Here is a 54,666-nt window from a genome sequence, read left to right on the forward strand (position 1 = left end):
CTAACAGACAAAATATCATAAATTATACATGGGCGATGCTACTGCCACACAGTTGGGAGCTCCTATTAGGTTTCAGCTAGTGTTTTAAATTTTTTTTTCTATTTTTTTACCTATAATTTTTTAACACATTTAAATATATATTTTTTAAAAAATTATAATATTATTAAAAAATATTTATTTAATTATTAAATAATAACAATAATAAAATTTTAAAAAATACAACAGTAGAAACCAACGATAAAAAGTAACGATAAGAGCAGCATTTTCCATTATATATACAAATCCCAGACAGACAATGAGTCATGAGTCATGACCAGGGCTGCACTGCAAACAAGACGTGGGTGAAAATATCGAAGGGCACTTGCAGTTGAAGGGACATGGACGCAGCTAAAGGCAGGCAGCCTGGGTTCATTTATTTTGTTTGTTTTTAAATGGTTGAGTGGGGGATAGGTGATCGGGGTGAGGGGCAGCAGCACGTCCACCGGCTCATCATGGAAAGATAAAATGTCAAATCAATGAACAGTACTACTTCTCGTTTGTGCGGGCCTCGGGTCCATTCATCCCCGATTCCAATGGAGCGTGACATGATTTCTCGAACCAACTATATTTGCTGGATGGGGACACCTTTTTCCTGTTTCAACCCATTATTATCTCAACTTTTCCTATGTTCTTCCTCAGGACGACATGATTTACATCTGCTTCTGTACATCATGGACCAATCTTAAGAGATCACGACAGACATTTACATTATATATATATATTTTTAATGATAATGATAAATTTACTGTCTCTTATTATTATTTTTTATTATCTTTATTTGTTAATTTTTTTATTATTTATTTAATGGTTAATAAAGTAATTATTACTAAAATAATATATTTTTTCTTTTTTTAATAATTAAAGATATTAAAAATTTTTCAAAATAATAATAAAATAAATAAATATTTTAAATATACTATAAATTAATAAATTAATAATAAAAAATAATAAGCCTCTCATCATTTTCTAGGACGGAAACTGATGATGCAAGTAGTTTGGATTATGACTGCTTTTGATCGTAGTTTCAGTCAAATTTAAGGGAATAACTAATAAGGACAGGTGGTGCTTTCGTACTGTTTTTTTTTTTTCTTTTTTTATGCTTTCACATCACCTTGGAACACGTGGTGGGACTCGTTTGTGATAACCCACCACGTCTCTCGCGTGATAAGTGCCCAAACTAATTTCTAATTGCCGGATATGTTTTAAAATAGAGAAATGATATATACAAATATTAAATATATAAATTTATGTAAATGTTTTTATAAAATAATTAAAAAAAGGAAAATGTGATTTTTTTATTTAATTTATACTTTTATAAAAAATTTATATAAAACTTTTACAATTAGAATTTATACGTAACATTATTCTTTAAAATAAATATTAAATTTCAACTTCTGTCCATAATTACTGTAAATGTTGAAAAATGAGGTAGTACCAAATATATTATAATTAAGAATTAAAATTTTATTATTTTATTTTGTTTTGATTTACTGTATTCTCAGTAATTTTTAATTAATGTGAAAAAATAAAAATTATGGCAATGGGTTTGCAATAATGCGGAAGTACCACGTTATCCATGGCCAAGTACCTAACGATTTTTTTTTATCTGTTACACTAAATGAAACTTTATATTCCTGTTTAAATAGAGATGAAATGGGATTTTTTGATTATTTATATTATATTAATAAATAAAATTATTAAAATGTTTCGTATATTGTTATTGAGACTAAGTCCACTTCATACAAAACATCTTCAAATTCAAAACAGGATCAGCACTACACAAGCTCCTCCGAAACAAACTCCAACAGTTGGTCTTCCACAAAACTAGGTGCTGATAATTCAAGTCAAACTGATTCATCTCCATCTTCAAATGTAACAACTAAAGATAAGATATGATAAAGATAAATGTAAAATAGAGATAGTTTACATTTTTGAATTCATCCTCTTACTGTACACCATAAAACAAAATTTATCTATAAGATCTTTCTAAAACTCCCAGAATAATTATGGGAAGCAAAGTTCAAAATCACTTTCTCTTTATGGTATCAGATCCACCTGATCCATACTGTGTGCATCATGTCCATCTCCACCACCTCCTCATCCAATCGCACCTCTAATCCTGCACCTACTCATCTCACCCATCATATTATCCTCAAATTAACTTATGACAATTATTTGTCATGGAAGGCTAAACTTTTACCCAATTTCTATGGCCAAAAATTTGTTGGGTTTATTGATAGAAGTAAGCCTACACCTCCCTAAACATTACCCACAACCTATATTGATATTTCTAGTCCAAACCTTGCCTACGATTTTTGGTATGAGCAAGACTAACTCATTTTGAGTACCCTAATCTCTTCTCTCTCTGAATCTATCCTCACCCATGTTGTTGGCATGGAGACTTCTAGAGATGCTTGGTTCACCTTGGAGAAAATGTTCTCCACAACCTCACGGGCTCGCCAAATGAACACTCTCTACCAACTCAATACACTCAAAAATGGGGTCTTTCAATCCAAGATTATTTTCAAAAAGCCAAAGGCTTTGCTGATATTCTTTCAGCCATTGGTCAGCCTTTGGGAGATTCAGAGCTTATCTCATATATTTTGGCGGGCTTACCAATTAAGTACGATCCCCTTATTACATCAATTAACACCCACCTAGAACCAATGCAGCTTGATGAATTATTTGGCCATCTTCTCACACATGAACTACGTGTGGAACAGGTTACAACATCCACAGATATCTTTACAAATCTGGCCTCCAATTCTCCCAACAACAATGTTCGTGGAAAATTTTCCTCTGGTATTCACTCTCGTGGTCACCATAATAGAGGGCATGGGTGTGGTCGTGTCGTCCTAATCCCTCATCTACTCCAGCTTATAAATCGGGCCCCTCTCACTCCTTTTGTCAAATTTGTCTTATAGTTGACCACGCATCTCCAAAATGCTGGTATTGGTTTGATTAGGAATTCCAAACTCCCTTAGCACACCAGTCCTATATCACAACTACTTCCCCATATTCTAATCAGGCTTGGTACCCTGACACAAGTGCTACTCATCATATTACATCTGACTTGGGCAACCTGAATTTATAAACTGAGGACTACACTAGACATGATCAAGTTATGGTTGGTATTGGTCAAGGTCTGAATATTCATCATGTTAGTTCTTCTTGTTTATATTCCTCTTCAATATCTTTCTTTTTGAATAATATCCTTCATGTTCCCCACATTAAAAAAATAAAAAATCTTCTTTCATTTTATCAATTCACCAAAGATAATAATGTATATTTCAAATTTCACCTGTCTTTTATCTGTGTCAAGGATCGATCCTCGGGATGCATCTTGCTCCAAGGCAAGAGTAACGATGGCCTTTACCCTTTATAGCATACTCAAAGCTTCCTCATGCTCCTCCTGCTTTTCTCCATGTTCGAGCTTCTATTGATCAATGGCACAATCGTCTTAGTCATCCTTCTCCCCGTCTTGTTTTGCACATTTTATCAAAACACCATTTACCTGTTTCTAGTTTTAAGTCAAATAATATTTGTCGTTCGTGTCAACTTGGCAAGAATCACAAACTCCTTTTTCATTTGTTAGACTCCATTTCAAATGGTCCATTGGATTTACTATTTATTAATGTATGGGGGCCATCTCCTCAACTCTCTAGTAATGGCAATCTTTACTACATTTGTTTTGTAGATGACTATTCTAAATACATTTGGTTGTTTCTCGTTTCTTCCAAATCTATGGTTTCCTCTGTCTTTATTAATTTCAAAAATCATGTTGAACGTTATTTTGGCAGACCTAGCAAAGCACTTCAATCCGATTGGGGGGGTGAATATTGAAAATTACATACTCTCTTGAATTCTTTTGGTATTTCTTACCGCATTTCATGTCCTCATGTTCATGGACAAAATGGCTCAATGGAACGTAAGCATCATCACTTAGTGGAAACTGGGCTCACTTTGCTTGCTCCTGCTCATGTTCCTAAAAAATATTGGGATGATGCCTTTACTATAGCTGCCTTTCATATAAATCGGTTGCCTCCTCCTTTAATAAACCATCAAACTCATCTTGAGTGATTATACCATCAGGTTCCTGATTACAAATTTTTAAAAACATTCGGTTGTGCATGTTGGCCACATCTTTGGGCCTACAATCAACATAAAATGGATTTTCGTTTCTCTCGTTGTGTCTTTCTTAGATATAGCCAACATCACAAGGACTACAAATGTTTAGATAAATCTTAAGGGCGCATCTTTATTCCTAGAAATGTTATATTTGATAAGTCCCTCTTTCCATTTTCTCAAACACAAGAATCGGGTTCTTCCACTAACATTACTGCAAGTGCTATCCTTCCTCCTACCATCCATGTATCACAACCACCAGATTTCTCACAAAACTCTCACGACCAACTTGCTTCCGCAGACTCTACACCAACACATTCCACAACTAGTGCTCCTCGTCCAGTGCAGTCTTCACAAGTGATTCAACATCCCATGTAGACTCGGGCCCGCAATCAAATTTTTCAGCCCAAGCCTTTCCCAGATGGCACCTTAGCCCGCCAACCTCAAGCATTAAACACTATAGCCCCTCCTTTGGACCTTGATGCATCAGAACCAACCTTCTTTTGCCCTAACCGTTAGACACCCAGCATGGCATCAAGCTATGAATGAGGAATTCATAGCCCTCATGCAAAATGGTACATGAACACTTTTTTCCCTGAAACCCAAAATGAACTTAGTGGGCTACAAATGAGTTTTCAAGATAAAACGATGGGCGTATGGCTCTATTGAAAGATACAAGGCTTGTCTTGTGGCCAAAGGTTATCACCAACAAGCAGGCCTCGAGTATGGTGAAACTTATAGTCCGATGGTCAAGCCCATCACCATTTAGCTCATTTTATCACTTGTTATTTCCTCCAATTGGATCATTCGCCAATTGGACAAGAAGAATACATTTTTACATGGGGATATTGAAGAAGATATATTCATGACTCAACCACTTAGTTTTAAGCATCCAGCTTTCCCGAACCATGTTTGTCACTTGAAGAAATATCTTTATGGCTTGAAACAAGTTCAACGGGCTTGGTACTCAAAACTTAGTTCCTAGCTTACTGATTTAGGCTTTGTGGGCTCCAAGTCTATCCCCTCATTATTCATCTATAGGCGTGGACCAAATCCTGTGTACATCCTTATTTAAGTAGATGACATCGTGATCACAGGGCCCAACTCAATACAGATTGCACAACTCATTCCCATGCTCCAATCCAAGTTTTCTCTTAAAGCCCTTGGACCCCTCCACTTCTTTCTTGGAGTTGAAGCCCATTTCACAAAAGCTGGTCTACTACTATCACAACAGCGCTATATCAATGATCTTCTTCAACGTACAAATATGATAGCAGCAAAACCAATTTCTTCTCCCATGGTCTCTACTGCAACACTTTCTCAACACCATGGAGATCCCTTTTCGGACCCCACACTCTACAGTAGCACTGTTGGGAGCTTACAATATTTAAGTTTCATCCATCCAGAGATTGCCTTCGCTGTCAATAGGGTATGCCAGTATATGCATCGACCGACAACAAACCATTGGCGCGCTGTTAAAAGGATATTGTGCTATCTCAGACTCACACCACATTATGGTCTCCTTCTACAACGGTCAAGCTCACTTTCTCTTCAGACCTTCTCTGACTCGTACTGGGCAGGCTACTCTAATGATCAACAGTCCACTATAGGTTACTGCATTTTTCTTAGTCCAAACTTAATTTCTTGGAGTTCATGAAAGCACGGAAGTAAAAGACAATCTCACATTCTAGCACCAAAGCTGAATATAGCGCTATTGCCAATACCTCTACTGAATTAATTTGGGTCCAGTCTCTTCTCAGCAAGTTTCAAATTAAGTTGCCACAACCACTCATACTGTGGTGCGATAATATTGGTGCAACATACATGACTGTTAATCCTCTCTTCCATTCCAAAATAAAACATGTTTTTATAGACTACCATTTTGTTCATGATCAGGTTGCCTCCAAATCTCTCAATGTACATTTTCTTTCGTCAAATGATCAACTTGTAGATGCTTTAACAAAGCCATTACCACCATCTCATTTTGCCTCTATTCGACACAACCTCAACGTTCGAGAGATCCTGTTGAACTTGCAGGGGCATATTGAGACTAAGCCCACTTCATTCAGAACATCTTCAAATTCAAAACAGGATCAGCATAACACAAGCTCCTTTGAAATGAATTGCAATAGCTGGTCTTCCACAAAACTCAATGCCAATAGTTCAAGTCAAACTGATTCATCTCCATCTTCAAATGTAACGACTAAAGATAAGATAGGATAAAGATAAATGTAAAATAGAGATAGTTTACATTTTTGAATTCATCCTCTTGCTATACATTGTAAAACAAAATTTATCTATAAAATCCTCTAAAGCTCCTAAAATAATTATGGGAAGCAAAGCTCAAAATCACTTTCTCTTTAATTATACTAATTAGATAATACAGCAATAATAGTCTTTACATTTTGCGTGTTGTCTCATTGTGTTATATATTTGATCACAGACTAAACATCTTTATAAAAATAGCACACTATTCTGAATAATTGTCAAAAACGCATATGGATCAATTAACTTGGGGAAATAAATCAAGATTGTCATCATCATTATAAAAAAATTGTTTATTGATTCAAGTTTACCTTGAGTGCATTTAGAAGGTCTAGACCTTCGAAGTTCGAGAATTATTTGCCTATTTGTAGTCGGTTACGCAACAAGTAATATCAGAGCCAGGTTCTTGCGACATGGGTAAAGGGACTCGCAACAAACAACTCTCAGAAATTGTGGCTAACCTTAAAGAGGAGACTAACTGTGACGCCCCTAAATTCCACTTGGGATCGGACAAACTCTAAACCGTTGGGACATATAATATAAGGTTACATGCCTCCATTCATGACAATTAAGGATGCAATGTACCTAGTGATTAAGTTTAATTATTGCACATTTTATATCTAAAACTATTATATTTTTGATATTCCATTTTTCTCTTTAGACTATTTTTGATTTTCTATTTGTTTCATGTTATTTGTTTTTCCTATTTTTCTTACTGTTTTTTTTTTGCTCAAATGACCATTTTTTGTCAAAATGAATTTCAATAATTATTTTCATCACAAATAAATCGTAATAAATATTCATTTTTTTTAGTGCATAGAACCTCTTGTTAAAAGGATCTTAAAGAAAAGATAAATGATATTTACAATCATAGAATGTATAAATACCGTGTAATCCCTTTAAAAAAAATGAGTAAATACGATATCTACAATAAAAAAAAATTAATTTTTTAATAATTAATACCACTATTTTTTAAAATGATTGCGCGACACTTGTATACTTCACTACACATAACATTACTTGAAAGAAAATTTCCTTACTATTATCTACCTCTCAAATTGTTAGTCTAATTTATTTATTTTTTGAATCAATTTGTTAGTCTAATTCAATGCATAGAAGTGGAGCTTAGCTTTCATACCTTATAATCTAAATTTGAGCAAAAATTTTATATGCAGTCACTTTTATGTACTCTTTTGTATACTTTATTGATATGATTGGTTATGTATTAAAAAAAATTAATACTATCAATCATATCAGTAGAATGCGTAAAAAATACATAAAAGTGACTATATATAATATTACTCAAATTTGACATAGCTTCCCGGCCCTTGCTCGCTTCTTTTTCTCATACCAGTATTCTATGACAATATATGAAATATTTGTTATAATCGAGAAATGCACGTATACTAGTCCACTCTTATAATAAATTATCGTTTTCATAGTAAATGCTTGGTATTTTCTCAAGCTATCAAAGAATATAATGTATACTATTTATAAAAAAAAAAAGTAATATTATATATAATTTTAGAATGTGTAAAATTTATATGTTTTATTAAAAAAATAATTTTTTATAAGTTTCAAATTTATCAAATTTTCAAAGATAGTGGACGAGACTTACTCAAATAAAAAATTTATTCATAATCTATTTTTTCATCAACCTTTTATCATATTATGATATGGTATTAGATGATAGATTTATAAGTGAAATATAATAAATAATTTTAAATTATTTAATATCACATCATAAAATAATAAAAGAATAAAGAGAGTTAAAAGATAATTAATAACGTTACTATCACCTTCCCGCTTCCACATTTTCTTACTTTATTTATGGCTTTATAGAATGACGTATAAGATAAAAATAGAAAGTTGGAAACTTGCTCCGATTTTGTTGTTTTGTAAACAATTTTGTCAATAGCTGAAAATATCTTGAAGAAGTACATACAATTGATTTCTCAAAAATAAAAATAAAACCTAATTTAGAAATATATTGTTCAAACCCATCTGATTTCTTAGGGACTTTCCTGTTGGGTATCCTAGATAAAGTAGTCGATGGGACCGGCTGCTTCCCATTTCATCCGAAATAGGAAAAGTTGGCACATATTTCTTATTTCTTAAGTATACAATGATCGGTGTCGAGTTTTTTAATTCCCAAAACATCCTCCGTGTTTATATCATTTTGCATGTCGAGACACGAAGGCAACCGAGTGTTCTTTTTTTTTTTTTTTAATTATTAAATTAATTTAACTAAATTTCATTTTTATAAATGATAAAAATAAGTGATATATGAGATTTTACATTATTTTAAAATAAAAATTTATTACTCTTTATAATATTTAAGAGAGTTTTTTTATTATATAATTGATTAATCATTTTGAATTATACGTCATATTCTCTATATTTCTTGAGAATGTAAAAGTTCTTGATTTTAGAATATTAATTATAATATAAAAAATTTTATATGTAATTATTTTTATATATTCTACTGATACTCCGACCAGCATCTCAATTTCTTGCGTACGGACGTTTTGATCCCCATAACTGGAAGCTCAATTAGTAGTACAAGTTGGTTGGTTGGTAAATAAGAAGAAGCAGATTGACAAGGTTGTACGTGCCCTGTATTTCAATGAGGGTCCTAAGTAGAACTGTAGATGGGACTTTTTGTTTTGATTAGGCGGTTGGAGTCTCTTCATATTCTACCAAAAGTAGTCCATAAATTAAAATAAAAAATAAAAAATAAAAACTCTGAGATTTCAAGATTTTATTCCACAAAAAAAAAAAAGTAAAATAAAATAAAATTCTTAGGTCTTAATAATTAAGAAAATATTATAAATATAAGTCCATGCACTACATATCAAATTTTGGTATATAAATAATGAATAAAATAATTTAATTAATTTTAAAAAAAATATATTAAAAAAATTTAAAAAAAATAAAAAAATATATAATATATTATGTGTGAATTTATACGTAGCAAATCTCATAATTAAGAGGTGCGATTAGTTTAGCTGGGCTAGCTATTCAGGCTGTACTCTCTCTCTCTCTCGTTCCCTATTTATTTAGCATTAAAAAAATACTCCCTATTTATGTAGGGTTGCTACCATCCTACATAATTTGCCCGTTAAATTTGCCTACATAAGTTTGTCTCGAAGATGACCCATAGCGGGCCATGAGCATATTCAACGATGACCAATAAGTATATTTAGAGATGACTAATAAGTATATTCCACGTCATTAATTTCGATTAATCTTTTGGAGATGTATAATAATAAGTAAAATGTTTTATTATAAATTTTTTTTTATAAAAAATAAATTTATAAATTGACATGATTTAATATAATATATTAAATTATAAAATTATTTTTATTATAAAATAAATATAAATAATATTATAAATTAAAATTGACAAGATGACTTGTATGACTTATATTCAAGACTGACTTTCGACTTGACTTTTCCGTAATTATGTTAAGCTGAATAAACTAACTAGTACCTAATCGTCACTTGCCTTCATTTTTCATTACAATAGGTAGTCTAGTGCAAGTAATGAGTCATGACGTAAAGGTAACATTGGAACCCAACTTTTATTAGCATCATTTACTTTTGGTGTAAATATTGGTGGACACTTTGACCACGATGCACTATCCAAAAATACCCACATTTGCAAGGCACAAAGCTAGAAAGTAGGGGTTTATTAGACTTTTCACCTGAAATATTATTGAAGTGCCCGCCTACATCAAGCTTATGGCCTGTAGGCTCCCATATCACAGCCATTCTGCAGATAAAAGAGGAGAGAGAAGGGAGGAGAACAGAGACACGGGAAAAGTTATCTAAAAACGACACAGCATGAGTTATCGTTACAGGATAAAAGGCTAAAAGCAGCATCGTAAAAGCTTCTCAAACCCAAAGTACATCTACTCTCTCTCTCTCTCTGTCTCTCGTACATTCAGCTTCAGCTGGCATGGCCCGGCTTCAGGTCCCTACTCTGCTTTTCTAGGCTCTCCTCCACCATTACTATCATCTTCACTCGCTCATTTCTTCTCCGAACAATATCTCTCATCCCCTCTCGCTCTGAATACTCGACTGCAGCAACAAGCCTATTAAGTTAGAAACAGCGCGTGCGTTGTGGGCCTCAAAAGTTGCAATGGATGGGCTCTAGAGGGTACGCATGGAAATGGGTTCGGGCTCTCTCGCCGAGTCGGGAGGTTCTTCTTCTGCTTCTCCACCTATCTCATCCTCCGAGTCACTCAACGGCTTGAAATTCGGGCAGAAAATCTACTTTGAGGATGCGGGTACCGGGGCTCCGACCAAACAGGGTGGTGGGACGGGGTCCTCGTCGTCCGGGTCCACCCCGCCAAAGAAGGTGAGGGGTGGTGGTGGTGTGCTGCAGGGGGGTCAGACGCCTCGGTGCCAGGTTGAAGGGTGTAAGGTAGATCTGAGTGATGCTAAGGCTTACTATTCCAGGCACAAAGTCTGTAGCATGCATTCGAAGTCACCTAAGGTCATTGTTGCTGGCATCGAGCAGAGGTTTTGCCAGCAGTGCAGCAGGTCTGGTTACTTTTTTTGTTTTTTTCATTTGCAAATTTTTTTTCTTTGATTCCAAGTTTTTATTTTTTTCCTTAAAATCTTTGGGGGGTTTTGCTTCCTGTTGCCTGTGGTTCTGGAGTTTGGTTTGATCGTATATTGTTTGGTCCGGTGTTATGTTTCTTGCATATATGGACTGTTATTCGTAAATAAGATGTGTTTTAATTTTAAAGAATATTGTCGGTCAGTTTTTTTTTTTTTTTGGTTGCTTCAACTATTGTCGATAAGTTTCGTGTCGTGTTCTTTTGTGCCCGGAGACTCTCGTTTGTTCTGTTTTGCAGTTTCTCAGTTGGATGGAGTCTTTGGATTTCTGGGCTTAATTGTTTATCCAGATTAAGTGTCTTCTTATTAACCTGGTGGTTGATGTGGGTGGTTATTATTGCGTTTGGTTAATTGTTGTTTTGTGATTGGATATATACGGTGTGGTTGCTTCGTGGTTTGTTTGTGTGGTGGTGGGGTGCCAGTGGATTGGTTCTAGACATTTAAATCATGTTTTGGTGCTAGGTGTGCTTGTGACATAATGCTTGGTATTTATTGCTTGTCCTTTATTCAGGAGTTGTTCTTGTCTCTGAATGTTATTGATGCTGCGGGATATTGGGCTTTGTTTAGGTCTTTTGTTTTCTCTTGTTTCAAGCTTTGGGCTTGGCTTTGGGTATTTGCGTCGATAGAAGTCTATCTTTATCCTGTTATTTTGGATGTTCTGCGTTTGAGGTTATTTTTATTGCTATGATGAAAATTTTGTTGTAAATGTGTTTTGGAGCATGAGTTCTTATGGTATTGCTGCCAATTTTGGGCACCTTTTCTCCATATCTTTTACAAGTAGGCTATGGCTTACCTTGTCCATAAATTATTGTAATAACTTCCTGTTTTCTTCACACAGAGACACGCTAAGATAGCCCCACCTTAGGAATTCAACTATACTTTGAAGCGTGTAAAAGCTCATTACAAGCTTAATTCATGCTGGCACCATTCTAGATATTCTCTTGTATACTTCCTTAGTGCGTGGGCTATGCCCATTTTTGTATCAATAAATTTTTTGTACTTTCAAAAAAAAAAAAAAAAAAAGTGCTGGCACCATATCATGTGCCATTAACATTCTTTACCCTATCAAAATGTCTAGCTTGCAGAAGCAAAATTTATGCGCGGGTTTAACATCCAAGAGCCAATAGCTAGGGATTTTATAGTGTTTAGCAGGTAACCAAGTAGTGGATGGGTTCCAGTCAGGGATTGTCCATGTTAAAAATTCCTTGTGGTTGGATGAATATAGACCATATGATTTGGATATAATATCTCGAACAATCCTCCTGAAGTGTATTTCATTCAAATAAACAAAGGTAAAAACCTAAGTGTCCAAACTATTTTGCAAGTCTCTTAACAGTCTAACTCTGACTTGCGAGGGCACTGGTATGCACTAAATGTAAACTTTATCCGTTATTTGCGACCCTCATGTTCTTGAAGTAAGGATGGATATCTTTCTTCTATGTGCTATGGGTTGGCTTCATGATACTTGGAACATCTGGCTTGCAAGTAGAAGATTGAATACTAACATTTGATGTGTTCCCCTTAAGCGAGGATGAGGCTTACTGGAGGGTTCGTGAAATCATTTAGACCTCACTTTCCAATGGTGTGATAGACTGTGTTAAGTCTGTAAATGAAAATTGTTATATATATTTTGTGTTCGACTGTGCTAAGTCTGTAAATGAAATTATTTTTTTATAGGTAGTCTGCAAATGCAAATTGAGATATCTAAGCTAACTTTCTGAACATAGAACTTTGGAATGTAGAACCATGAACTATCACAATTCATGGTTCTGCATGTGAGCATGATTATTTGAATTGTGGGGCCTGGCAATGTAAAGTACCAATGGTAATGTTCTCCAGTTTCTTTTTTCCTTTTCTTTTGGTTTGCTATAGTGAAGAAGTGTATATCTGAGTTGACTTAAAATGGAATGGAAATTGACCTGTGAGTCATCTGAGAAAGTTGGACATTCACAAAAATTGGCTCTATCTTTGAAATCATGTGCTTTGGGATGTATTCCAACTTTTGCCTCTTGATGTATTGAATGGAATCATAATTCAGACAGATGCATGTATTTGATTGACTTTGTGCTGACCCATTGTAGCTGGTAGCATTGGGGGGGTGCACATTGGGAGAGTAATGAATCACAGACCTGTTTACCTCCCCAACTTTAGGACTCCTTGAAACTTGTATGATGAATATGTGTTTCCGATAGGATGCCCTGATTACTCAAAGGATGAATTCTAGACATGCCTGATTAATTTTTTCATGATATGATAGATGGCCTCTCTTCATGTTAGGTTTTAAGGTTTTTATTTTCTTTTTGGGGTGCCTCCTGAACTTCTGACCACTTCACCTGATTATATCTGGGATTTCTGCCAAAACTGAGTTGGAGCTCCTTGCTCAATTAGTCACTTAAGGTTTGAGACCTTGTCTCTGTTGTGGAAAATGATGACAGAAAAAGTAAAACAAAATAAGAAATCAATCACACGACACAACGATTTACGTGGTTTGGCAACATGCCTACGTCCACGAAGCTGCAAAGGATTTTATTATCTTTAGGAATGGCAAAATACACTTTAGAGCGAAATGCAATGCTCAAAACCTTGCCACACTGCTCATAATAAACATGTATAGGGTTTTAAGGTTGAAATCCTAATTTCACAATTAATGAGTTATTCCCTCAAGTGAAGTCTTTGTTTGATGTTCACTCGAGCAACATGTCGAGCAAACTTTATGCTTGAGCTTTGCTCGAGTGAACTTTTTTTCTGGCTTGTGCTTGTTCGGCGTTCGTTTCGGCTTGAGTCTCCACCAAAAAAAAAAAAAAAAAAAAGGTACCAAATCCTTGTCGAGTTGGGTCATTGAATTGAGCTGCCACAAGAATGAAACCGACTCCACAAAACCAATAGTCCCTGCACAACATTGAACTGATGCCAAGTGTGGATACTCGAAACTTTTTTAGTTCCTCTTCCCAGGTCAATAAAGAGTATGCTGCTCCATGCTGGCAAGCAACCTGCCAATATTCCTCATTAATTTATTAATGTTATTGTTGTTGTTTTCTATGTTTCTATGCCTCAAATTCTCTCTGTATCAAATTTATGCTGGAGGGAAACCATTCTACTGAGTAATAGACAGTTGTGCTTTATTTATCCAAACTCATAGCCACTGTATTAGTCTGTGCCAGATTTCATCTACTTCCTGAATTTGACCAAGGAAAACGAAGTTGTCGTAGGCGTCTTGCCGGTCATAATGAACGGAGGAGGAAGCCACCACCTGGATCATTATTGTCCTCACGCTATGGGCGACTCTCTTCATCTTTCTTTGGTTAGACATCATCAGTTTTTCACAAATATGCATGTTATACTTGCCCCGCTTAAAAGTTTGAGTTCAATTGTTTGATTCGTGAAATGACAGGCAACAGCAGCAGAGGAGGTTTTATGATGGACTTTTCTGCATATCCAAGATTTACCGGGCGGGATGCATGGCCGACCACACGATCATCCGAGCAGGTATCTGGAAATCAAACTACCACTTCAACGGGAAAGTTTCTTCCACATCCATGGCAAAGCAACTCTGAAAACCCTACATCTGACCTTTACCTGCAAGGTTCAGTAACTGGGATCGGTTATCCCGGTTCTGGAATTCCTCCAGGAGAATGCTTCACAGGAGTCACTGACTCAAGCTGTGCTCTCTCTCTTCTGTCAAATCAAACATGGGGCTCCAGAAGCCAAGAATCAGGTCCTATAATGAAGGATTTGATGAACGCTGAAAGGGCACCTGTGGCTCAGCCAACAGCTCCTCATGGTGCAGTTGTCAATCAGTTTCCAAGCTGCTCATGGGGCATGAAGGGCAATGAGGTTGGTAGCAGTTCAGACGAGATGCCCCCTGATCTGGGTTTAAGTCAGATGTCTCAACCTTTCAACAGTCAGTTTTCTGGCGAGCTTGAGCCCTCTCAGCAGAGTAGGAGGCAATACGTGGTGGAACTTGGGCACTCCGGAGCTTATGGCTCCTCCCCTCAGCAATTGCACTGGTCACTTTGACTGCCCTGCTTCTCATGAACACCTTATCGACTGAATAATTTGAATGTTTGGCAGGTGGTCACTTGCTCTTTTGTTGGGATGAACCCTAAGTTACTCTTGGTCTGTGTTTAAAATTGTTAAAACTGATTGCTAAGCGTTCACCTTTCGCTACTTAATTCGTATTTTGTTAATATTTGTTTGGAAGCATCTGTTGATGTTGATGTTTGGTGTTGAGTGAATGGTTTGATGGTGGAACTAGTATCAAGCTCATTGCATTGGATGGGGATCTGATGCCCTTCTAACTCGTGAAAACCCACCTAGTTGGGGGAATCGGGATTGAGGTGAAAATTGGACCGATGGCAACTTTGCCACCTCACAGCCTCAGTAATGCCTGCTGATGCTAATATGTTTATTGTTTCGATAAGAGTGATATTAGTCTTCAACTTCTATGTTAACCTGACCTCAGGGCGGCCTAATAACCGACAATAGAACGAGCCGTCCCCCGACGATCTAGATCGTAGGATGAGTCGTATAAACTGACAATCTTGATCGTCGGACGACCTGTAAAAGTCGAACTATTGAGTTTTAATTTCAACTTTGGCGGGGAGTTACATATCAAAAGACATTACCATTGAAGAAATAGAAGTAAAGAATTCACTGCAAACGGCAAGAAAGTACAGTGTGATCATCATATTGGGTAGGCAATATTGGGCTTCATATTCTGTGAGCTATGGCGGCCCAATAACCTGGGGCCCAGGTTACATTTAAAAGAGGCAAAGAAAAACCTATGGTCGTCAAACACGTAATGACGTTACATCATCTACGAAATGGGCTCAGAAGCATGGGATTACCGCCGTACAAATAACGACTAACTGAACTTTCCGACGTGGACGCCAACTCAATTAAATAAATAGCACCGCCATCGTTCCAGTAGTATTACTCTTTCTTTCTCCTGTGTAAAAGGTGCAGAAACCTCCATTATCAAACATTCCAAGCCCCTCTCTTCGGTACACACACTCTCCCTCTTTCTCTGAAACTCAGAGAATAGCTTCCTCAGAAGTACATCCGAGCCCTAACTTTTTTCTTGTGAACACTTTCCGTAGCTTAATTTCTTATCAGTTTTCTTTCCAAATACATCGAAGTCGACGCTATTAGTATCCTACCAGATTTTCTTGGTGACTTTCTACTTTCCCTTCGTTTCTAAAGATCGATGATAACCTCGCGTCTTGAATCTTTCTATGACGTTTTATCTTTAAATCTTGGCTTGAAAACGCGTTCTTGATTGTGTTTAATCAGTGTGTACTGACTGGTTCTCGAGCAGCACTCTGCTCCTTTTCGGACTCTCAGAAAACAGAGCAGAGTAAGAGATATTCTGGTTTGTATCTTTCACATATGATTGTATCTCCTTTTTCTTTTGATTGACCTTCAAGAAAAAGAAAAAACTTAAGCCGACTATACGAGTTTCTTCAACAGAAAATTCAAAATTTTGTCTCCTTCTCATTCTTCCCATTTTATCGGGTTCCAAAACAGTGGAATTTTGTTTCGCACTTTTCTTCTGCGACATGAGTATTTATCCGCTGAATGTACTTTTCTCTGATAGCGGTCTATATCTTTCCAGGAAATCACAAAGATTGCCCGACTGATTTTCTGATTATCGCGAAAAATGGCCAAGCGATGTGTTTGTTTGTATCTCGTCCTCAAAGTGTTCTTTGCAATGCTGGCTTCACAGGCTTGGGCATTTACCAATCCAGTCGACGGTAACTCTACTATATCCTACTCTTTCTCTTTCTTCTTTATTTTATTGCGTACTATGGAGTCCTTTTATATGATAATGTTCTGAAACCTTAATTTGATTGGTGAGAAAATACAGGATAATTAAACAAACAAGATTATTACGTTTTATATAATTTTCACTGATCGGAACCATGGAATAAATATAAAGGAAATCCCAGAGTTACAGTTTTTCGCATTCTTTACCAGCAACCGATGGAAAAGAAAACGCTATAAAAGGTTCCTTTTCGGTGCTTATAATTTTTGGTTGGATAACCTGGCCTAAGATTTGGCGGGTTAGTTACTTTCTACATATTGGGCCGCCGGAAGTTACTTCCAGGCATTAATCCGGCTCTATTAAGCTCGGAGATCAATCATCTAGGGATGTGCCTTTAAGTTCCACAGTGGGGCCCAAACGATATGTGATGGGCGCCAGTCATGACTCACGAGGATGTAATTGCCTCTTTTTCTTGGGATCAGTATTTCTGCAAGCCTAAATTTGTGTATCAACTTCTGAGTTCAAAGTAGAACTGACTTAATAGGAACGAATAAACAGAGTTCATGATAACCATTTGTGTGCTTGGTCATCTCAGTAACTTTGTTTCTTTATTAACCTGTGCAGTCACTGCTCTTCAAGATCTGTACAGGTCCCTGAACCAACCACCCGAGCTGACGGGATGGAAACTGGATGGTGGGGATCCTTGCGTGGAATTATGGACAGGAGTGTCATGTTTTGAGTCATCTATTATATACCTGTAATGCACATAGCTCTGTTTACCATCTAACCTATAGTTGTAAATAATAGACTTTGCTTAAAACCTGACTTGTATCTTACCCCCTGCAGTAAAATTCAAGGACTAAACCTCACTGGGCATATTGGTGGCCAGCTCCACAATCTATATAACTTGAAGCACCTGTAAATGATTGTGCTTTGTTACTTTTAGCTCGAAAAACAGTTCTCCAAGTTGTACCGTTTAGTTAATCCTTTATCCTGGCTTGTTCTTTAGGGATGTTAGCTCCAATAAAATTGAGGGTGAAATTCCATACGAGTTACCCCCCGATGCCACTCATATGTAAGATGCCTCTTTTGTACATTCCAATTATCGTATGCTTATATTCTATTTTATAATTATGCTATTCATTTATGTTTTTGGTTTTCTTTTACCTTTTCATGAATGCAGAAATATGGCGGACAACTATTTGGGCCAAAATATTCCCCACTCTTTACCAACCTTGAAAAATCTCCGGTATCTGTAAGTTGCTTATCCCCTGAGCCTAATTACTGCCTTATTTGAGTTATCTATGTTTTATGATTATCCAGTCACAACCCTTTAATTTCTTACCTCATAGAAATCTAAGCCGCAATTCGTTATCTGGACCAATTGGAAATGTGTTTAATGGCTTACAGAATCTCAGAGTGTTGTATGTATTCTTCAACCCTTTTTTCTTGGCATTTAAAGTTAGAGAAAGTAAGGTGCTTTTTATGCGCTTGAAAATGATGCTTACTCTTTTTAATAGGGACCTATCACACAATAATTTCACTGGGGATCTACCGAGTTCATTTGGATCTTTGACAAATCTTACTAGACTGTGAGTTTGTACTTTTTACATCCCCACTTGGTTACTTGGTTAGGGTTCTACCATATGGTCGGCACATTGCCTGCAATTATTTTGTCACATTGGTTTCATTCTTTCATATGTCGTCTGTCTTCAGGTTCTTGCAGGACAACAAGTTCACTGGATCAGTGACCTACCTGGCTGAGCTTCCACTAACTGATCTGTAGGTTTCTCAATATCTGATTTTTGCTGCATTTTGTAACTGATACTGTTTGATCTCTTTATTTGCCGGCTCACTCATCTCTGTTTCAGGAACATCCAAGACAACTCTTTTAGTGGCATTATCCCAAAGCATTTTCGCTTGATACCAAATTTATGGTAGATGATCAAAAGTTCAATTGTCGTCACCCTTCCATTTGCCTGCATTAAGTAGGACAAATTTATTCATACGTTAAATCTCTTCTCTTAAATCTTGTTAGGATTTGGGGCAACAGGTTCCATGTAGAGGATAACACTCTGCCGTGGGATTTCCCTTTGGAAACTGTGCCCATAATGCAAAACATTAGTGCCCCTCCCAAAACTCACTCAAGTGCCATTGAGAACCATCGCTCTCCCAAAGAAAGTGAACGCAAAAAGAAACCGATAAGCCGTGGAGGAATTGCTTTTATGCTTGGTGGAGGAACTCTGATGGCAACGTGCGTGGCACTTGTCATTGTGATCCGCAACCGATCCTGTGCACAGAAGCTTAAGAGGTTGGGAAGCGGAAATAGCTCATTGCAATCTATTCCAGTGACTACAGCTCGAGGTAAGCTAAGCATCTTATTATTTACAATAATTTATACAGATAAAAGTTGTGAAGACTTGTGTATTAATAAATATTAATAAACAGATCATTGTTTTATGAATTGATGTGTACATGATCCTTTTCTTAGTATTGAGTTTTAATTTTAATATAGAAGTATGTTCTTACTTCTTCCCCCTACTGGAAAATGAGAAAATTCTATTTTTTTTTTTAATTTGGTATCATTTTATTATATCTTGATGTAATATTAAACGATTGAGAGATAAGTAAAAGATATACAATAGTTTATGTTAAGAAATGATGAAAGGTTGACAGTTAAAAAAAAATGATAAATGGAGTTTCTCAGTTTCTTTTATCGGAGCGTTCTTGGGATTACTTGGTGATTTTTTTTTTAACAGTTTCTACTGCACGAGGAGAGAGTCCACAAATCTTGGATTTGAGCTCTCCACCTGTTCATGGTCAGAGGCAGATACCTCCCGTTTATCATACCAGAACTGAGAAAAAATCGAGAAGAAGAAGTTTCTCTATGCAAGGCAGACTCCCGGCAAGAACAAAACTTTACACTTTAGCAGAGCTTCAATCAGCTACAAACAGCTTCAGTGAAGAGAATCTTCTTGGAGAAGGATCTCTTGGTTCAGTTTTCAGAGCCGAGTTTCCTGATGGTCAAGTACAGCCTGCATATACCATCAATATGTTTTTGCCTCTTACAATAACGTTCGAACTGAATGCAAGTCACGATATATTTTGACCTTCCCCCCCCCCCCCCCAAAATTCTTTCTCCAGATTTTGGCTGTGAAGAACATCAACATGGTGTCGCTTTCTTTCAAAGAAGAAGAACAGTTCATGGATGTTATTTGGACTGCTTCCCGCTTGAGGCATCCAAACATTGTTACACTTCTAGGCTATAGTACAGAACATGGACAGCATCTTCTTGTGTACGAGTACGTCAGAAACTTGTCTCTTGATGATGCTCTGCACAGTGACGCGTACAAGCCTCTGTCATGGGGCCTCCGTCTCCGGATTGCCCTTGGTGTTGCTCGGGCTTTGGAGTAAGTTTCCTTTCTTGTTCTCCCGACGCACGTAGTTTCTAGTTCCGGTCGCAGAATGGATCTTTGCATCATTGCATGCCAAACACCTGTTAGGGTAATTGATAAAGCATATTGTTTTTTCAGTTTTTGTACCGTCGCCTTTTGCAGGATCTCAAAAATCTTAAGTAAGAATATATTTCCCAGGTTGTTGATTGTTTTTATTTTACTTCCAAATGTTGTTTCCAGCTATTTGCACACCACATTATCGCCTCCCGTTGCTCATAGCAATTTGAAGGCTGCCAACATCTTACTTGATGAAGAACTGATGCCTCGTGTCTGTGACTGTGGGCTAGCCATTTTGAGGCCACTCACAAGCAATAGAGTTAAAATTAAGGTAAGCACTTTTGAGAATCATTTCATTTTGAAAATTTGCTAATATTCTTGACATTTTCCTAAACAGGATATGCGTTCTTACAAGCTAGAATACTTAAGCCGCTGATGCTACAGAATTCGTAGGTCACCTCATTATCGCGTAGCAGAAAGTTGGTAGAAATACAAACAGCTCCTCAATATTTTAGGTGGCCGTAAGTCCCAGAAGTAAATTGGGAACATATTCTAGGATGACAAATATAAGAACATTTTCTTGTCCTGTGAGAGTAATCTGCTTATACTTCATTGCAATCACAAGCTAGAATACTTAAGCCGCTGATGCTACAGAATTCGTAGGTCACCTCATTATCGCGTAGCAGAAAGTTGGTAGAAATACAAACAGCTCCTCAATATTTTAGGTGGCCGTAAGTCCCAGAAGTAAATTGGGAACATATTCTAGGATGACAAATATAAGAACATTTTCTTGTCCTGTGAGAGTAATCTGCTTATACTTCATTGCAATCACAGCCTAAAACCTATAAACGTGTCATTAAAGGAACTCTGTTAAATATATGGTGACTCATCCATTACTGTCGTTTATTGATGCAAACAGGCTTCTGAAATTGCTCTTTTCGACACTGGCTACCTAGCACACGAACATGGAGAATCAGGAATTGATAATACTAAGACAGACATCTATGCCTTTGGAGTGTTGCTTTTGGAGTTACTAACGGGAAGGAAACCATTTGAGAAGTATGGTTCAGGATTAGTTTCTTTGTTTCCCAACATTCTGGTTGTGTTTATTAATTCTAACATGCTCTGTTATTTTTTATTGTTTTAACATAGTTCAAGACCAAGGGAAGAACAATCTCTAGTGAAATGGGCTTCATCACGGCTTCATGACAACGAGAGTTTAGAAGAGATGGTTGATCCGGCCATCAAACGATCCGCATCATCCAAGACTCTCTCCCGTCTTGCCGATATAATCTCCCTCTGCATACAGGTACTGTCTCCTATGTTTTGCATTAGGTGTTCAAGCCTTTTAAGGTGCACTCGGAAGCAAACTGAATTGAACGGTCTTAGTCGACATCTTTCTAGAATGAACTTGAAAGTATATTTTGTTTATTTTCTTCCTTGTTTTTCTAGATTTCAAACTAGGTCTCTTTGAGTTGAACAGTGCGCTTTGAAACTCTCAGATCAGGAATCATCACTAAAAGTTTGAGTTAATTTTGTATTTATGTTAAAACTGGATTTTAAAACTTCATAAAAATCATATTAATTGATGCTACCTGTAAGCTGACATTAAAATCAATGTCTCCCTACGTATACTTGTGTCGATTGGCATTGCTGTGAATGTGATATCATTTTTGTATCTGTTTGTGCGTGTGAATGGGACTCCAACAGCCGGTAAAGCAGTTCAGACCACCGATGTCTGAGATCGTGGAATCACTAACATCTCTGTTAGAGAAGTTCAGCATGGCAAAGGGTGGCGCAGCAGATGGTAATGAAGAGGAGGAAAAGTCCTTCCGCTCAACCAACACTCGCTTTTTAGGCTCGCCTGAGCTGAGCCATTCATCCCCTTGACCACTAATTACCAGTTCAGAGTATGAATTTTTTACTGTATTGGATGCTCAATGTCATTACCATAAATGCCCCACAATCAACTTGGTTGTTCGACAGGTTTTTGTAGTTTTTGATGATTCCTGCTAAAAAAGATTCCCATAGTTAACCTCTGTGATCTAAATTTCACATGTACGGCCCTCGTCTAATGTACCAAGTTTTCAGCATAAGGATTCCATAAATTCCTTCTTAGGTTATCCTGCAAAGCTGAGTCTGCCAATAAAATGTGTTCAAGTAGGCCTTATTATTTTTCTCTCTATTCCAAACCTGCTTTTAGTTTCTTCAACAAACATATAATTTTTTGGTAGCTACACCTATTAATATTAGAATATAAAGGTTAAAAAATCAAATTGATCATTCCTTTTTATAATTGACAGGGGGTAATTGCGAGTTTTATAACACGAGGAATATGGCTTGTAACAAGTTTTCTTTCTTTGAAGTGGTTTTTATACAGAGAGAGAGAGAGGATTAAGATATTTTTGAAAAAATATTGGAGCAGCAAAACTTAAGATAAGAACAATCCTAACTTTTCTTGTAAGCCAATTTATGCACAAGTACAACAGTAGCGTGCCCCAATAGGCAATAGGAATAGCTATAGATTTGCATGCAAGCTAGTGTGAAGAGCACACTATCTAAGACCCTTTATGTAAGATTTAAAGATTTAAAATTTTCTTTTTTATTATAAGTGCATTCATTATCGATACCATATCAATGGTGTGGAAGGTGTGTCCACGCCGACTTGCAAATGGAATTTTTCATAACTATATCAGCAGTCCACACCAAGCATAGGGGAACTCTTTTTGATAAGTAACTCAAGCAACACAAGGCATATCCAACTTAGCTTTGTAAATACAAAAGTAAATAGATCACTAACCCAAACAATCAGTCTGACTTAGCATAAGTATTTGAGACATCATTGACACAAGTGATACTACAGTAAATGTTCTGTGAGTGGAGAAAAGAAAAGAACCAGAAAGGAGTATGAGAATCAAGAAAGGACAGGTGAGGGAAACACAATCATTATGTATAAAAGGTAAAGAACCCTTGGGAAATTGAAGAGAACTCATGATACACAGTTGGCATCGGGGACATCATCAAGAATGAAAGGACCGAGTTTACCTGCCCTAAATAAAGTAAGAAACTTTTTTGATATCATCAGACGAGCTTCTGAGGCCTTATGAGGTATCTTAAATGCCTTCTGTAGTGCTTCGAACTGCTGCTCTATAAGACCCCCCAAGTCCCCCTCATCTTCCACATTACCAGTGAATTGTGATAGAGTTAAATACAAGGCACATTGGACTTCTGTTACAATATCCTGAAGGGGAACAAAAATATAGCTAGGAAGTTGAGAAATGACAAAAAAAAGATCCTGAAAGGTACCAATAAAAAGAAGAGATCCCACAAAAATAAATACACAAACTATTAAACTAACGTGTCTTGATGTGGTATGTTGAGAAATAATATTTACAATCGTAAGATGCGCAAGTGCCGTGCAATCCATTTGAAAAAAATAAGTAAATACGGGATTCAAATAAAAAAAAAATTAATTTTTTAATAGTTAACCTCGCTTTTTCTCAAAACAATTGTGCGGCACTTACGCACTCTACGAATGTATTTAGCATTACTCTGGTATGTTAGATTGTAAAACTACTTTTATTGTAATGTAGATCTAACATACCATGTCACTTGTCAGTTTGTGAATTTATTTTTGTCGGATCTTTTTGTGGATGTAGCACTTCTCTAAAAAGACAAAATCCAAAGAGGATCCCCCATATTACCTCAATATAAGCATTTTCATTTAGGAGAATGGTCACATGTTGACCATAATATACTCAAGACCACTCGACTATCATATATAAAATATGACTATACGAGGATCCCATATTACCTCAATATAAAGCACATCAGAGTTATTTGGTGGCTTCCTCCTTTTGGGCCGAAGATCTTTAAGGCTATACTCACGTTTCCCCTCAGAATCAAATTTAATCCCTTCCAGTCTTCTGTTGTTCAGATGGGTCCAATGAAGAGGAGTTCCTCTGGTATTTAGAACTGCCAACAAGTATTGAGCAATACGCTCCTCACCAACGACTGAGTCTTTCACAGACCCTTTATACACATAAAGAACTCTGTAAGTTTAATCAGAAAGGATAAGAACAGAACAGTGTCGCGATAGTTATTTCATGTGACTTAGACCACCTCCAACCACAACCCCCCCCCCCCCCCCCAAAAAAAAAAATCCTGAAAAGAGCCCAATGAATCACAAAGATGAAACTTTTACTAGGAATGCAACAGCCCAGCTCAATGCATGATTGTTTTAGCCCTTGCCCAAAGTGACTGACTGTGGCCACGTGTCACTAGTTTTGGTCTGTTTACAATAGTGAACTTTTTTTTTTTTTTTCTCATTTTGACAAGAATAACGGTCAATTCTCAATCAAGATTGATCATACCTTAAAACTAAAAATAGCACGCAGGTATCGTCGGGTGTATGGGTGCATGGATTTGAGTAATGATTTGATTATAATTTTTCCACTAACTTATTTTTGTTTAGTTGCTTAAATCCCGACACTTATTTAGCAAAAATATAGAACAAGATCATCTTTAACTCAAATGAACATTGTGTGTGACAATTAAGTACAAAAAGGTCTGTGTTTTTAAGATTCATAGATAAATATCACAACATAGCTAAATGAATGCAGGATGGTACCTGCTAGAGCTAGCTTTAGTCCTGTCTCTATGTCAGGTATATTTGGAACCAATACACCTGGACTGTCTAGGACATATATGCTTGGCTGATGTGCAATCTGCAGATGCTGAAGCAAAAGTACTTAGAAGTAGATTGACAAGAGTAGAGAGGAAAACATGGAGAAGGTAAAAAATTCATTTTTTTTTTTAAGCCAAATTCTTAATAACTTGACTTTCAATTCCAAAATGCATCTTCAAATAAAGGCTTTATGGAACTTATTTAGCTATTGTTAACTTTTGACAATTATGCTAGAGACCTGATCCTGAAATTTTTCCTCTATTCATATAAAGCTACAAACAATATCCAACTCCGGAATAAAATATGGAAGTAAAAAATAGACAAATAAATTGATAACAAAGTCACAAAAATAAATTCTTTGCAGTCGGTCTGCTCAAGAAAGAAAGATGAGTCACTAAATGTCAAATGATAATTGCCATTGAAATAATACACCCTTGAACCAACAATATCTTCCGAGCAACAAAGTCAATTGAATGGGATCCAGTCCTAATCATTAAGTTTAATTAGTCCAACAGCTTCATGCTTATGGCAGTTCATTAAGTATGGAACACAAAATATTATAAAAGATAGGTGAAGACAGAATCTCAGCCTCGCTTTATGCATAGAAATTCCCATGACACAAAGTATATATAGAAAGAACATAGTCCAAGCGTATTATGTTAAAATCTCTGGACCTTGTATCCAGCAATATCCTGAGTAACACCAGGCAATGGGCCGACCGTAGCTCGCTTCATCTTACCCTGCACTATTAAAGGAAAATTGAAGTCGTTATTTTTCAATTTACAGGGCTTTAAGACCACAAAAAATAATAATTTAATAGACTTCCAAATTTACACCTATGACGAGACAATGACATGTCACGATATGAAGCCAAACATAGTGGTGTCTTACTAGGAAAGAGAGATGATGCAATCTGATGGATTGAATTAATTAAAGCAGACTTCCCAACATTAGGAACGCCAACCACCATAACAAGGAGAGTAGGCTCCCTCGAAATAACTTCCCTCAGTTTGAGCTCCACAAGATCAAGAAGCTTTGGTTCATGTATCATAAAAATACATCATGAGCGTGAACAGAAGTAGTATAAGCATACAAGATGAACCATATAATTATATGCTGTATGTGGTTTTTTCCTTTCTTCTTAGATGCTGTATTTAGGTATTTTCTCTTGTATACTTCTTGTGTACTTGGGCTATACCTATTTATGGTAATAAAACTTTTATTAACTATTAAAAAAAAAGCATACAAGATGAACTATTACATTTGAATAGGTATAATTCAAAGCCAATAGGGTATAGAGGAGCAACGTGATGAAATCACAAAATATAATTATATATAATACCGCATATGGTACAAGGATATCAAAATTTGCCAGAACATCAATTTTGGCGTCCTAGAAATACAATGCAAATGTCATAGAGATTTGGAAAAGCTAGTAATTTAAGTTAAAACCAGGGCATAAATCACTGAAAAAAATTCTTTTCCCAAGTTCTCTTAGCAACGAAACAGGGTATCAGTCACCCCATATTTCGCATAGAAAAAAATTGCAGAAAGTACAGACAGCGGGCGATTATGCAGATTGCAGCGTACGAGCTAACCTTCTTAACAGAACTCTTGCTATGCGCATTTATGGCAATGCAGTCTTGCTTGCACGAATCGAAGTAATGAATCCATTTCTAAAAAAACTTAAAACAATCAGCCATTGTATTTGCAAATAAGATTGTAATAGCAAAAAATTCAAGAGAATACGCATAAGGAAATGTAAAAGTAGATAGATACATGCATGATATTGGGGTTGGCCAAGTCTCTCTTGTTGAGGGCAAGGATGCGGCGTTTGGAGGAGAGATGGGGCTGGAGGTCCTGGTTGGCGGAGGACAAGGGAATACGAGCGTCGCGGACCTCGAGGACCAGGTCAGCCAGCTTGAGCCGCTCCCTGATGGCGCGCGTGGCTGCCGCCATGTGGCCTGGGAACCAGTTTATGGCTCCGCCTCCGGCGTTGAACCCCATTTCCCCCAACCCCTTTTTTATCACCCTCTTTACCTTTCCCATCTTCGGAATCTCTCTCTTGCAATATCAGATACAGACAGAGTCTCACTTTCGAGAATTGCAATACACTTCAGGTTGATTAAACCCTAAACCTCCCCGAACACTCTTTTTCCGTATTCCGAAACTAGGTAATAACTATTCGGATATTTTAATACAATTTCAAAGATTTATTAAAAAAGCAAAAAAGGAGAAATTATAAAATTTGATATTAATTGCTCACTATATTGCACAAATTTTAGTAGAAAAAAAAAATGAAAAATGGCATTTCCTTCTTTTCGTGAAAAAGGAAAGGAAAAAACCAAAATCGCTTTTCTTTTTGTGAGGGTAATATGGACAATTCATGAGGTATCGGTGATGCGCTGCGAGCCTGCAGCTCAGCACTTGGAGGAGCATTTTATGAGAAGCGAGTCCGCCCGACTGACAATATCTTTCTCTCGCCCATTGTGCGTTGCGTCCGACACTCAGAAAGGTAAGCCTTCTATTTCCTTTACACTTTTTGGATCGTATCCAGGCTAACAATCCAGAGGTTCTTCGCTTCAAATCCATTGTAATTTCATGCGTATGTATCTAGGGTTTGAATTAAACAATCCTAAATTTGAATAATGATAACCGATCCTCGTTTTTGTGTTTCAAGTGAGCGGAGATTGGTTCTAAATTCGTATTTCTTCTTATTTGTTCCAAATAACGCGATCGAATGCTTTGTTTTGTTGCAGTTACGTCGTCTGCGTTACTGAAGTTTGTTTGGGTCCTCAATTTACTTTTTTGTTCGCTGCTTTTCGCATAAGAAAAATGTATCCGTTTTCGTTTTTGGTTTTTTTTTTTGGTCCCATCTTCTTCTCGATTTGTAAGAGTTGAATATTGGGAAAGTAGATAACTTCTCTCCACGTTTCATTTCTGTTCCAGTTGTTTTAGTGAGAGTTGCCGGGAAATTGATTTTTCCTAACATCGTGTTTTTATTTTCCGCATAAAAGTTGTGTTGACACAGAAAAAAGTGAAATTCAAATGCCTTGAGTTACTTATACGTGAAGCCATTAACGAAGTGTATGATCAAATGCACTCAAGGAAAATGGGGACTAGAACAAAATTATTTTTTTATGCGAAATTATTTTTCTGTTGAAACAAGTGGAGCTAGAGGAACTTCTTGTTTCTTTTTCTTTTTTTATATAAATGGAGCCAGGGTAGCTTTTGATTAAATGGAGGGAAACGTGTGGGTGGTCTAGGGTCTACAGTGCAACTGTTGTCTTTCAGGTGATAAATGTTGTATGAGTACTGATTGTTGCATTTGTTTGAAACTTTGGCTTCTACCCAGTTAGAAGAAAGCCGTGGATATGGACCCTGCAGAACGTAGGTATTTGGAGGAAGAGGATAGTCCACTGATGAAGACAATTAAAGGTGCAACAACAGGTTTTGCTGCCGGGTCTATTTTTGGGACCATTGCTGCCACATGGTATGATGTGCCTCGTGTTGAGAGAAGCGTTGCTCTTCCAGGGCTAATAAGAACCCTGAAGATGATGGGTAACTATGGGGTGACATTTGCTGCAATTGGGGGTGTTTACATTGGTGTTGACCAGCTTGTGCAGCATTATAGGATGAAGAGAGACTTTGTCAATGGAGCTGTTGGCGGTTTTGTGGCTGGTGCAACTGTTCTAGGTTTCAAAGGTGAGTATTTGTATTGATTTGTATTTTTTCCTGCATTGAGTTTCATTATTAGCTGGAGAGTTTTAATATGTGATAATTGGTATGGTTTGGTGACAGCTGGAATTAGGACATGTGACCACATTTGATTTGATCTAAATTTTTCAGTTACTGTATTAGATGATGATAATGTGACTTGCATTTATTTTTCTTTATTTTTCCTTGGGTTCTCTTTTTCATTTCCAATTCAAAATTTAAGATATGAGGTTATTTCTTGAGTCATTTAAGTGGTATGTCTTGTTTTGCAAAGATTGTGACTTTCAAACTAGTTGCAAGTTGCAAACATCAATACAAATTTGTTTCATGGTATGATGATGATGTAAAAATTTTGTATAAGCAATACTAGTCTTCATCGTGGATTTTTTAATCACACATGATGTGGTTCATTTTAAGTGGTTTCGCATGACAACCACTTGTGAAAAGTCACTTATAATGCATTATATGATTCACATCAGCTAGTGTAATTGCAAATGATAAATTTCATGATGAAAAATAACATTTCAAATAATGTTATCTTGGCTTGTCTAATGTGCCTGGCATAGAAATTTTCTCTTCCTTTCGGCCTCCAGTGCAAAGTTATGCTGCTCATAGAGGGTGCAGATTTGAGTTTACAAGCCCTATACAGGGATCAGATTCAGACTTGACTCACATTAGCTCAAACATGCTTATTCCCTTCATTAAGCATCTATGTCAATCATATATCAATTATGGGTTTTGCCACACATCCTCCTACAACACACACCACACATTTTTTATTTTTTATTTATTTTTAAAATTTTATTCCTACTAAATTAATTGAGTTCTTCTATTCATCATTCCTACACCACGTATTTGCTAAGGAGAAAAAAATAAAAATAATAAAAAATTAAAGCAGATGGGTGGTGTAAGGATTATGAGAAAAAATTTTCATCAATTAAGTTGGTTGACGGGCTATTCATTCTACTTGTAGGGTGTGGAGGTGACCTCCCCTTTATGGGGAGATTGCATCAGGATATTGATTTTTAATTTAGTGTTTTATTTTATCTTGTTATCTTTAACAGGCATTATTGTCAAGAATAATGGTTAACGTACTGTCATTTTACAGGAAGGAGCATTAAAACAGCAATTTCTGCTGGATCAGCATTGGCAGTCACTTCTGCTCTAATTGATGCTGGCGGTCAGACTACAAGAATTGACAATGGCAAGGAATACTACCCTTACACCACCAAGAAAAGAACCACCGTCGATTGATAAATTTTCATTGCTGCCGTTGTCAAAGAAGAAATTGGCATCTTACTGGTGAAAATCATCACTGTTTACTGAACTGGTTGTATGTCTGTTTTCAGAGATGTTGATCATACTCTCCTCGGATATCTTTCCCCTTTTTTTTTTCAAGGTTTTATTTTGAACCAATAATGTAATAAATAGGCTTTGTGATGTTGTCAAAGTCTAAGTTAGATGTTAATTCTGATTTGAGAGCAGTTCTATTAGAAAAACAATCCTCAACGGGCGGGCTGGAGGAGAGGAGGGTTGTCCTCTCCACCCTCTGGATGGTGGTGGATGGCGAATCTCCCTCTCCCCACCCACAAACCACCACAGAGGCAGCTTCCCTTTTGATGGGATGAGCATCTCATGGTGGGTTGATATGGGCCACTGCCACCCAAGCCAGCAAGAGGTGGATCGCAAGGGAAGCCACCTTCGGCTCTAGGGTGGGGGAGGGCCACCCACCACCCCTCGGAAGAGATTTTGCCTGTTTACATTTTAGATTATTATTATTATTTTTGGTTTTGACGAGTGAAGATATTACGTGACGCAAATATTACATGGCAAACCTATAAATGTATATCCAAATGTAATGCGTCTCAAAAAGAATAACAAATGAAAAAAAAAATACTAGGTATAATTATTCTTGCATATTTATTATAAATTCTTTTGACGTGATTAGTCAAAATAATTATTTTATATTAGAGTTATAAAAGATTTTATGATTTATTCTAATAAGTATATTATATGGAGATTGTAGATGTCATAAACTCATATGATAAATTAAAAAAAAAAAATGCAAATCTCAGAAACTGCCAAAAACGGACATTCACTTCCGTTTTGGTCGCCACAATACCGTTTTTTCCACTGTTTCCATTGGCGTCCAAGGTTGATGCAACATATCCAGTCCAGTTCTTCTGCCACGTGGCATGAGCCCATTGTCCCTCCTAAATTTCTTGGGTCACCCGTTATCTATACTTTGTAGTCCGTTAAGTTAGAGAGAGAGAGAGAGAGAGAGGGAGGGAGAGAGAGCTCTTAGAATGGCAGGCATCGGGTTTTCTTCGGCCGTGTCTTCCACAAGGTAAAATCTGGTCACTGTCTTAGCTACTTGACTCAAATGTACGACTACCCAAGGTTCTGGCTTTTCTTAGCTAGTTTATTATCCATTATTTGATTTCAGTTTCTATTTCCAGAAGATAGCACTAAGATGTTAGATTTCAAGTTAATTAACGTGAGTTTCTCCCTTCCTTTACGAAATAGAACAGAGGTTGAATGTTTATTGGCTTAGCTAACTTAACGTGAATTCTTCGTTCTTATGAACTTCTCGACAACGCGGAGATTGAGAATCCAAAAATTCTCTGAAGCCAACCGAGAGCTACAGAGAAATTTGTGGTTTTTTAGATACAGATATGTCAACCCTATGTTCAAAGTCACGTTAGATATGATTATATTGATCGTGGCATGAGAATAGAGCTTAGCAAGAATGGAAATTCTAGGTTTCAATCACTTACACACGTGTTCCATCAAGGTAAATGTGCTCTTCCAGGATGTTAAGTTACTACTTGTCTTGAAATCTGAAATTGGTAAGAAAGATTGAACTTCGATGAATTACACATTATCCAACCAATTCAGCACTCGGTTGTTAGATTCAACGGCAGAAAAGAAAAGAAGAGAAAATGAAAGTTTTGCCTTTTAATCTTGGTTATTTTGCTTTCAAGGAATAACAATTTGGATCATTGAGTACGGTAATAAGGGATCAAAGTTGTGCTTTTCAGAAGCTTTCAGACTTCTTGCTTGGTATCCGAAACTCATATTGGAAGGACCATGCCGGGGAAACTACTTCGTCGGAAAAATTTGAACATTAAAGCAGAAGTGAGTTATGTGAATGCTGAAGAAGCAAAGAAACTAATAGCAGTTGAGGAGTATACAATTCTGGATGTGCGGGACAAATCTCAATATGACCGAGCTCATATAAAATCATGTTATCATGTGCCTCTTTTTATTGAAAACCAAGATAATGATTTTGGTAAGCTTTCTTCCTATACGTGTGTTTGTGTGACTGTTCTTGTCAATTCAGTGTTTACTGTTTATTCTTTCTCTATGCCACTGTAGATTGGCAGTCTTTTGGGTTCCATAATTTTCGTTGGCTGGTAATTTTGGTGCAGGTACAATCATAAAAAGGACGGTACACAACAATTTTTCGGGGTTGTTCTTTGGGCTGCTATTCACTAAACTCAACCCTGATTTTGTGCAATCTGTTAAGAGCCAATTTTCGCCCGGAAGTAAACTCTTACTAGTCTGTCAAGAGGGATTAAGGTTAGTTTCCATACATTAGATACAATCTAAAGTGGGACTTTGAGAGTACGTCCATTTTATTTCTTTTTACTTTACATCGAGTTATGTTCTGCCTAATCTAGAAACCTTTTGACAGGGTTCTGTTTCCTTTTCAATGTCAAGGTCTGCTGCTGCTGCAAAAGAGCTAGAGCAAGCTGGTTTTCAAAACATAGCATGCATAACATCAGGCCTTCAAGCTGTGAAACCAGGTTAAAATTTCATTCTAACACTTCTACTGAATCTGGCTAATCCTGTAAGGGGTAGATAAAGAAAGGAAAGGATTTGTGTTTGCAGGAACATTTGATTCTGTCGGAACCACTGAATTACAGGATGCGGGCAAAGGCGGATTGATTACAGTTCAGGGAAAAATCTCAGCTGTACTAGGAACAGTACTTGTCTGTAAGTTCTTCAAAAGCCCCATGAGGCTACCATGATGATATGCTTCATCTCTTAAAAAAATTCATATTAAAAATAAAATAAAAAAAATTGTGCAGGTGCATATCTATTCATTACCTTCTTCCCGGAGCAAGCAGAGAAGCTGTTCCAAATTGTACCAGCGAGCTAGGCTTCATAAAAGCTAAAACTTTGAAGTACCTCTCAAATAGTTTTAAAATGAAGGGGATTGTTCACGTGAGAGGGTCTGTAACGTCTGTTAAGACGTGTAAGAGCATTCACATTGGTTTAGCCAAATGAGATGTTTGGTCAAATTTTACATAATTTGACTCAAAAATCTTTCACATTGAATTGGACAAATCTAAAATAATTTAGACTTTTGCTACAGTGGTTGGCTAAAGATGGAAGACCACTACTCATTCATCAAATATTAAGATATTAATTTATTATTCCAAATAAATAAATTAAATTAATTAGATCAATATAATTAACATTTAACATTTAAAATATAATTATTATTAACATTTAACAATACTTTTTTTAATATTAATTTAATTAGAATATAATTACTATTAGCATTTAATAATACTTTTTTGTAATACTAATATAATATAATATAATTATTATTATTATTAACATTTAATAGTACTTTTCTTAATATTAATTTAATTAGACTATAATTATTATTAACATTTAATAATAATTTTTTAAATATTAATTTAATTAGAATATAATTACTATTAACATTTAATAATACTTTTTTAATATTAATTTAATTAGAATATAATTACTATTAACATTTAACAATACTTTTTTAATATTAATTTAATTATAATATAATAATATTAATGTAATATAATATAATAATTATTATTAATATTTAATAATACTTTTTTTAATATTAATCTAATTAGAATATAATTATTATTAACATTTAATTGGTAGAATTACAAAATGTGAGAAAATAAATTAAATAAAAAATTTATTAATTTAATAATATTTTTTTATTATATAGAAAATAAATGGCTAATCTAATGTGGGGATTGAATTTTGATGGAGTAGGTAAATATAAAAAAGTGTTGATATTGGCTAAATTTAAAGATGAATTTGACCAAACCAATGCTCTAATACTCGCCTAAATTAAAATAGTAGAAAGCCATTTTTAATGCGTGGTTAGCATGCTTTCGATGTAAAAAGTGCAAGCCCTTCTCATTATATGCTGCTACTAACCATGTTTGTTAAAATGGGGTAATGAAATCGCGTGAATCTATGCATATATACATGTAGCCACGATTCACAGACTCGTAAATCCGTAGCATAATGATCCTGCTGGTCCCTTCATGTTCATTAAGGTTCTTGGCCACGACATTCCCTTTTAGCAGAGCCCATCTCTAGTTTCTATTACAATGCAGAAATTGTAATATTTTAAATTTATATATAACCATTTGAAGTTTAGCTTATTTTTATCAGCCTACCGTCAAATTTAAAATTTAGATTGATACTATTTTCATTAAAATCTGACTTTCTACCCAATCACGTTACATAAAAATACATATTGATGCGCATAATTGCTTACAATCCGATTTTTCCTCTTTTTTTCTTATATGAAACCTAGCAAAAACAGGATCATATCACCTTTATTACAACTATTTTATAATTTTATTTTGAAGTAAGAATTTAATATGAAAGTATAATCATTTGTAATTTATTTATTTTTTTATGACAGGTTGGCGCAACAAGAATGTTGATACATACATTCAGTGCAACAGAACCCTTCTCCGGTTTCTATTTCAAGGCAGAAAAATAAAATATTTTACAAGTATAATCCTTTGAAGTTTACCTTATTTTAGGATTTTGTCGAAGGAGATCGTGTATTTAAAATTTACAACGGATCCTGAATTACTTAAAATTGTTGATATGCCAACTCTCATCACACCCCACCCCTTTCCATCCTATTCTCGGACGAATTACAGCAAGTTTGATATCCAGCTGCAAATTCCAACTGAAATTCATGGCAAATTTGGTCGGGCGCAAAACTAGAAAGTTAAAGAAATTCAGTATGCTAGACCAAGAGAAAATTCACAAAACCGTGAACCTAGTTAACAGAATATTACAGCCAGATTTTCCTTTTTCAAAAATTAAATATTACAATGAGATTAGAAAATGTATCTTCAATTCCACTTTGTGCACCAGTTTCAGTGCAATATATAATAGCTATTACCATTCTGAAGAACAAGAAAGTTGATTCTCAGCGGCCTGCAGTACCACCAGGAGTGGGAACAGGAACTTGGTGAGGGTTGAGAATTAAAACTAGAGAGCTCACTTCAGTAACATCCTTAATTGTGACATGGCATCATAACAATATATCAGTCACCTTGTAGGCAGTAAAGTTGACGGATGTTTCCTGAAGCTGTGGGTAAAAAAGCAACATAGTTAAACCTCATTAAATAGTATGTGGTTATAATATTGTTGTTTTATTATTATTTGCAAAGAGACCGATCCCAACCCTCACCATCTGAAACATATAACATATGGAAAGAAACACTGCAAAAATAAAAGGTTCTCATCCAGCACCACTTTTTGTGTTGGCTTTCAGACAATGACAACAACTCTAGAATGTGTGGTCCGTGTGGAGTCTGTGGAACCAGAAAATTTATCCCCATCAAAAGATTAGGCCACCACCAAACCAACAAGCAAGCCTGGTGCAACTGACCCACCTCAGCTGCGTCTGTTTCCAAGCAATAGCAAAGCCGAAAGATGACTAGCACGTAACATCTCTTGGCAAACCGTCAAGTTGCACATTTTATATCTCCAGAACATGAAGATTCTAGTATGCAAGCTATCTTCTTATTTGCATTGATTAAACCTAGACCCACCCAGCAGGAAAGTAAAAGGAACGGAGAGTCGGATTTCTTTTATAGAAACACCATAAAACAGGAATTCAAAAGTTTAAGTATGATAGATTTCATCAGACCAAGATTTCCCACAATGTTGCAAGTAAAAAGCATTCTGCTTTTTCTTTTTCTTTTTCTTTTTTAAATCCCAATGATCCCCTGAAGCAAAGAGAAGTTGGGAATTTTATTCATGACAACCACTTTTCTTTTTTTTTATTAAACTTTGGTTTGTGAATGAGAGTCTTATAGTCAATTAGCAAGGACTGGAATACTATTTCCAATTATGACTCCTTGCCTAACGGTAGAAGATGGGGTGTCTTGGAACTCCAGAGACATCGACCGAATTCTTTCAAGGATAAACAACATAACATCACAGTTGATAAAATTCAGACAATAGCCAACTAGTCCTAATGAATATTGTGGACAATAAGAAGAAAGAAAACCTCAAGAATATTTTAGCAACATCTTATTAAAAAAATCCTTTCAGAACTAAAGGCACATCAGACAACCAGCACTAGTGTGTGAAAGCTACCTCACCAAAAATTTAAGAGGGTTACATTACCAATGAAATAAAAGATGACTAATAGAATTCATTTCTGTACTGGGATGGATCTCTTGCAAGCACCTTTTCTCTTAGCTAGTTTGGTGGATCTCTTGAATACTTTGTGTACTCGGCTTTCATTTTATCCAGTTATTAATAATTTTTTTCCATGGGCTAAATGCTTCTTTCTCACCAATAAAATTTATGTTTGCCAATAAAAAAAATCTTAATAAAATCTTATCTTATATAAAAATGAGTTATTTATATGAATATGGGTTTATGGGCTGGTCCAGACTCCAAATGCATATAATTTTCAACTAAATGGGGACAATGTCCATGATTTCTTATCTTTAATTCCTCGCTCATAGAATGTATTTGGGTACCTTATGTATACTTCCTGTGTACACGGGCCATGCCTATTATATTCTGATCAATAATATTTATCTTTTACTTATAAAATAAAAAATAAAAAAATTCAAGCAGCTTTTAGACCATGTATCAATAAAACAGACAGCTGAAAGAGAGTCATTACCATATAACCAGTCTTTGAAATATACATGAAGTGCAGATGATAACTCTCGTTTCCGGTTTTCTTCAAGGGGTGCTTCCCTCAATAATTGTTTGATCTCCCCCAAGTTTTTTTGCTGGAAAAACATCAATTAGAATTACAAAACTCTTCAATACATAACAAACCCCGGTAATATAATAAAAATGTCACATCTCAATTAAGGTTCAGTGTACATACATTTCTCTGCTGAGCCATCAAATAAACACCTGGTAGTGGGAATGGGTTGTCTTTCGTGGACCCAGAGGATTCACATCCAAACCAGTCTGGAATCTAGTGTGTCAATGAATAAAAGAGGCATATACACCATAAATAAGTTCAAGAAGAGGAAAAAGACTCTGAAAAAACCCCAGCCCCCAAGGAAAAAAAAAAAAAAAAAAAAAAAGAAGCCCAAGTCAATATGAGCTCATATGCACACACCCCACAAGAAAGGAATATAAAAATAAACTAAAACAGAGATACCGTCCAGAAATCTATGTACTGGGTTTCATAGACTATTTAATTGCTCACAACACACCAACAAATGAAGCACTGAAGAACTTCCCACACAAGTTAGCACAAGCAAAGTATAAAACATACCAAAAAGTTCGTGAACTGGTCAGGGTCCAGGCGTGTAGCTGATTCAGCCTGCACATCAGAGACACCTGCGGGATGAGATAATGAATCATGTGGATCAACCATTCCTAGTGCCAGGGGCTCGTCCCATCTATTAATTGTAGCCTCGACGCCAACCTCATTCATGTGCTCTTCCAAGTGAGAGTAAAATGTATTGTATGGTGCCACCTAAAACATTAGGGTAATGAAAATTATATATACGATATTGTTAAATATTAATATAACTTATATACAAAAACACATTATAATACTGCTTAACAAAAGGCTTCATAGAATGAAGGAAATGTTTTCTTTTTTAATTGGTACCGAGTGTCCAGGAACAAAGTCCTGACTAATCCCAAGGTGCACGGGACATCAGCAAGGAGTTTCTTGCAAGTATACCTTAGGTAATTCAAAAGGAAAATCCCCTAGTCCAATGGCCCCTAGAGATTGTTTGCACTCAAGGGGATTTGAGCCTTAGACCTTAGGGGAGCATACCAAAAGCCGGCCTTTATCACTTGAGTCACCCCTAGGGGTTGAGAATGAAGGAAACTTTTTTGATAGGTATAGAATGAAGGAAACTTGTGCCAAGCCTTGTTCATTTTTTGAACAGTCACTATTTCATTCAAAACAAAATTGACACTGAAGGTTTCCAGACAACCTAGTTGTCCAATTCGTCATAAAAATGACGACTTAATGAAGAAAAAATATCCAGCGAATACTAAGGTCCCTTGTTGAGCACATATCCAACAAGATAAATAAAAACATCAAACAGTAAATCTGATCAACTAAAGATCTAAAAGAGCCCTATACATTCAAAAGTATAACCACAATCCTTTGAGAACAGAGGACAACACCAAGATTGTCTATTATCAGAAACACAAAATTGCAGTGAGTTAATTATAAATTCAACTATTCAAATCCAAGAATCATGATAGACTAAATGGACAACCACACTCGGGGAACCTTTGCCAATTTTATTTTATAATGTCAACACTACATTATAGCCAAGCAGTGCAGACTGGTAACTGCATAGGGGGGTTGAAGCAAATAGTTTGAGACACCCACCTGGAGCTTATGGTTATCACCAACAATAAGCGGTTGCTGGTTTACCCCCAAAAAGAACACACATTCTCTGCAGTTTGCAATGCAGATTCGTTTTGCTGCTGTAATCACATGAACTCGTTCACAATGCTCAATCCTTACAGCCTGTAAAAACTCACATCATTTAAGATGCATTCAAGTCAGTTTCCATTCATATGTTCACCATTCATAATGATAAGAATTGCAATTAATCAAGTTAGCAACCCGTCTTTTGATTTCCAAGTGCTCATTTGACATAAGCTTGCATGATACGCAAGCTGCATTAACATGGTGGCAAAATGGGGGCTCTGTAATCACTTAACCAAACAGCTCCCGAGGTCTAAGACAAGGAGATCCTTTATCCCCACTTCTATTTGTCATTGTTATGGAGGTGCTTAGCAAAATGATTTTAGCCTTGGTGAACAGTGGATTTATTGATGGCTTCTCAGTTGGTAATCCTACTAGGGGCTCCATCATTATATCTCACCTATTATTTGCAGATGATACACTGATCTTTTGTTTTTTTTTTTTTTAATAAGTATACACTGATCTTTTGTAAGGCAAAACAAAACCAAATTCAAGCATTGCAGGCATTATTACTCTGTTTTGAAGCAGTATCAAGTTTGAAAGTGAATTATCATAAATCAGAGTTGGTACCAGTGGGTAATGTTCACAATATCCGGCAATTGGCTAATACCCTTGGATGTAAGGTCTCCTTTCTCCCCATGAATTACCTTGGTGGGGGCAACTACAAGGTCTATATCGATTTGGGATACAGTTATTGAGAAGATTAAACGCAGACTGGCAGGTTGGAAAAGACTGTATCTTTCGAAAGGTGGCAATATCACTCTAATCAAAAGTACTCTTTCTAATTTGCCAACTTACTTTTTATCTGTATTCACAATCCTAGCAAGTGTGGCAAAACGCATCAAGAAACTCTATCGTGATTTTTTGTGGAGTGGGTTAGGAGATGAATTCAAGTTTCACCTAGTCAAGTGGGATAAGGTTTGCTCTCAAGTCTCCTCTGGTGGGTTGGGTATCAAAGTTGAAGAGGAAGTCAGTGATTGAACTTAAATTGGGGGGGGGGGGGGGGGGGGGGTGGGTGTGTGCACTAGAAAAGTTCATGGGGCTTATGGAGTTGGAATTGGGAAACACATTAGAAAAGGGTGAGGGATTTTTGTTAGGCACACTCGGCTGGTGTTGGGTAATGGGTCTAGAATAAAATTATGGACTGACCGATGGTGTGGAGATCATGCTCTAAAGGATTCTTTCCCATCAATTTTCAGAATTGCACGTGAGAAAGATGCATCAGTGGCTGATTGTATGGAGTTCTCTGGGGACCTAGTCCAATGGAATGTAAATTTCACCAAGGCAGCCCAAGATTGGAAAGTTGGCAGTATTGAGGAGTTTTTTGGTCTTCTATACACCATGATACTGAGAACACAAGGTGCTAACACGATATGGTGGATACGCACCGGTAGAGGTATATTCTCGATCGCTCTTTTTATAAGACCCTCACACAACCACAGAACACTAAGTTTCCATAGAGAAGGATTTGGCGAAATAAGACACCTCCTAAAGCGGCATTTTTTGTATAGGTAGCAACATTGGGTAAGATCTTGACTTTGGACAACTTACAGAAATGAAGGGTGATCATAGTAGAGTGGTGTTGCATATGTATGAAAAATGGTGAAACTGTGGATCACTTGTTGTTGCATTTTGAGGTCGCTAGAACGTTATGGAATGAAGTGTTCAACAGGTTAGATCTTGCTTGGGTGATGCCTTCCACAGTGATTGAGCTCACGGCCAGTTGGACCAATCTACGAGGTCTCCCACAAATCTTAACAGTGTGGAAAATGGTTCCGATATGTATTCTGTGGTGCCTATGGAATGAGCAAAATGACCGGATGTTTGAAGACATGGAGCGTTCATTGGAAGAACTTAGATTATTTTTTGTCAGCACTCTTTTTCTATGGGCCACAACCGAAGGATTAATTTTCATGATTTTCTAGTTTCTATTTCCTCTTCCTAAATAAGTGTTACCTTTTGTATACCATCTAGTGTACTTGGGCTATGCCTATTCATATCAATATAATCGTTTACTTATTATTGAGAGAGAGAGAGAGAGAGAGAGAGAGAGAGAGAGAGATCCACTTGGTAATTGTTTTTGAAATGTTTATAACAGTAAAAATGTTACACATACAAAATGAAAACATAAATCATTTCTCAGAGGAAGCAATACTGCTTCAACCAAGTATACTAACTGCAGTGAAATAAAAATTTTAATCTGTTTGACAACATACTAAAACAATTGATAAATAATGAATAACAGCTGACAAAACAGCAAACAAAGCTTTCCAATCTCAAACAACTAAGGATAAATGATCGCATGATGGATAATTCACTTGTTAGATATGTAAATAGCATCTGACTTCATAACCGATAAAAAAAAACATCTGTCTGACTTCGTTGAGTCACTTTAATGTTGAAAATACTTCAATGATTTCAGCGCCGATGTTTGTTAAAATTCTCTTCATAATATGACCACCTCAGTAGCGAAAGCTAAACAGCCCACCTTATCACATTTTTCTTAGCTGGAAGTTCAGACACCTGAATGTTATAAAAAGCCAGATGCATGGTATTTACAACCATCAAACTATTCAGTGTATCCAATTCCAGCTAATTACAAGAACTGAAATAGTGACACACAACTACTATTCAGTGTATTTTGCAACTACAAAAGTGCCAAAGTGTAGATCTAATGATATCATGGACATTTTTCAGAGGTAATCACTTGATTAAAAAGTGCCAAAGTGAATGAACTCATGCAAACAGAAAACTAAATAGAAGACATGAACCCAAAATGTGCTAGCAAGCACTAGACTTCAAACATTCAGGTTGGACCAGAAATTTTTAAAAAATCAATCAATTGGATCATCCCTAAACATCAAGTAATAAAACAGAAAGTACTAATCTTGGTTACTACCTTCCCAACTGCTCCAATAACTATAGTAGTATCAGAGCAACCATAAACCGTGGCATATCTCAAAGGTGCTAAGATGTAAATGACAGAATCGTGACAATTTAGGACCTGCAATGGTATACTACTATGTTAGATGCAGGTCAATACAAAATAATAATAATCATAATAAAATAGTTCTCGAGGAATGGGGACAAAAGTGAATTATCACAATCGTATGCGCAGATATTAAATTATGTTCTTATAGATGGCGATTTAGGATCTGTTAGTAGGCAAGGATGCATACTATTTATTGTCTAAACTGTATGCGAGCAAACACAGATATCTGCTGTATACAAACCTTTACAGAAGAGCCTTTAAGATCAGATGCTTGCTTTACAAGTGATGATTTGGAGATCCCTTCAATAAAACTAGGACCCCTAGCACTTGGTGAGGCCTTGATTGAAGTTGTGCAGGCATCCGCCATAGAAACATCCTGATCAGAGGCAATAGCTGGGCAATTTTCTTTAAGAGAAGCCCTTTCTGAAATATGTTCCAAAGCAGAAGCTATGTTCTGTAGAAGCCAATCGTGAACTTGTGCTGCAGGAACAGGTACAGCAGGCATGTCGGGATCTGAATTTGCAAAAAATGGAGCATGTTGACTCAGCTGAGTTCCTTCAGGTCCCTTATCACCAAATTGAATCAGAAACCCAAGGTGCTCAAATCTATCCATGGTCAAAACCTAAAACAATCGAGTAAATTAGCAAATTAGAAGGAGGACAGAGGAATGGTAACAAACACAGACAAAACAATAGAATGAAAGACAAACATCAATGATAATTAGCAAGTGAAAGCGAAGTTCAATATTTAAATAATTTGGATTTGGTAGTCAAATTAAATGATAACCCTGTAATGCATTTTTTTCAATAACAGAAAAGGTAATGGTTCCATCCACATAAACATTGGTGAAGCCCAACAAATAAACAATATGTAGCAGGGAATTGGCAAAATTACTGTCAGGTCAAAGTACAGCTAAGAAGTGGCCCAGTTGCTTCCACCTGATATTAGTTAAGAGAAAAGTAAACAAACCATTGAGCAAATTCATTATATTCATGTTTATTCATTGACAGGAAAACTTGATGGATATAATGAAATGAGAAACTGTAGAAACTGTACTCCTTATAGCTTCCAATGTTCTTTCACAGAGATTCTAAGAAGATACCAAATTATTTCTCGAGAGGCCCAATTATGTGTAGAATATTTGATTTTTGGCTTCAAAGTGGTCCGATAAACCGCTTCAGAATTTCAACTCCAATTCCACAACAGAATATGTAATAAAGTACAGAACTGTGTCCAAGCTGCAACTATTATCGAGGAAGAGACAACGGCAAAATGTAAAATAAGAAAACTAGCACTAAATTCTATGTCTAATGGACATAATTTACTATGTACTGAATACAAGGAGAATAAAAAAGCAAAGAAGATGGGAAACCTCTACCAAACTAAGTTTGCAAAAACAGTTTTACAAACCAGAGATTCTTCGCCTTCCCCCTCCACAGGTTCAGCTAAGAGAGAGAGAATGTTAGCCAAGTGCTTTTGAAGATATGATAACTGATGAGCCTCTTCATCAGCCTGTGATGGAACAAACCGGCGGCTGTTGCTCCGTACAAGCTGCCATATGATGGAACACCAAGCTTTAAATAAATTTGGCTATAATTAGTCAAATAACTGAAATCAAAGGTCCCAGTGACGATTAAAGTTTCCACAACTAAATATGGAATCAGAACTATGACAGGAAAAAATGAGTGAAATCTAGCATACTAAGAGATTTAGTCCAGGTATTCAGCACAATATATGTCAAAACAAACCAAGTCAGAGTTATGTGCTACAGAATGCATGAGCTTTTAATTGAACAAAACTTAGGTTTAACAGATACGGTTCAAGAGTTAAAAAACTTAGTAAGTCCACATGCAATGGTTGACAATAGTTAATCGGGAACCGTACATCACACAGACTTTTTTTTTTTTTTTAATAGGTAAACTGTACATCACATGAACTTAGGGCACGTTTTGGTAATGAGATGAGATGAAAATTTTGTGAATAGTAGTGAAATGGTTTGAGTCAAGATGTTTTATTGGCTTTTGGGAAATGAGAGAGAAAAAATTGAATACAAATATTATAAATTTAAAATATTGTTAGGATATAATTTTGTAATACTATTTTATTTTGAAAATTGAAAAAGTTGTATTGCTTTTTATGTTTTGTGTGGAAGTTTGGAAAGTTATAATGATTAGGTAATGATTGAATGAAAAAGTTGAATATTTGAAATTGAAAAGTGTTTTTGTTCAGGTGATGTTTGAGAATAAATTTTTAAGAAGGTTTGAGATTGAGATGAGATCATCTCACTTCCCAAAAAAGCCCTTAGGTTCAACGGACATGGTTGCAAAATACTGAAATTTTGTATTGAGTTAGGTGAGAAATATAAATTCTTACGATTTTTTATACCATGTTAAGAAAACGTGTTTTTGGAGTACTTGGATTTCCATAGGTAAATAACTGTTTTGTTTGATGGGCCTGAAGAAACCTCAGAGAAGAGGCTCTTCTCTTAGGTCCTTGCTTTTCAGTGCAACACAGCAAGGCGCCCTCTTTATGTCATCCCTGCAGCTTTCCAGATTTTGTATTGAAAGCATGGCGTAGCCAGGACCTTCAAATCATGTTTCAGCCTATGAAAAAAACCAAAACTTCATTTTCACTAATAAAGGTGAAACTACGACAATTCGTGCAAATTCATTTTGAATCCAATTGACAAAAGTAACGAAAACTTATAGCAACATTTCAGAAACATAGGGCAAACAAGTTCAATGAAAAGGTCGGAAAATGAAATGGAAATCAATTGAAAGAAGATCAATGAAAATGTTCCGACACAGAATTCGTTCCTGATAAATTAACACTAAAGCCAACAAGCCGATTTCAAATTGCAAACTCCTCGCAAATAATTAGCTTCCAATGCGCATTCAAAAACTAAGTTCCAAGAGAACGTAGTCAAGGGCGAATTATGCATTTCGAATTTGACCCACATTGTAAAAGACTGATGGAGATAACCAAAATCACCTGAAGAGGCGAGAGAGCGGACAAGTAGCCATCGAAGGCGGAGGTGGAGGGCCAGACATCGGCGACTGCGGCTGAGTCCTTGTGCGTCCTCGGGAGCAACTTCTTGTAGGACTGGATGTAGAGGAAGAGAAGCAGATCGTGGACATCGGCGGAGGAGGAGTTAATCTCTTGGGGCTTGGAGCTGACGAGCGGATCGGAGTCGGAGTGGAGGACGGATGCGAGAGTGTCGAGGACGAGGCAGGCGTGGTCAGGGGAGATCTGGAGGGATTGGGAGAGGGCGGCGGAGTTGACTCGGCGAGTGCTCGTGGAGGAGGATATGAGGGTTTGCTTGAGAGGGATTAGGGTTTGGGTCGGGTCGGTGAAAACGAGCTTCGGGATTGGGAGCAGGCCATGCTCGAAAGGCTCCCGCCGAGGGTGGAGTAGAGAGATCGGGTTCGGATTCAAATTCGGGTCGCCTGCCGAAGACGATGGAGATATCGATGTCTCAATGGGGTCGCTCATGGCTTGGGAGGAAGAGAGCCTGGAGTTGCAGTGTTGCAGATCTTCGAGAGATGAAAATTGAGAGAGAGGGGGGGGAATTGGATGTGCGGAAGTCCAGGGGGAGTAACTGCGTGGCCTTGTGCTATTTGATGATGGGCGGGAAATCAGAAATGGAAGTCAATGAAGATGATAAACGAATGAGCAGTACTTGTTTTAAAAGAAAAAACTTACGAATGAGTGATGATACATATAGTTATATTTGAGTTTTATTTGAGTTTTACTATATATGATTATTTTTATATATTTTTTTATTTAATTAATTAAAATAATTATTTTATATTAAAAAATTGATATAATTAATCACATTAATAAAATATATAAACTTATTTACATATAAAATTATTATATTTTTAATTATAATTTTATTTATAAGACTCGTTTTCTTAATTTTTTTTTTAAATTTAAAATCTTATTATTTTCAACATATTAATAATTGACTTTTAAAAAAATAAATTTTTTGTAATTTTTTTTAAATGTATTTAATAATTTTCTATCAAGTTATTAGCTATATTAATTTATAAATTTACTTTTATCTATGGTGTCCATTTATCTAAAATATATTGAAACTTAAGATAAAATTAAACCAATTTAGGTTAATAAATATGTTGCAACTTTCTTTCCTTTATGTCAAGGTTGCGTTTGGTTACCAAATTTAATTTGTTACCCATATGACTAACACAAGAGAATGGATAAATTGGATTATATTTAAAAAATTAATAATTATAAATCAAATATATAATATAAAATATAAAGCAACAGTAAATATAAAGAGTAAGGGTAAGAAATAAGCAAACTCAGTAAGTTAACGAGGTTCGGCCCCACTGCCCACGTCATCGCCTCAAATTATTCCTTGAAAATCTCCCAATTTACTATTTAACCTCATTTAGATAGAAATATAAACCTATTACATCTTTGAATAACACCGCTATAAATGATTCTTATAGAACACTCTCTACACTTGCAATCACCTTACACGTGGTGATTCAACTATTACTTGTGTAGAACACTTTCTATGCGCAGAAGGGTTATACACACCCTTTTACTAATACAAGACTTGATAGTGGGTAAATTATTAGAAAACATTTATCAATGAATGAAATAATAACAATACAGTCTAAATTATATCCCTCTCAAAATGAATAAGGTTTAAAACTCAATAATTAAATAAGAGAGAATAAAAACTTTGAATAAATATTGTATGCTATATTGTATGCTCTTAGCGTTGTGAATGAGAAACTTTCAAATGATCTATTTATAGGCATATAAGACTCCATATTCAAATTTAAAAAGATTCACAAGTCAAATACAACATCATTTACTTTTCAAAAATTTCAAACTTAATCTTTTTACTTTTTGTATAAAAAAAAACACGCTTTACTTTTCAAAAAATTCAAATCTAATCTTTTTACTTTTTGTATATGATAAAAAAAGTATACTTTACTTTTCAAAATTTTCAAACAAAATCATCTACATTTTGCATAAGTAAAAAATAGCACCAATCACTTTTGAAAATATTCAAATAAAACATGTATATGTGAAATATGACAATCAATCATTTTTAATATTTTCAAAATTCAAACATTTGATTATGTCATGCACATGTGAAAGATGACAAACAATCATATTTCAAGATTTTCAAATTTAATTTTTAAAATATTTATGCACATGTGTAAAATATATTTTAATGCTTTATGACAAAATATTAATTTTGAGTCTTAATCCTAATTTTGAATTTTTAAGAAATTTACAACATTACTCTATGATTTTAATGTAAACTTGTTCCCTTCTTACTCATGGTTGGTTCTTTGGTGTGATTGAATCCATTGTGTAAACAACTTGAGTTTGAAATTCTTTTATTATTTGAATCCATTTGTTATAATCAAAATTCTTATGTAGATATATAATTATACGAAACTTGAAATTTTGGGTTTAACATAACTTAACTCATTTCATCTAATCATTATAACCTTCTCAACTTCTAATACAAAATATAATAAACAATTCAATTTTTTTAAATCTTAAAATAATAATAATATTAAAAAATAATATTTAAATAATATTTTATTCAACTTTCAACTCATTACAGATTATAAAATAATATTCAAATAATTACAAATAAAAAAATTAATTACAGATTTATTTTAAGACGGAGACAAGAATTTCATGTTTTATTAATTATTCAACATGCCTTCTACACATCATATTTACACTACACAATAAATTTATTTTTTTTATTTTTATTTTATTATTGTTAAACTAAAAAAAAATTATACTTATCATTCATAAATCACACATTTAATAAAAAAATATCATATATGATATATAGTGTAAGAATGATGAGTATAATTTTTTATTATTCAATAAAGCCAAGTAAAGGTATTTTTATTAATTAAGGATAATTCTCTCAATCATATATTCAGTACTAGGAAAAATATATTTATCATTGTCTTCACAATATCTCTTTTATGTGAAATTAAATAATAAATTTATAAATAAAATATAATAAATTATTTTATATTATTTAATAACACGTCATAAAATAAAATAATAAAACAATAATAAAATAAATGATGTACGACATTACTCACCGGTACGGTGCGGTACCAGCACAGATCTTGCAACTTTTCCCATTTCTTTTCGCGTATATGGTGTCAGTCTATAGTAGGCCTAAAATAAATTGGGCTGAGAGTGTCCAAGCCATGTGATTGGGCCGATATTAGATTTGTTTTGAAATAATTTAAAGCTTTGGATATTTTTGTATTAGTAATGATAAACAACTAATGATTCTACAAACGTTAGGCACACTTTTTTTTTGAAAAAAAAAATGAGGTTGGTTGTTACAAAATTTTAAAAATGGATATTATATTTATTAAAATTTTTTTAAAAAATAATGTGTAGCATTTATATAATTCTAATTATCATTTTTTTTATAAACAACAAAATTATAAAAATAGTAAAGAATTGAATGTTAGATATACTATTTATAAATATTCTGATGCGTTAGATTATAAATAATTTAAATATAAAAAATGTTATATATACAAAAAAATTATATAAAAATAAATCTATAAATTAATATAACTTTATTTTAAATTTATTTTATAATAAAAGTAATTTTATAATTTAATATATCATATTAATCTTAATTAATTTATGAGTTTATTTTTATGAGATTTTTTAATCTCTTACATATCTTTTTTAAGGATTAAAAAATCTATTTATCATTATTTTCTTAATATTTATTGATGTGATATTAAATAATAGATTTATAATATAATAAATAAGATTAAATTATTTATTATCATATTATAAAACGGGACTATACGCTTTCGGTTGAAACTTGCTAAGGAAGAATACTTTTGATGATGTGTAGCTTGACAAGGCAATTTCAAAGTGACATGTATGTCATGTTCTGGAGGTTTCAAATAATTTATTATTATTATTATAAATCATATCCTCGGTCAGTGAAGTTCCCAATTTGGCACATTATAAATACCCAACCCAATTCCTTTTCACCTTTACATATGCCCAATTCCATCAATTTAACATGCCCAAAAAGCGGAAGGGTAGAATTGGCATCCAGATTCCAAATAATGGTAAAATGACCTAATAGTACTTGAAGTACAGTCGACGAACTGGGGAATCCAATGACGCTGTTAAAACCACCACACCGCCTCAGGTGTCACATAAACAACTAACGTTTTTCGCACGTGGTAGGCCCGACCGTAGTCTTACGCACGCTTGACCTGGGTCGCACTCCCTACTGTACAGCAACAGTCTATCTCTGATAGACGTAATACAATAAAAAAAAAAAAAAAGAGAGAGAGAAGGGTACCTCCTCGTATATCGTTCTCTCTGTATATCTCTCACATATTCATCAGATCCCACCCCCCACTCCCAACGCACACACAAAAGCAAAAGCAAAAGCGCTCTCTCCCTCACTTTTACTACATTCGTCTTTCTCCCTCTGCTCTTCATTGTTTATCTCACTTCGGCCTCGTTACCCATAAAAAGCGATCTCCATTTCCGTTTGCTTCAAATGAACTCGGTTGCAGCTTCAAGGAGGTTATCGGTCTAGGGTTTCGGTAAACATTGTCTATCTTCAAGGTAACAACTCGAAACCTCTTTGCTTTGTTTGAGGTCTCGTTTCTTACCCTTTCCTTTTTGTTGAGCTTTTTTTTCGCTCCCTGTTTGGTTGCCGAGAAAGTTTGGGAAATGTAAACCGCATTTATGAGCATTATAGTTTTTCTATTGTCGCTTTTGCCTGGGGAGGAAAATGATTTAAGCAACTGAGGCAGATGGATAAGTATGACCCGATTGTGTATCAGGTTTTCCTTTTCCTAAGGGTCGGCATTTAATGAAAGAAGAATGCTGTTATTTATTTATTTATTTTTTCTCACATATGCGTTGCCGTTTTTTCCGGCGACCCTGCACAACATTTGAATGTCTGTTTCCTCTGCACTCTGATCTAAAAAGTGCCGACATGATCGTACTATTCATGGCTTGAAACACTGTTTGCTTCTGGTTTTGATTTTAATGGGTTTCGAGCAATTAGATCTGACGTTCCTTAAGGTCGTTTTCTATCCGTGAAACTTCAAAATTTATTCTGCCGAAAGATCTGAGGTTCTCAGTGCTTTACTATTGGTGTTTATATTTATCCATCGTCCTTTCCGATTCTTAAAATATAGTTTTAAATGGTCTCTGTTTTTTATTTTTTTCTCTCTTATCCGAGTATCTCAGCCTTTTTCCCCCGTCAAATCGTAATGTATGTATGTATGTATGTATGTATGTATGGTTTTCTGAATGTTTAGGTAACTTTTTATGGTATTGAGTAACGGCTTTGGCGCTGTTTCTTCCCCTGTTTCAGGTTTCTGGCAACCTGCAATTAAGAAAGACTCAGATACTTCTTCTATAGCATCGAGCTACTCTACCTTCACTCTTTGTGTCTCTGCTTTGAGAACAGAAGATGCAGATCAGGCCTCCACCAGAAGACTTTTTGTTGAAGGAGACCAATCCCCATCTTGGAGGGGGGAAGGTCACCGGAGACAAGCACACAAGCACCTATGACCTCGTTGAACAGATGCAGTATCTCTATGTGCGCGTTGTTAAGGCCAAGGATTTGCCTGCAAAAGATGTCAGCGGTAGTTGCGATCCCTACGTGGAGGTAAAGCTTGGAAACTACAAGGGGACAACCCGGCATTTTGAGAAGAAGTCAAATCCCGAGTGGAACCAGGTGTTTGCTTTCTCCAAAGACCGGCTGCAGTCTTCGGTGCTTGAGGTTACAGTGAAAGATAAGGATTTTGTGAAGGATGATTTTATGGGTCGGGTTTTGTTTGATCTGAATGAGGTTCCAAGACGGGTTCCCCCAGATAGTCCACTGGCACCTCAGTGGTATAGATTGGAGGATAGGAAGGGGGACAAGGTTAAGGGAGAGCTGATGTTGGCTGTTTGGATGGGTACACAAGCTGATGAAGCGTTTCCTGAAGCATGGAATTCAGATGCAGCGGGAGTTAGTGGAACTGATGGTCTTGCTAATATGCGATCGAAGGTATACCTCTCTCCTAAGCTTTGGTATTTGAGGGTCAATGTCATTGAAGCCCAGGACTTGCAACCGAGTGATAAGGGTAGGTTCCCAGAAGTGTTTGTGAAGGCTACCCTAGGAAATCAGGGTTTGAGAACCAGAATTTCTCAAAGCAGGACTATTAATCCTTTGTGGAATGAGGATTTAATGTTTGTAGCATCTGAACCATTTGAGGAGCCCTTGGTGTTGAGTGTAGAAGACAGAGTTGCACCTAACAAGGAAGAAGTTTTGGGGAAGTGTGCAATTCCCTTGCAGTATGTTGATAGGAGGTTGGATCATAAACCAGTGAACACTAGGTGGTATAATCTGGAAAAGCATGTCATTGTTGATGGTGAACAGAAGAAGAAGGAAACCAAATTTTCCAGCAGGATTCATATGCGGATCTGCTTGGAAGGTGGTTATCATGTATTAGATGAATCTACCCACTACAGCAGTGACCTTCGACCGACAGCAAAGCAGTTGTGGAAGCCCAGCATTGGGGTACTTGAACTTGGGATTCTAAATGCTCAGGGTCTGATGCCAATGAAGACTAAAGATGGGCGTGGAACAACCGATGCCTACTGCATTGCAAAATATGGTCAAAAGTGGGTTAGAACTAGGACGATTATCGACAGCTTTACACCCAAGTGGAATGAGCAATATACTTGGGAGGTATTTGATCCTTGTACGGTCATAACAATTGGGGTGTTTGATAACTGTCATTTGCATGGAGGAGATAAGGCTGGAGGGGCCAAGGATTCCACGATTGGGAAGGTAAGGATTCGTCTCTCCACACTTGAAACCGATCGGGTTTATACACACTCATATCCACTTTTGGTTCTACACCCCAATGGTGTGAAGAAGATGGGTGAGATTCATTTGGCTGTGAGGTTCAATTGCTCCTCTTTACTTAATATGATGCACATGTACTCACATCCACTTTTGCCCAAAATGCATTATATTCATCCATTAACTGTTAGTCAACTTGATAGCTTGAGGCACCAGGCAACTCAAATTGTATCGATGAGGTTGAGCCGGGCTGAACCACCGCTGAGGAAAGAGGTGGTGGAGTATATGTTGGATGTGGGCTCCCACAAGTGGAGTATGAGAAGGAGCAAAGCTAACTTTTTCAGGATCATGGGAGTTTTGGGTGGGTTAATTGCTGTAGGGAAATGGTTTGACCAGATTTGCCACTGGAAAAACCCCATCACAACTGTATTGATTCACATCTTGTTTATCATACTGGTTATGTACCCTGAGCTCATCTTACCTACAATTTTCCTCTACCTTTTCTTGATTGGGGTTTGGCATTATAGATGGAGGCCAAGACATCCTCCTCACATGGACACTCGCCTTTCTCATGCTGATTCTGCGCATCCTGATGAACTTGATGAAGAATTTGATACTTTTCCAACTTCGCGGCCTTCCGACATTGTAAGGATGCGGTATGATCGGTTGAGGAGTATTGCTGGGAGGATTCAGACAGTGGTCGGTGACTTGGCTACTCAAGGGGAGAGGCTGCAATCTCTGCTGAGCTGGCGAGATCCAAGAGCAACAGCTCTGTTTGTAATTTTTTGTCTGGTTGCTGCTATTGTACTTTATGTTACACCATTCCAAGTTGTGGCCCTTCTCACAGGCTTTTATATATTGAGACATCCAAGGTTCCGGCATAGGCTTCCTTCGGTACCCTTGAATTTCTTCAGGAGGTTGCCAGCCAGAACAGACTGCATGTTATGAGCAAAGTAGTTTCATCTCCAGTTGCTTTTAAGTGGAAAGGCGCTGAGTTCCCCTCTTTCTTGTCAAGTCCTTGGAGAAAAGGTGGAAACAAAGGGAGATTGTCTGCTTTCAATGTTTGGCAGCTGTTGTTGGGTTCTGTGTGTAACCTTCCTCTGAAGGTAGTAGATTTTGTGGACTTGCGGCTTAACCAATGCCATTTTTAGTATTTCTGTTTGAAGCTTGACTTTGTGGTAATCAGTTATTGTTCGTCTATAATTTTGTAGGTTGTGAATTAGGCTATGCTGAACCATCTTTATGCTTATGAATATTTGCTACATTTTTGCTTGATTGGTCTTTTGAAAGTGAATTCTAAGAACCGATTAGGAGCTCCACGATGGAATTAGATTCTCTCAAAGAACCGAGTAGGATCTCTATTATGCTCGTGTATGCTCATGAATCTTACTGTTTACTCCTGACATTCATACTTTTGCATAATGTGATTTACTGTGTCTGCTTTCTCTCTCTTTCAGCACATGATTGGTCCATCTTAAATGTTGGCACGCCATTAGTAGCATACTATATTATATGAATGAACGTGGCTGTTGTTCTTGGCCGCGAGAAGAGCACACAATTTCTGTTTTCTTTGATCTATTATCATGCCTTATTTATTTCATGTTGGTTTTGTTTTACTCGAGATGAAAAAAAAAAAAAAAATTAGGTGAGAGAGATTGTGATTCACTTCCCCCTCTCCCGGTGCCTACAATCTTACTCAATAGGTGAGTGCGTTGTAAAGGCTGTGGATTGTAGTGGTAAGCTATGATCGATTTGTTTGTATTGCCTTGTGTTCTGCTGCAGATTTTATTCTCAATTGTGATTTTTCTGCAGAGATACAATTGTGATTTTTCTGCATCTTTTCTTATCTCTGCATCTTTTAACCACTATTTTTTTTTAATAATGCTATACACCACACCATTATCGTACTTACATCCAACTATAAATGATGTAGCATATTTATCAATAAATGATTAATTAATGGTGATAAATGTGTTACATCTTACTTATTAGAGTAAGATGGGATGCAAGTATGATGATAATATAGTGGATAGAATTTTCTAATAAAAAAACTCATGAGGATATAGCTGTTTATGCACTCCTGTCCAGCTGAGCAAAGCGCTCCCTCCCATATGAAAAATCAAAACTCCCTCTGTTCTGAGTGCGGTGCACTTCCAAAAACAGATCGATTAAAGTGCCCGCAACAGCGGCGCCTGTCTGATATTTGAACTGCAATATTTGACTGCAAGGACCATATTAAAGAGAGGCCTTCTTGTAAGGCCGACAGACCAAAAAATAAGACTTGTTGATTCTTGTTCGTAACCTGTGGCTACTGCTGTGCCTGCCAATGTGCCATGCCCTATAATATTGTGGGGGACCTATCTCTGCTGCTCTTTCCTTTATCTTTACAGCCTGGAACAAACTTTCTTTCCTCCAGACTTTTTGTCTTTGTTCGGCCGTGTCTCTATCTTGCGCCCACGATGCTATTCTTGGGCTCAACAATGCAGCAGCGGTGGCTTGGTGGTTTGGGGTGGGGGTGAGGCGGTGAGCATTGCAATGTTTTTATTGGAAGCTTTATGGTAACTCTTCTCAATACTTTCTCCTTTTGAGGCAGTCTTTCCTTTGAGTGGCTCTGTATTTGGAATTGGACCGACTTCATCATATGGGTCCGGTTATAAGCACCAGGAGTCTGTTTTGAGGTGATAATGTGCCGTCAAGTTATTATGTAGTTATTATTTGAATTATGAGCATTAAATAAAATAAAGATAAACATATAAAATACCTTTGATAATTTTTTTTTAATACTACTAGATAAATGATATTTGTAATTATTGACTGTTTAAACATGCATTTATTTAAAAATAAATAAATATGAGATCTGCATTAAAAATAATAATTTTTTAATAGTAATTTTTTTTTTTCTAAAATATGCTACACTTGTACAACATTTTTTTTTTCCACACTCAACATATTACTATATGTATCATTACTCTATTAATTTAAAAATAAAATAACTGGTAAGCTTCACGGGCCACCATCAGAGGATAAAACTCCTCTTCTAACCCATGTGCGAGCCTGCGAGGCGTTTGTCTTTAACTTTCTATGGTCAGGGTTGATATTGACAACGAGATCTTTTGATGGGTCCTCCAACGTTTAAAAAAAAAATGAAAGAGTGACATAACATCAGAAAGTAACAATGCTAAACAGAAATAATTATTTTGAGGTTTCGATTTAAAAGGACCGATGTGGATGTCGTGTATGATCCGGAGTAATGTGGTCGGTTGGTTGGAGGGTTATTTAATGTGGGGGATACAGTTGGGCTAGGGCTCGACCTATTTGAAATCATTAGGAATTAAATCATCTAAATTTCTGAGGGGTCGATG

General features: G+C 36.0%; 7 protein-coding genes across 13 annotated transcripts; 5 read left to right on the plus strand and 2 right to left on the minus strand.

Annotated features, from left to right (window-relative positions):
• The first annotated feature begins 10,225 nt into the window (after positions 1-10,225).
• On the plus strand, positions 10,226-15,272 carry LOC122279205 (squamosa promoter-binding-like protein 9). Its single transcript, XM_043089632.1, has 3 exons — positions 10,226-10,977; positions 14,217-14,356; positions 14,447-15,272. Exons 1-3 carry the CDS (start codon positions 10,598-10,600, stop codon positions 15,070-15,072), a joined length of 1,146 nt encoding a protein of 381 aa, XP_042945566.1. The 5' UTR covers positions 10,226-10,597; the 3' UTR covers positions 15,073-15,272.
• A 727-nt stretch (positions 15,273-15,999) lies between these two features.
• On the plus strand, positions 16,000-22,504 carry LOC122279309 (protein STRUBBELIG-RECEPTOR FAMILY 2). Its single transcript, XM_043089861.1, has 17 exons — positions 16,000-16,426; positions 16,670-16,808; positions 17,444-17,576; positions 17,666-17,737; positions 17,829-17,894; positions 18,003-18,074; positions 18,172-18,243; positions 18,340-18,411; positions 18,536-18,601; positions 18,691-18,756; positions 18,858-19,183; positions 19,579-19,847; positions 19,964-20,229; positions 20,455-20,602; positions 21,191-21,330; positions 21,424-21,580; positions 21,982-22,504. Exons 2-17 carry the CDS (start codon positions 16,715-16,717, stop codon positions 22,159-22,161), a joined length of 2,199 nt encoding a protein of 732 aa, XP_042945795.1. The 5' UTR covers positions 16,000-16,426; positions 16,670-16,714; the 3' UTR covers positions 22,162-22,504.
• Positions 22,505-23,026: 522 nt separating this feature from the next.
• On the minus strand, positions 23,027-27,134 carry LOC122279310 (short integuments 2, mitochondrial). 4 transcript variants are annotated; one of them, XM_043089862.1, is made up of 7 exons: positions 26,738-27,132; positions 26,557-26,634; positions 25,850-25,991; positions 25,633-25,703; positions 24,902-25,007; positions 24,086-24,303; positions 23,027-23,512 (listed from the first exon to the last, which is right to left on the minus strand). In XM_043089862.1, exons 1-7 carry the CDS (start codon positions 27,005-27,007, stop codon positions 23,261-23,263), a joined length of 1,137 nt encoding a protein of 378 aa, XP_042945796.1. In that variant the 5' UTR covers positions 27,008-27,132; the 3' UTR covers positions 23,027-23,260. The 4 variants fall into 4 exon arrangements, with proteins under 4 accessions (XP_042945796.1, XP_042945797.1, XP_042945799.1 ...); XM_043089863.1 differs by having other exon boundaries at positions 24,902-24,998; positions 26,738-27,127; XM_043089865.1 differs by lacking the exon at positions 25,850-25,991 and having other exon boundaries at positions 25,633-25,698; positions 26,738-27,134.
• A 181-nt stretch (positions 27,135-27,315) lies between these two features.
• On the plus strand, positions 27,316-30,143 carry LOC122279311 (outer envelope pore protein 16-3, chloroplastic/mitochondrial). Its single transcript, XM_043089867.1, has 3 exons — positions 27,316-27,473; positions 28,314-28,663; positions 29,784-30,143. The coding sequence occupies exons 2-3, from the start codon at positions 28,333-28,335 to the stop codon at positions 29,927-29,929; spliced, it is 477 nt and encodes a 158-aa protein (XP_042945801.1). The 5' UTR covers positions 27,316-27,473; positions 28,314-28,332; the 3' UTR covers positions 29,930-30,143.
• A 728-nt stretch (positions 30,144-30,871) lies between these two features.
• Positions 30,872-33,055, plus strand: LOC122278339 (rhodanese-like domain-containing protein 9, chloroplastic). 4 transcript variants are annotated; one of them, XM_043088534.1, is made up of 6 exons: positions 30,872-31,022; positions 31,717-31,967; positions 32,107-32,257; positions 32,399-32,484; positions 32,570-32,674; positions 32,770-33,055. In XM_043088534.1, the coding sequence occupies exons 1-6, from the start codon at positions 30,982-30,984 to the stop codon at positions 32,838-32,840; spliced, it is 705 nt and encodes a 234-aa protein (XP_042944468.1). In that variant the 5' UTR covers positions 30,872-30,981; the 3' UTR covers positions 32,841-33,055. The 4 variants fall into 4 exon arrangements, with proteins under 4 accessions (XP_042944468.1, XP_042944469.1, XP_042944471.1 ...); XM_043088535.1 differs by having other exon boundaries at positions 30,923-31,022; positions 31,720-31,967; XM_043088537.1 differs by having other exon boundaries at positions 30,952-31,022; positions 31,660-31,967.
• Positions 33,056-34,746: 1,691 nt separating this feature from the next.
• LOC122279961 (TBCC domain-containing protein 1-like) lies at positions 34,747-45,010 on the minus strand. Its single transcript, XM_043090881.1, has 10 exons — positions 44,416-45,010; positions 42,835-42,975; positions 41,666-42,046; positions 41,332-41,436; positions 38,331-38,471; positions 37,248-37,451; positions 36,849-36,941; positions 36,636-36,747; positions 35,043-35,078; positions 34,747-34,924 (listed from the first exon to the last, which is right to left on the minus strand). Exons 1-10 carry the CDS (start codon positions 44,914-44,916, stop codon positions 34,917-34,919), a joined length of 1,722 nt encoding a protein of 573 aa, XP_042946815.1. The 5' UTR covers positions 44,917-45,010; the 3' UTR covers positions 34,747-34,916.
• Positions 45,011-48,784: 3,774 nt separating this feature from the next.
• On the plus strand, positions 48,785-52,577 carry LOC122279960 (FT-interacting protein 3). Its single transcript, XM_043090880.1, has 2 exons — positions 48,785-49,062; positions 49,823-52,577. Exon 2 carries the CDS (start codon positions 49,922-49,924, stop codon positions 52,250-52,252), a length of 2,331 nt encoding a protein of 776 aa, XP_042946814.1. The 5' UTR covers positions 48,785-49,062; positions 49,823-49,921; the 3' UTR covers positions 52,253-52,577.
• Positions 52,578-54,666: the final 2,089 nt, after the last annotated feature.

The sequence above is a fragment of the Carya illinoinensis genome, chromosome 10, assembly GCF_018687715.1.
Source record: "Carya illinoinensis cultivar Pawnee chromosome 10, C.illinoinensisPawnee_v1, whole genome shotgun sequence".
NCBI classification, from domain to species: domain Eukaryota; kingdom Viridiplantae; phylum Streptophyta; class Magnoliopsida; order Fagales; family Juglandaceae; genus Carya; species Carya illinoinensis.

Coding starts and splice junctions, on each gene's coding strand:
- LOC122279205 (XM_043089632.1), top strand. CDS start 10,598: ATGGAAATGGGTTCGGGCTCTCTCGCCGAGTCGGGAGGTTCTTCTTCT. Junction 10,978..14,216: donor TTTTGCCAGCAGTGCAGCAG/GTCTGGTTACTT, acceptor AGTCTGTGCCAG/ATTTCATCTACTTCCTGAAT. Junction 14,357..14,446: donor ACTCTCTTCATCTTTCTTTG/GTTAGACATCAT, acceptor GTGAAATGACAG/GCAACAGCAGCAGAGGAGGT.
- LOC122279309 (XM_043089861.1), top strand. CDS start 16,715: ATGGCCAAGCGATGTGTTTGTTTGTATCTCGTCCTCAAAGTGTTCTTT. Junction 18,075..18,171: donor TTGAAAAATCTCCGGTATCT/GTAAGTTGCTTA, acceptor CTTACCTCATAG/AAATCTAAGCCGCAATTCGT. Junction 20,603..21,190: donor GCAATAGAGTTAAAATTAAG/GTAAGCACTTTT, acceptor TGATGCAAACAG/GCTTCTGAAATTGCTCTTTT.
- LOC122279310 (XM_043089862.1), bottom strand. CDS start 27,007: ATGGGAAAGGTAAAGAGGGTGATAAAAAAGGGGTTGGGGGAAATGGGG. Junction 26,635..26,737: donor CCAACCCCAATATCATGCAT/GTATCTATCTAC, acceptor AAGTTTTTTTAG/AAATGGATTCATTACTTCGA. Junction 25,992..26,556: donor GCAAGAGTTCTGTTAAGAAG/GTTAGCTCGTAC, acceptor CATGAACCAAAG/CTTCTTGATCTTGTGGAGCT.
- LOC122279311 (XM_043089867.1), top strand. CDS start 28,333: ATGGACCCTGCAGAACGTAGGTATTTGGAGGAAGAGGATAGTCCACTG. Junction 28,664..29,783: donor AACTGTTCTAGGTTTCAAAG/GTGAGTATTTGT, acceptor GTCATTTTACAG/GAAGGAGCATTAAAACAGCA.
- LOC122278339 (XM_043088534.1), top strand. CDS start 30,982: ATGGCAGGCATCGGGTTTTCTTCGGCCGTGTCTTCCACAAG. Junction 31,023..31,716: donor TCGGCCGTGTCTTCCACAAG/GTAAAATCTGGT, acceptor TGTGCTTTTCAG/AAGCTTTCAGACTTCTTGCT. Junction 32,485..32,569: donor CCTTCAAGCTGTGAAACCAG/GTTAAAATTTCA, acceptor TTGTGTTTGCAG/GAACATTTGATTCTGTCGGA.
- LOC122279961 (XM_043090881.1), bottom strand. CDS start 44,916: ATGAGCGACCCCATTGAGACATCGATATCTCCATCGTCTTCGGCAGGC. Junction 42,976..44,415: donor CCGCTCTCTCGCCTCTTCAG/GTGATTTTGGTT, acceptor ATCATATGGCAG/CTTGTACGGAGCAACAGCCG. Junction 36,748..36,848: donor TGATGGCTCAGCAGAGAAAT/GTATGTACACTG, acceptor ATGTTTTTCCAG/CAAAAAAACTTGGGGGAGAT.
- LOC122279960 (XM_043090880.1), top strand. CDS start 49,922: ATGCAGATCAGGCCTCCACCAGAAGACTTTTTGTTGAAGGAGACCAAT.